Here is a 72,089-nt window from a genome sequence, read left to right as displayed (position 1 = left end):
AAACCGAGCCTATGTGGCACACAACATCCTTTACTACCAAGCGCGTGGATTACTGCTAAGATTTTTGATTTCGAGTGGTAGATTATTGAAAATGGGTGCAGCAGTATACTGCACACCTTTCTGCATAAGAGTTAAGGAACTCCGATCCTAATGCAGGTTTGATTTCTGCCGAGTATTAACTGAGTGAAAGCTGCTTATTCTCCCCTTTTTCTGTATCACAGAGGAGTATTTCAGACATAAATCTCGGAAAGGCATTTTGCAAGAAAGTTATATGATTCCCTGCAGAAACTCTATTTTTATTTAATTCACTATCAATGCTCAGAAATATTTTATTTTTATAAAAATAAGGAATAGGACTGGCCCCACAACTGATCCCTGGGACACCCATCACTTGACTGTACCGCACTCAGTCCCCCACATCACAGCCATTCTCAACATTGTAAATAATGCGCTTTTGTTGTCTGTTGCTAAAGTAAGAGGTGAACCAGTTGTGAGCTACTCCGCTTATTCCGTAATGGTCCACCTTCTGGAGCAATACTGTGAGATCAACACAGTCAAATGCCTTTGTTAAATCAAAAAATACGCCAAGCGTTCGAAACTTTTTGTTTAGCCCATCCAGTACCTCACAGAGAAAAGAGAATATGGCATTTTTAGTTGTCTAACGACTTCTAAAGCCGAACTGTAAATTTGACAGCAAATCGTGTGACATAAAATAATCAAAATCCTTACATACACGGACTTTTCAGTAAGTTTAACAAACAATGATGGCATAGAAATAGACCTAAAATTCTCTCTACGTTATCCCTTTCCCCCATTTCATAAAGCGGCTTTACTACTGAGTACTTTATGCGTTCAGGAAACTGACCATTCTTAAACGAAAAATTACAAATATGGCTAAATACAGGTCTAACATGTGCAGCACAGTACTTTAACATTCTGCTAGGCACTCCATCATAACCATGAGAGTCCTTAATCTTCAGTGATTTAATTATTGACTCAATCTCTCCCTTGTCTGTTTCACAGATGATTATTTCAGACATCAATCTAGGAAAGGCATTGGCCAAGAAAGTTAAGTGATTTTCTGTAGACACTAAATTTTCATTTAATTCACCGGAAATTCTCAGAAAGTGATTGTTAAATACTGTACATGTATCCGATTTACCAGTAACAGAAATACACTCCTGGAAATTGAAATAAGAACACCGTGAATTCATTGTCCCAGGAAGGGGAAACTTTATTGACACAATCCTGGGGTCAGATACATCACATGATCACACTGACAGAACCACAGGCACATAGACACAGGCAACAGAGCATGCACAATGTCGGCACTAGTACAGTGTATATCCACCTTTCGCAGCAATGCAGGCTGCTATTCTCCCATGGAGACGATCGTAGAGATGCTGGATGTAGTCCTGTGAAACGGTTTGCCATGCAATTTCCACCTGGCGCCTCAGTTGGACCAGCGTTCGTGCTGGACGTGCAGACCGCGTGAGACGACGCTTCATCCAGTCCCAAACATGCTCAATGGGGGACGGATCCGGACATCTTGCTGGCCAGGGTACTTCACTTACACCTTCTAGAGCACGTTGGGTGGCATGGGATACATGCGGACGTGCATTGTCCTGTTGGAACAGCAAGTTCCCTTGCCGGTCTAGGAATGGTAGAACGATGGGTTCGATGACGGTTTGGATGTACCGTGCACTATTCAGTGTCCCCTCGACGATCACCAGAGGTGTACGGCCAGTGTAGGAGATCGCTCCCCACACCATGATGCCGGGTGTTGGCCCTGTGTGCCTTGGTCGTATGCAGTCCTGATTGTGGCGCTCACCTGCACGGCGCCAAACACGCATACGACCATCATTGGCACCAAGGCAGAAGCGACTCTCATCGCTGAAGACGACACGTCTCCATTCGTCCCTCCATTCACGCCTGTCGCGACACCACTGGAGGCGGGCTGCACGATGTTGGGGCGTGAGCGGAAGACGGCCTAACGGTGTGCGGGACCGTAGCCCAGCTTCATGGAGACGGTTGCGAATGGTCCTCGCCGATACCCCAGGAGCAACAGTGTCCCTAATTTGCTGGGAAGTGGCGGTGCGCTCCCCTACGGCACTGCGTAGGATCCTACGGTCTTGGCGTGCATCCGTGCGTCGCTGCGGTCCGGTCCCAGGTCGACGGGCACGTGCACCTTCCGCCGACCACTGGCGACAACATCGATGTACTGTGGAGACCTCAAGCCCCACGTGTTGAGCAATTCGGCGGTACGTCCACCCGGCCTCCCGCATGCCCACTATACGCCCTCGCTCAAAGTCCGTCAACTGCACATACGGTTCACGTCCACGCTGTCGCGGCATGCTACCAGTGTTAAAGACTGCGATGGAGCTCCGTATGCCACGGCAAACTGGCTGACACTGACGGCGGCGGTGCACAAATGCTGCGCTGCTAGCGCCATTCGACGGCCAACACCGCGGTTCCTGGTGTGTCCGCTGTGCCTTGCGTGTGATCATTGATTGTACAGCCCTCTCGAAGTGTCCAGAGCAAGTATGGTGGGTCTGACACACCGGTGTCAATGTGTTCTTTTTTCCATTTCCAGGAGTGTATTTTTACTACGAACTGACTTTATATCATCGACCTGGTGCAGCTGACCAGACACTTCCTTCAGAACTCACCATATGGTTTTAATTTTATCCTGTGAATTAGCTATTCTATTTGCATACCACATACTCTTTGCCTTCCTAATAATATTTTAAGCACTTTACAATACTGTTTGTAATAGACTGCTTCAGCTTGATTGTGACTACTTCTAACATTTTGATATAATTCCCGCTTTGCTCTACATGATGGCCTTATCCCACTAGTCAGCCACTGAGGCTGCCTATTGCTGCTAGTGCCTCGTTTGGAACGTTCTAATGAAACGCCACTCTCAAAGAGCATGAGAAATGTGTTAAGGAAATCATTATATTTATCATCTATGTTATTGGCACTATAAACATCCTGCTACTCTTGTTCCTTGACAAGGTTTAAAAAACTCTCTATTGCTGTTGGATTAACTTACCTACATAGTTTGTAATTACATGTGACATTTATTTGAGTAGAAAAGCCTTTCAGTGTTAAAATTTGTGCATCATGGTCTGAAAGACGATTCACCCTTTTACTAGCAGAATGCCCATCTAGTAATGAAGAATGAATAAAAATATTGTCTATGGCTGTGCTTCTGTTCTCCTGCACCCTCATTGGAAAAAACACAGTTTGCATCAGATCATGTGAATTTAGGAGATCTTCTAACATCCTTTTTCTTGCAGCATCATACACAAAATATTTATTGAAGTCACTACATATAACCAGTTTCTGGTACTTCCTACAAAGTGAATCAATTTCCCTCTCTAGCTTGAGCCGAAATGCTCTGAAGTCGGAGTTAGGGGACCTATAAATAACAAAATTTTGAAGTTCAGTTTCACTAAATTCAACTGCCCTTGGACAACATTCAAATATCTGTTCAGTGCAGTGCCGTGATACGTCTATGGACTCAAATGGAATACTGTTTTTTAAATACACTCCCCCACGCAGCACGGAAGTAATTGAAAAACAGCCAACTAATCTGTATCCCCGTAAAGGAAGCCTCTCAATTGTCAAATTATTTAAGTGGTGCTCCGCCATATAAATAATTTCCGAGTCAATGTCTATGAACAGTTAGCTAACTTTATTTCTAACGCTTCTTACATTTTGATGAAATATGCTAATTCCTTCTCTACTTGGAAACATGATATCCTCTGAAGGTGAGCACTTACTTAGAGAGACTTCCTTTAAGTAGGTATACGTATCAGCTGACTTCAATCTAAAAAAGTGCGCCTGTAACACCAACTACTACAGGAATTTTTCCATGAGTGACACCACTACCGCCACCACCACCCACTACACTGTCACCTATAAGCTTAGCCAGCCTCCCCTTCCCATACCTATTGAGGTGCAGGCTATGCCTAGTGAATCCCGATCTACTGATAGAGCCAACTGGCACCACAAAAACGTGACCCATACCCTCTGCCATCAGCGCCCTCTCCAGCCTCATGTTAACGCGCCTAGCAGCCGCATTAAGATGCGAACGATCATGACACTGAAACAGTTGCACGAAATGCACATTAGTGCCACCAGTTTGAGTAGCTATCTTTACCAGGTCGGCACCTACACCATATTCCTCGACCATTTCAATATTGTTCTCTGCTTCACCCACTATCACTACCTGATCCTCTTTTGTAAAATTCCTACAAAACTCCGCTATTCTATCAGTCACCTGAGCCAATTCTGCGCTAGTCTTCACAGTGCTGGTAATATGGTACACATTCCCCAACAGTTCCTGCAACTGGTAGCCCACACCTCTGCCGTACGAACTACCCAGCAGCAGAATGTTCGTCTTGCTGCTAGACTTAGGAACTACCCTAGACCTCCTAACTGCTGAGGACTGCTGCATGTTCTCTACATCTACAGCTACAAGAGGCTTTTCTCCACTCAATTCTGACAGTTGGTCAAATATATTGCATATACGGAAAGTATAACTGTCTGAATACCTCCTCCTCCCAGCTGCCTTCTTGCCAACTGCCAGTTCCCATTCCGCACCACCCTTCACCCTCCTCAACCTATCTAGTTCCTCCTTTGAGAATTGTAACTGCACCTGAAGGGCACAGATCTTACGCTCCTGCTCCTCTATCAACTTATTTCTACTACAGATTCTGCATTCCCAGGAGAGGCTCTCCCTAGAATGCCCACTAGCTTCCCCACTGCATTCCCCCCAATGAAAATACTTTGAACAAATCCCACGCTATAATACACTACTCACAAACCTACGACAGAGTCCTCACTCCTCATTCATGGTAAAATTTTACAGATACTGAAAATAAAAACTATGCGTTTACGTTACCTAAGTTCTGTTACACAGGTAGAACTATTTATAAAACTAACAACAGCGGTCTCGAAATTCTCTGTTTGCTAATAAAGCAACTACAACAGCACAGCTAATACCAATACCAACAAAACTTCACAAAATTTTTAGATAAACCAAAAATTCAAGCGGTTACTTGAACACTCAATGAAGTTAAATAAGAAACGTCAGCTGAAAACTAAAGCACGAGATTACCTAAATGACTTCAACGCACATAAAACTCTAAAAAACACAACGGCGAACGTTTCCAAAAGTTTATTAAATCGTTATATTGCCAAAAACCAAGAGGAAACACCGCCGATAACTGTTAAATTTAGTAAATGTGTAACAGTGCACATATAAATTTGTCAGTACTTAGCTTTATACCCGCTACAGCTGTAACTGCACGCCGCAAAATGTAAACTGGCTACTGAGGCGTGAAGCGTGGACGAACGTCGTGAGCACACTCAATAATAACGGACCACTCGAGTCAGTAACGCAGGAAAAAAGACTGAGGTTAATGACAATCCACTAATATGTTATTTTTACAGCAAATATTAACACAAATAATAAAATAAGTAACTGAAGACTAAAACTTTGTAAAATATTGACGAGCGACTTCCTCAGCAGAGCAGCACACGTGACGTCACAACAAAGACCGTTGTTGAGACTGTTCGTCACATTTAGCAGCATTATGCATTGTTCTAAGGACGCAGTACTTGGCTCTAATGATCCCTCTGTGGACGATAGCTTATCCTTCAGTCCTTTCACTTCAATGTGCTCTCTTCCTCTAGGTTCGAAGTATACAGTATTTTTCACTTTGAATACATAGGAGTAAATAAGTGGACGCTCTAGCAAGTGAAGTTCTTCCGCACATGTAGGGTTCCAGAACAGTCTAATAGTTAGTTAGAATTTCTCTGTGGAAAAGGCTGTCTGTGTATACGTGCTACGTAGGCAACACTCACTGCTTCCGCTCAATGTTGACTTTTGTATTAGCCTACTTTCTGCTCATTGTAGACCCAAATAAGTTTTATACCCAAATAAGTTTTGATTGTGTGCAAGTGTCATCGAACCAAAGATGAGAGAGAGCTTAAAAAATGAGTTTCTGTTATATTGTTATGAAAGTAGGGGCTGGCCGGTGTGGCCGAGCGGTTCTAGGCGCTTCAGTCTGGAACCGCGCTACCACTACGGTCGCTGGTTCGAATCCTTCCTCGGGCATGGATGTGTGTGATGTCCTTATGTTAGTTAGGTTTAAGTAGTTCTAAGTTCTAGGGGACTGATGACCTCAGCAGTTAAGTCCCATTGTGCTCAGAGCCATTTTGAATGGAGTAGGGCCGTTTGAATTCAAAACTATCTTTCGCAATTTTAGCTCAATACTTGCTTCGAACAATCATTGAATTTAAATGACAGTCACATTTTGAATTTGCATACACAAATTCTGAGGCATGTGGTGGTTTGAGTCAATAGGTAATTTATAATTCTGTGCTGGTCTGTCATTTTACCGGATCTTCATCTACGTTTGCATTATCGGCACTGCATGCCAGTTGGACCAATTATTTCTATTTTATTGTTGTTATTACTACTTACCAACAGTTCTAATTATGTTCGATGGTTATTCGTTACTCCGTTAGTTTCATGTTACATGGATAATTTTGCACGATAAATCGCAATGATATGGAATGAGTCATTTTACGTTCACATCGCGAATTAACTTGTAAATATTGCTCCTATGGTGACATGCAAAATATTTGTGAGATATTATTATCTTTTTTTAATTTTTTTGACATGTAGATGGGAGTTAGAAGTTCCTACTCAACATCTTTTACATAATACAAATTATAATAACAGAGATTCTTCTACGAACAGAATGAGTTGTCAAGGAGAAAGTGTTTCAGTTTGTTTTCAAATGTTACTTTGCTGTGCGTCAGACATTTTATATCACCTTGTAAGTCATCAAAAATTTTAGCTGCGGCATTGTGCACCCATCTTTTTGTGCTAAAGACTACCTTAAGGTAGAATAATGAATGTCATTTTTCCTTCTGGTATTGTACTTTTGAACTACATGGATTATATTCAGCAAACATCATGGCGGAATAAATACGCTGTGAAGCTGTAGTCAGAATGCACAATTCCTTAAACAGATGTCTACAAGATGATCGTGAGTGAGCACCACATATTATTCTCACAGCACATGATTTTAGCAATGAAGACTATCTTTCCTAAAGATAAGCTACCCCGGAACGGTATTCCAGATGGCATTATTGAATGAAAATATGCAAAATATGCCAGCTTACTGATTTGTCTCTCCCCAAGATTTTCAGCCATTCTAAGTGCATATATGGCTGTACTAAGTTGTTTTAGGTGTTACAAAATGTGCTTTTTCCAGTTTAAAAAATGGTTCAAGTGGCTCTGAGCACTATGGGACTTAACATCTATGGTCATCAGTCCCCTAGAACTTAGAACTACTTAAACCTAACTAACCTAAGGATATGACACAACACCCAGCCATCACGAGGCAGAGAAAATCCCTGACCCCGCCGGGAATCGAACCCGGGAACCCGGTTTTCCAGTTTAAATTCTCGTCAATATGGACACATAAAAATTTTAAGCTTCCACCCTATTTATTATCTCATCTCGACGTGTAACACTTATCACTGGTGTAGTACCCCTAGAGGGGCAGAACTTAATATGTTATGTCTTTTTAGAAGTGAGAATGAGATAATTCGCAGAAAAACAATCAATGATACTTAAAAACATTATTTATTATTTCTTCCGTTTCTGGAACTAAATTCTGATTGATTCAAATACTAGAGTCATTTGTGAAAAGAACTAATTCTGCTTGTATATTAGAAGGAAGATCGTTTACACATATGAGCAACAATATTTAACCTACGATTGAACCCCATACGGGATTTCCCTCCATCTAGAATATCGTCCTGGGACTATAGTAGTTGAATTACTATGAATAACTTTCTGCAGCCTTTTGGTTAGACATGACGTTTTCCATTCGTTGGCTATACAATCAATCCCATTAAACTGCTATTTATCTAGGATAATGCTGTAACTAACACAGTAAAATGCCTTAGATAGTTCACAGAAAATAATAGGAGGCGCTATTTTATTACTTAATTCTTGTAATATTTGGTGAGATACTCTTCTGGGATCCAAACTGATATTTGCTGAGGATATTACTGCTGCTCAGGTGCGATACTATTTTAGAATGTATTACCTTTTCAAAAATCATAGAAAATGATGCCAGTAATGAAGTAGTTATCTACATCTCTCCTAACACCTTACTTAAAAGGGTTTGACGATAGCTTATTTTAGTCTCTCTGAAAAACTGCACTGGTTTAGTGACACATTACATATTTCCCATAGGATTGATCTTATTGTGTGGGTACAAATATTTAGTACTCTATCGGATATGGTTACTAGACCTCGGCAAAGTGTCTCCTACTGACGTGCGTTTATCATTATGAACTTGCACTGTTCGTATGGAAATGTCCACGGCTTCTCTGAATGAATTACGTTGCCCAGCCTACCAATGTAGACGGGTGAACGGCACTTGTGGGTCAATGCTATTCTAAAGCAGTTCGAGTGCACGCTGTCCCAGTACGCCAAGTACACCCACGCCGGTCTTAACGAACGTGAAAGTCAACTGGAACAACTCTTGTGAAGCGACTTGCAAGATTTAAATCAGGAAGTTCTTTGACGATAGTGGCAGTTATTTGCGCAGATAAGGTTACCGTATAAACCGGTTAATGAAGACGAGTGAAAGCAGTCGCCTCAAATAATACAAACATCTTGAAAACGGACTGTTACAAGGGAGAAGTAACATGAGAGGAGCTGCCTCGGAAATTAGATACCAGGAGCAAGTCCTGACTGCACTCTAGAAAAAAGGAATTTGCTAGCTAAAATACTTGTACAAAATGTAAATTAATAAGAATGAAATGTGCGCGTGGGTGAACTGGCCATGTGAAGCTAGTCTTCTTAGTAGACACCACTTAAGCGACATGCTTGTCGATGAGGATGAAATGATGAAGATAACGCAACACCGACTCCCCAAGAGAAGAAAGTCTCCGGCGCGGTCGGGAACAGAACCCGAGATCCTGGCATGGCATTCTGCCACGCTAACCACTCAATTGTGGAGTTGGACTATTAATGTTTACTATGGACCTTGACATGCTGGTTGACCATTTCGTTTAAAGAGTGAACCCACGAAATCACATTTGCATGCATTATACTTTTTTTTTGTCAACGAAAATTAAAAAAAAAATGATGTAAAGGATATTTTGTGCATTCTCCCTTTAAACAAACAGTCACCTGCCTTAGCAAGATAGATCCGAAAACCTTAACGAACGCATGCAAATTTTCAGACCGATACGGCATTTCAGTACGGTACTGGCAAGCCGTACTTTACATGAAAGCGAGGTCACATGCTCTAATCCGATTAAGGGTCAAAGAAGAGGAAGACGCCCCTTTTTTCTGACTGAACGTGTCAGTACCTGATTTGATTTGTGAGATAGGCAATATATTGGAGATTTTTTCTTTCTCTTAGCTTACGGCACCCATACACGCGTCTCATAGGTGATTTAAGAAACAGCTGTCTCTCTCTCTCTGTGTGTGTCTACGTACAAATACATAAATGTATATGGACGGCAAATGACGGGTTAGAAAAAAATATACAGGGTGACTCACCTAACACTACCGCTGGATATATTTCGTAAACCACATCAAATACTGACGAATCGATTCCACAGACCGAACGTGAGGAGAGGGGCTAGTGTAAGTGTTTGATACAAACCATACAAAAATGCACGGAAGTATGTTTTTTTTAACACAAACCTATGTTTTTTTAAATGGAACCACGTTAGTTTTGTTAGCATATCTGAACATATAAACCAATACGTAATCAGTGCCGATTGTTGCATTGTAACATGTTAATTACATCCGGAGATATTGTAACCTAACGTTTGCGCTTGAGTACCACTCCTCCGCTGTTGGACCGTGTGTATCGGAGAGCACCGAATTACGTAGGGATCCAAAGGGAACGGTGATGGACCTTAGGTACAGAAGAGACTGGAACAGCACATTACGTCCACATGCTAACACCTTTTCATTGGTCTTTTCCAGTGACGCACATTACGTACACATGCGGACAGAAGGATGTCTTACTATCAATGGACACAAATTGAACTTCTCTTTTAGCTGTCATTGAGAAGTGCATGTCGTATCTAATAGTAAGCGGATCACGTTAGAAGCTCCGCTGTTTCACAGCAACAGAATTATGTGTTCTCGTATGTTTACTGCACTCTGTTGGTCTTTCACAATAAACTAAGAGCTTACAGTCGAAGATATGTGTTTCACAGTAGCGAATATTAACGTGTGCTCATGCCTCTTAAGGTATGCATTTTGGAGATGGTGTTTTCTGCTAACTTTTTCCTTGTTTTGGTATATTCTACCACTTCTCAGATGGTGGAGTACTTTTTCTTTAACGCAATGTGTAGTCATCCATTTGACGTCCAATTTCGAATAAGGGACATCCGCAGAATTATCCCTGTATGGGATTCGGCGATACACATCCGTGCTCATCAAGTTTGTTTTCTAATGTCATCTGTCCACATACCACTGGGGCGGCACTCAGTCATTCCTTACCTCTTGGAATCCAGCAAAGAACGTCTTTGACGTATCTGACAGTTATTCGCAGTCAAGTACCTCCCTCATTTCCATTTCACTTCCATTATGGTGTTATGGACCAGTGTATTCCCCACTTGATTTATTTATATGAAGCTGGTATCTGTAGAGTCGGATAGAGCGTTTGCCATGTAAGTAGGAGGACCCGGGTTCGAGGCCCGTTCGGGGCATACATTTCTCAACTGTCCCCATTGCTATTTATCAACGTCTGTGAGCAGCTATAGGTCTCTACTTCCTTATAATTTCAGACTTGATTTATTTGTTTCCTTGTCTTCGCTAGTACTTAGCAGCACTCTATTGTGCGCAGAGCAAGCTTCAGTTTTTCATCTGTCTTTATAGTAAAAGCCCATGTCTGTATCACAAGTCAGCGCTGCTAATACATGTTGGTCATAAGCATTCCATTCGGATGAATCGGAAGCTTAGCATTGGTAAGCCAAAATAGTTTACCAAACCACCTTGGACCGATTTATACCCTTTTGTTTGTTTTTCTACCCTTCTATCCAGTCATTGCTATCAACAGAAATTAACACAAAAACTTCCCAGTTTCATTTTCTGTACAGTTTTCTTGCCGATATCTTCGTTGTACATTATTTTAGGTCGCACCTAATTGGCTTTCACGTCTTCTGTAAATCGCACTCTACTACTTGCTCTCACTTGCATTTGAAGCTTGATATATCTGAACCTCCCGTTCTGTAGTTCCATTACCACTTGCTGGCTGTCCCTTGTAACGCCGACCTCTAGAACCAGCCTGTCCCTTTCACTGATTGTAATCTATTGTCTTCTCTATGCAGCTGATGATACCTTTAGACCGAGCGGGGTGGCACAGTGATTAACACACTGGACTTACATTCGGGAAGACGACGGTTCAAATTCGCGTCGGGCCATCCTGATTGAGATTTTCCGTGATTTCCCTAAATCGCTTCAGGCAAACGCCGGGATGATTCCTTTGAAAGGGCGCCGTTGACTTCCTTTCATATCTCGCTGTTTGTTCACCCCCCCCCCCCCCCCAATCAAGCAATTATAACTTTAGGGAATTTCTTTTGCATTACGGAGAGAAAGTTGAGAAAATCTCTTTTTTTATCCTGTCTCCTTCCTTCTGTAGCAGAACAGAAATTATTCAGTTTTGGGTACATTGTCTTCTTTCGCAGACTTTTTTATGCTTCGTATTGTATAACAGTTGTAAAAACGTATGGGTCCAGTAGAGCTGTGAATTTGTCAGTTGTGCAACATCATTCGCCTGCAGACCAACAACAAGCGATGGGTTTCCTCCTATAACTACAGTGTTTTTCCTTCAGTCGCTTCAGGCGTCATTGTGAGGCTAAATGTGTCATTTCCCTGACTGAGGCCTTCCCCCTGGCGTATACACACCTCAGGCATTTGTAGATGAAGAGATTACAACGCTGTTGTTTACATTTCTGCAGCAACGTCTGAGCTTCGGACGGCTCTTACGGAAACGACTTGCGTCGTTATTAGAAGCAACATTCCTGGTAATATTTGCATATAAGGGTGAATGGTTAAACAAGAACGAAGAAGACGGATACACAGAATTAGACAGATCCTAAGGTAATACCAAGAATTTAGATTTTGTGTGTGATGGAATCCGTCTAGCGAACATAATTTATCCGTTCCTTACTTCGCATAATCTTAATTTGAACTCTACAAGGATCAGTCTGGCATTTATTGACAACATATCGGACCCCAATTCCAGTTTGTATTTCAAATTTTAAATTAAATGTCGCACCTATTAATTAATGAATATCTGCTCCAATAAATGAAATCGTTATATTCGTCCACGACAGGTTTAGGCCGTTATGTTGAACCCATTTTCTAGTGAATCTGAAACATACATTGTAAAAGTATGATCTAATTGATAGTTAAACACTTTACATAACACGTGTAGTCTGTGAGTAACAGAGAAGAGAGAAAAATACAACTTACGTTGTACTATGGTGCAGTAGACAAATGATTACGGAAGTTGGCATTCATTCGCATTTTAGGAGTTGTATTATGACATGTTCGTAATTTTAAATTGTGTGCTTTAGAAATGAAATGCCTTTGATAGTGGTTTATATGCAATAGAATTTAAAAGTAACTGTAGTGAAAGGAACGTCTATGAAACCTGTGAAATTTTATCCGCTAGTGTGAGAAAGAATTACCACACAAGGGCCTGTAGAGACCGTACGACATTCCTCTTTCCACAGTTTACGAAAAACTCAAAGAAGCGAGGGTAGGAATTTGGCACACAACTAACAACAACTGGAAGATCATGAATAGTACTGACTCTAAGGAACTAGACAGTAGTCAGACAGAACTGTTAGCCATATCCCTTGTAGTACACAATAAAAAGAATTATTAAATCACTACCTAAATATTAGATTGGTGCATAATCGTAGCGTTTTTGTTTTGCATGACGCTGTTCCAAGGCTATTGGTTTATTTATTGATTGTCATTTTTTATTGGTATTTCATAGTTACAGTTTGCATTTAAATATTATCTCTTTGTTGTTTGGATATAGTGAAGGGGGGGCGTGGGCACTAGAAAATGGAGTGCTAAGTGAGGAAATTGGAACATTTCCGACATATTCTTCTTTTTGAATTCAGAAGTGATGTGACAGGAGTAGAGGCAGCCAGAAGCATTTGCGTCGTGAATGGAGATAATGCAGTTGGAAAGAGCACGTCAAAAAATTGTTCCCTCCTTTTAAGGAGTATCGTTTCGACACAAAATCGACTCTCTACATTCAGGAAGACCTTGCGGTTTGATGAAGATCGCTTAAACGGGTTAATTCAAAACGATCCACATCAGTGTACGCGAGAACTGGCAAATGTGATAAATTGGGGTCATTCCACTATCGTGCAACACTTGCATACAGTGGGAAAGGTTGAAAAATCTGGTGTTTAGGTACCGCTTGCCCTAAACCAAAATCATAAAAATCATTGGGTGATCGTATGAGCAACTCTGCTCGCTCAGCATGTATTGCCTTAAAAGTTGTGAGTACTTGTTCAGTAGAAGAGTTACGTTTCAAAGTAGCGAAGATTAAAAATGCACATAGCTCTTAACGTATGTATTTTAGAACACATGTTTACTCGACATTTTTTTCTTATTTTCGTCCATACTGCCACTTCCCAAAATACGGAAAGCGAAGAGCTTGCAGTAGAAGAGATTTGTTTCACAGTATCGAAGACGAAGAATTGCTCTTCGCTCTTAAGGTATGCATTTTCGACCCTATGTTTACTGAGACATTTTTGCTTCTAGTATCGTGTACTGTTTGAGTTTACGCCATTAATTATAATACACGCTATATTATTAATGACTAAAGTCCGCTTTATATTAATCAATTGTATTTATTAAACATGTGGAAAAACGCTACAAGATTATGCACCAACACAAGAGATACAGGCCTGTAGGGCAGGAAAGATACTACAGCTTAATTAATTGAGGCTCTAACTGACTTAGATGGCGGCTGCAAGAGCTTTACGGTTTTATAAAGCAATTCGTTACGCTGCTCATAATTTTTCAGTCCGGTAATGAGCTGTCGCCGCATTTCGCTTCGCCGTTGATAAATATCGCCCCAATCTGTGAGGGTTCCGTGTATGGAACTGCAAACGCCTACAGCGAAAGACTGGATCGCAGCGAGAGTGCTTTGTAGGTCGTCTGCCGCTGGAGCCATTATCTGTCATCTGCTGCGTAAATATGTCCGTGGATGCCAACGAAATAAGCTGCAATCGAAACAAACGTATCGCTCTATGTGACAGAAATTTCTCCAATTAGTCCTAATACGAGTCTATTTATGAGAATAAAGATGTCTTAAAACTCACGAGAATTACGTCTCTCTTGGCACGAAGCCGTTAAAGCACTTGTAACTATTTCAGTGTAGATGTCAGAATCTGTTATGTTCACATTAATTTAGTGACTGACGGAACGCAAGGCCTTATGAGTAATGTCGAGACTCGCACATTTTCCACAGAATATCCCAACGTATTACCTACTACAGGCTTGAGCTTTGTCCTGTTACGTTTCAACTTCCAAAGGGTTGCAAAGGACAATTCTTTGTTGGCACATATACGTAACCGGTGCAATAACTGTATTAGGGGCGGGTAAAAATGAGTCTCGTGGGACGTAAAAAAAAAATTATTAAAATTCGCGTCAGATGGAAACAGCTATTCTGACCTTCATGGGGACTCCACCGCTGAAGACTATTGTAGGTTAAATTCGTTGTCGTTTCACATGTCAGTACGACGGGACAGAATTATCGATTCCGTTAACAGGCTCTGACTGCAGATTTATCAACAATCAAAACCTTTTAAATGCCCAAAAACAGTGAATCAAGCCGAGGACAATTTTCTTCGAAACAAATGCTACACAAACAGTCCTCCCATATTCCTGAACGAAGTTAGGTCAAACTGGACAAAGCTTTTAATCACTGTAATTGTAAATATGATTACCCCTTTCAAAACTGGTTCAGAAGGTTCTGAGCACTATGTGACTTAATATCTGAGGTTATCAGTCCCCTATAGCATAGAACTAGTTAAACCTAACTAACCTAAGGACATCACACACATCCATGCCAGAGGCAGGATTCGAACCTGCGACCGTAGCGGTCGCGTGTTTCCAGACTGAAGCACCTAGAACAGCTCAGCCACAGCGGACGTCTGGTTGCCCCATTCATGTATCATTATATTTATTCCTAGTAAATACCCAAGAGTTTAAAAACAATTATCTATGGTATTTTGCATGCATTGCATGTATACAAACCGACTGGTACAAAAGGCTTCAAAAGGCTGTTTGAATGGAACGTAGCACATTCCTAAAAAGCAGTTCAGTGGTGTTATAATTTTTGCTGCTTAATGCATCATTTTAAGCCAATGTATCGGTCTGATTTGAGAACAACACTACACTCAACTCCGGATGCACCCAAACGTAAAGACTTCCCTTAAACACATCACAGTTATTAAATATTTCACTGACATGTTAATTTAAACGTAACAGTCCCTTCTATTTGGATTTTCGTGTTGTTGTTTACTTGTGGGTGTGGTTCCACTGTGCTCCATTTCATGATGGCAGCACCGAGACATCAGTATCAAGCAGACGGCATATTTTGTTTGTGTCTATGTGGATTGACAGTCGAGCACATCTAAAATTGTCTGCAGAAGAGATGAAGTTGATTAACTAAAACTGTAAGCTATACTACGAAGAACACTTCTTCTTCTTTTCATTCAGTTAACAGAAAAACGTCTCTGAAGGTGTCATTGTTATAAATATGTGCAAAACACATTCCAGACATCCGACCGACTGTTACTTTCGGAGGAGTGGTCGATAACTTCTTACTGTAGCAACAGGAGGCATCTGGTTAAAACTGGTGTGAGTGTCGCGACGACAGTGGCCTCATTCGAGAAGATACAGAATATAATGAAAGACTTTGGTGTGTGAAAAAACTGAGTACATGACAACTCTTGCATTTCTTAACATCAGGCCAAAAACATTAGATGATTGATATTTCAAACTTCAGTCGTCATTATTTGCCTGTAGACGAGATGCAACTTACCTAACGTAATACCGTAGCGCAAACATTGGTCTCAGGTCACAGTAACGTTTGATTACTTATTGATAGATTCTGGACAAGCATTTGACAAGGTGCCCCACTGCATACTGTTAACGAAGGTAAGAACAGGTGGAATAGGTGCCCCTGATAAGATTTCCTAAGCTACAGAACGCAGCATGTTGTCCTCGACGGCGAGGTTCGTCAGACACACGGGTGACGTCGGGACTGCCCGAGTAACACACACAGATGATCTGGTGGGCAGGGTGGGTAACAACCTGCGGCTGTTTCTTCACGATTCTATGGTTAGGGGAGGGAGTCGTCATTGAGTGACTGTAGGAGGATGCAAGACGACTTAGACAAAATTTCTAATTGGTGTGATAAACTGCAGCTAGTTCTAAATAGTTCGTCCATGTGCCATTTTGTCGTTTCCTTTAGAAACGTAATCAGATGCGGTTAAGTAGGGGAAACAATGTTCGGACACAGCTTTAGTAGTGTAATGTTTGACACAGTCACGTCGTTTTGACGCCTGGGCGTAACATTGCAAAGCAATCTGAAATGGAACGGGTATGTGAGAGAGAATTTTCGGCAAGTGAGGTTCACTTGTACAGGAGAACGTCTACAGGGCGCTAATGCGACCTAGCCTTGAGTACTTCTCGAGTGTTTGGGATCCGCAACGGTTCGAATAACAGGAAGATATTGAAGCAATCCAGAGGCGGGCAGCCAGATCTGTTAGCAGTATCTATCTACACGCAAGTATTGTGGAAATGCTTCGGCAACTGAAATGGAAGTCCCTGGAGGATTTTAGAGGAACACAAGTGAGAATATTTAGATAATCGACATTTGTAGCTGACTGCAGAATTATTCTGTTGCTGCCAACGTACATTTCTCTAAAGCATCACGGAGATAACTTGAATTTTGGGCTCATACGGAGGCTTACAGTCGGCCGATTTTTCCTCGCTCTTTCTGCGAGTGGAAGAGGAAACGATACGACAAGTGGTGGTACAGAGTACCCTCCGCCACGCACCTTACGGTGGCTTGCGGAGCACGAGTATGCATGTAGATACAGATGCAGATGTAGGTTAACTCCACCAAAAAAAGGTGGAACTAGTTTACTCCGCTGGAGAAATAACTATGGCCATTTTTCAGGTTCATCGGATACCGTCACAATTATTTATTTGGAAAACTGACTTACCTTGTGGAAAATCTGCGGTCCGTTTGTGAAGTGAGCTGAATGGGACACCACGGAGACCACTTTGGAAAATCAGGCTTTTGCACCAGAAAAATCTGCCGTTGTGATGGGAAAAGCATAATTTGTGGTTTTCGAAATACACTCCTGGAAATTGAAATAAGAACACCGTGAATTCATTGTCCCAGGAAGGGGAAACTTTATTGACACATTCCTGGGGTCAGATACATCACATGATCACACTGACAGAACCACAGGCACATAGACACAGGCAACAGAGCATGCACAATGTCGGCACTAGTACAGTGTATATCCACCTTTCGCAGCAATGCAGGCTGCTATTCTCCCATGGAGACGATCGTAGAGATGCTGGATGTAGTCCTGTGGAACGGCTTGCCATACCATTTCCACCTGGCGCCTCAGTTGGACCAGCGTTCGTGCTGGACGTACAGACCGCGTGAGACGACGCTTCATCCAGTCCCAAACATGCTCAATGGGGGACAGATCCGGAGATCTTGCTGGCTAGGGTAGTTGACTTACACCTTCTAGAGCACGTTGGGTGGCACGGGATACATGCGGACGTGCATTGTCCTGTTGGAACAGCAAGTTCCCTTGCCGGTCTAGGAATGGTAGAACGATGGGTTCGATGACGGTTTGGATGTACCATGCACTATTCAGTGTCCCCTCGACGATCACCAGAGGTGTACGGCCAGTGTAGAAGATCGCTCCCCACACCATGATGCCGGGTGTTGGCCCTGTGTGCCTCGGTCGTATCCAGTCCTGATTGTGGCGCTCACCTGCACGGCGCCAAACACGCATACGACCATCATTGGCACCAAGGCAGAAGCGACTCCCATCGCTGAAGACGACACGTCTCCATTCGTCCCTCCATTCACGCCTGTCGCGACACCACTGGAGGCGGGCTGCACGATGTTGGGGCTGGAGCAGAAGACGGTCTAACGGTGTGCGGGACCGTAGCCCAGCTTCATGGAGACGGTTGCGAATGGTCCTCGCCAATAACCCCGGAGCAACAGTGTCCCTAATTTGCTGAGAAGTGGCGGTGCGGTCCCCTACGGCACTGCGTAGGATCCTACGGTCTTGGCGTGCATCCGTGCGTCGTTGCGGTCCGGTCCCAGGTCGACGGGCACGTGCACCTTCCGCCGACCACTGGCGACAACATCGATGTACTGTGGAGACCTCACGCCTCACGTGTTGAGCAATTCGGCGCTACGTCCACCCGGCCTCCCGCATGCCCACTATACCCCCTCGCTCAAAGTCCGTCAACTGCACATACGGTTCACGTCCACGCTGTCGCGGCATGCTACCAGTGTTAAAGACTGCGATGGAGCTCCGTATGCCACCGCAAACTGGCTGACACTGACGGCGGCGGTGCACAAATGCTGCGCAGCTAGCGCCATTCGACGGCCAACACCGCGGTTCCTGGTGTGTCCGCTGCGTCGTGCGTGTGATCATTGCTTGTACAGCCCTCTCGCAGTATGATGGGTCTGACACACCGGTGTCAATGTGTTCTTTTTTCCATTTCCAGGAGTGTACTTTCTCGCATCGCAGTTCTCCAGCTTCGTCCATGTGTCATTTTGTTGATTCCTTTAGGAACTTGACTGGAGAGAAGACCTCAAGTCTCGTTCGGTGTATCGACAGAGAGCTGGTGATTTACAGTGTCGCTCTCGGAACCAATCGTAGCTTTCAGGTTTGCAGTCGAATCTCCGCTTAAGTCAGAAGATCGGACAATTGCGCGAAGATGTCGGATGCAGATTTCTTGGTCTACGTCTTGGGTTGAGAAACGAAAAATTAAGCGTGCGGTACGAAGTGGAAGGGGCTAGTCGAGATGTACAGTATGTGGCGTAAACAGTGTATTTGCTCTAGATTTGGGAAATTCTGATGATTAATCATGTGCCATACTTCCACAGACAACTAGATGGACCTCATTTACAGCGCAGAGTGACTGTGTGCTGTGTGATTCCGAAACAGAAAATGTTTATATGATATTAATATACTTTGGGGACTGTTGTTGTTGTGATCTTCAGTCCTGAGACTGGTGTGATGCCGCCCTCCATGCTACTCTATCCTGTGCAAGCTTCTTCATCTCCCAATACGTACTGCAGCCTACATCCTTCTGAATCTGTTTACTGTATTCATCTCTTGGTCTCCCTCTACGATTTTTACCCTCCACGCTGCCCTCCAATAATAAATTGGTTATCCCTTTATGCCACAGAACATGTCCTACAGACCGATCCCTTCTTCTTGTCAAGTTGTGCCACAAACTCCTCTTCTCCCCAATCCTATTCAATACTTCCTCTTTAGTTATGTGATCTACCCATCTAATCTTCAGGATTCTTCTGTAGCACCAAATTTCAAAGGCTTCTATTCTCTTCTTGTCCAAACTATTTCTCGTCCATGTTTCACTTCCATACATGGCTACACTCCATACAAATACTTTCAGAAACGACTTCCTGACATTTGAATCTGTACCCGATGTTAACAAATTTCTCTTCTTGAGAAACGCTTTCCTTGCCACTGCCAGTCTACATTTTATATCCTCTTTACTTCGACCATCACCAGTTGCTTTCCTCCCCAAATAGTAAAACTCATTTACTACTTTAAGTGTCTCATTTCCTAATCTAATTCCCTCAGCATCGCCCGACTTAATTCGACTACATTCCATTATCCTCGTTTTGCTTTTGTTGATGTTCATCTTACATCCTCCCTTCAAAACACTGTCCATTCCGTTCAACTGCTCTTCCAAGTCCTTTGCTGTCTCTGACAGAATTACAATGTCATCGGCGAACCTTAAAGTTTTTATTTCTTCTCCATGGATTTTAATTCCTACTCCGAATTTTTCTTTTGTTTCCTTTACTGGTTGCTCAATATACAGGTTGAATAACATCGGGGAGAGGCTACAACCCTGTCTCACTCCCTTCCGAACCACTGCTTCCCTTTCATGCCCCTCGGCTCTTATAACTGCTATCTGGTTTCTGTACAAATTGTAAATAGCCTTTCGCTTCCTGTATTTTACCCCTGCCACCTTAGAATTTGAAAGAGAGTATTCCAGTCACCATTGTCAAAAGCTTTCTCTACGTCTACAAATGCTGTAAACGTAGGTTTTCCTTTCCTTAATCTTTCTTCTAAGATAAGTCGTAGGGTTAGTATTGCCTCACGTGTTCCCATATTTCTACGGAATCCAAACTGATTTCCCCGAGGTTTTTTCATTCGTCTGTACAGAATTCGCGTTAGTATTTTGCAGCTGTGACTAATTAAACGGGCAGTTCGGTAATTTTCACATCTGTCATCGCCTGCTCTCTTTGGGATTGGAATTATTATATTCTTCTTGAAGTCTGAGGGTATTTCGCCTGTCTCACACATTTTGCTCACCAGATGGTAGAGTTTTCTCAGGACTGGCTCTCCCAAGGCTGTCAGTAGTCATAATGGAATGTTGTCGTTTCCCGGGGCCTTGTTTCGACTTAGGTCTTTCAATGCTATATGAAATTCTCCACGCAGTATCATATCTCCCATTTCATTTTCATCTACATCCTCTTCCAGTTCCATAATAATGTCCTCAAGAACATCGCCCTTGTATAGTCCCTCTATATACTCCTCCCACCTTTCCCTTCTTTGCTTAGAACTGGATTTCCATCAGAGCCCTTGATATTCATACAAGTGGTTCTCTTTTCTCCAAAGGTCTCTTTAATTTTCCTGTAGGCAGTATCTATCTTACCCTAGTGAGGTAAGCCTCTACATCCTTACATTTGTCCTGTAGTCATGCCTGCTTAGCCATTTTGCACTTCCTGTCGATCTCATTTTTGAGACGTTTGTATTTCTTTTTGCCTGCTTCATTTACTGCATTTTTATATTTTCTCCTTTCATCAATTAAATTTATTATTTCTTCTGTCACCCAACGATTTCTACTAGCCCTCGTCTTTTTACATATTTGATCCTCTGCTGCCTTCACCACTTCATCCCTCAAAGCTATCCATTCTTCTTCAACTGTATTTCCTTCCCCCATTCTTGTCAATTGGTCCTTTATGCTCTTCCTGAAACTCTCTACAACCTCTGGTTCCTTCAGTTTATCCAGATCCCATCTCCTCAAATTTCCCCCCTTTTGCAGTTGATTCAGTTTTAATCTACAGTTCATAACCAATAGATTGTGGTCAGAGTCCACATCTGCCACTGGAATTTAAAACCTGGTTTCTTAATCTCCATTTTATCATTATATAATCTATCAGATATCTTCTAGTATCTCCAGGGTTCTTCCCTGTATACCGCCTTCTTTCATGATTCTTGAACCAAGTGTTAGCTATGCTTAAGTTATGTTCTGCGCAAAATTCTACAGGCGGCATCCTCTTTCATTTCTTACCTTCAATCCATATTCACCTTCTATGTTTCCTTCTCTCCCTTTTCCAACTCTCCAATTCCAATCACCCATGACTATTAAATTTTCGTCTCCCTTCACTACCTGAATAATTTCTTTTATCTAATGATACATTTCATCAATTTCTTCGTCATCAGCTAGTTGGCATATAAACTTGTACTACTGTTGTAGGCGTGGGCTTCGTGTCTATATTGGCCACAATAATGCGTTCACTATGTTGTTTGTAGTAGCTTACCCGAACTCCTATTTTGTTATTCATTATTAAACATACTCCTTCATTACCCCTATTTGATTTTGTATTTATAACCCTGTATTCACCTGACCAAAAGTCTTGTTCCTCCTGCCACCGACCTTCGCTAATTCATTCTATATCTTACTTTAACCTATCCATTTCCCTTTTTAAATTTTCTAATCTACCTGCCCGATTTAGGAGTCTGACAATCCACTCTCCGATCCGTAGAACGCCTGTTTTGTTTCTCCTGATAGCGACGTCCTCCTGAGTAGTCCCCGCCCGGAGATCCGAATGGGTGACTATTTTACCTCCGGAATATTTTATCCAAGAGGGCACCATCATCATTTAATCATACAGTAAAGCTGCATGCCCTTGGAAAAAATTACGGCCGTACTTTCCCCTTGCTTTCAGCTGTTCGCAGTACCAGCACAGCAAGGCCGTTTTGGTTAATGTTACAAGGCCAGATCAGTCGATCATCCAGACTGTTGCCCCTGCAACTACTGAAAAGGAACCAAACGTTTGTCTGGCCTCTCAACAGATACCCCTCCGTTGTGGTTGCACCTACGGTACCGCTATCTGTGTCGCTGAGGCACGCAAGCTTCCCCACCAACGGCAAGGTCTATGGTTCATGGGGGTGGTGGTGGAGGGGGGGGGGGGGGCGTGGGGGGGGGGGGGCAGCCTAAATAAAATTTCCTGACAGATTAAAACTGTGTGCCGGACCAAGACTCGAACTCGGGACCTTGTATGGCAAAGGTCCCGGGTTTCAGTGTCGGTCCAGCACACAGTTTTAATCTGCCAGGAAGTTTCATATCAGCGCACACTCCGCTGCAGAGTGAAAATCTAATTCTGAAAACATCCACCAGGTTGTAACTAAGCCATGTCTCCGCAATATCCTTTCTTCCAGAAGTGCTAGTTCTGCAAAGTTCGCAGAAGAGCTACTGTAAAGTTTGTTTGTAGGAGACGAGGTACGGGCAGAAGTAAAGCTGTGAGGACGGGGCGTGAGTCGTGCTTGGGTAGCTCAGTTGGTAGAGCACGTGCCCGCGAAAGGCAAACGTCCCGAGTTCGAGTCTCGGTCCGGTACAGAGTTTTAATCTGTCAGGACTTTCATATCAGCGGACACTCCGCTGCAGAGTGAAAATCTCATTCTGGAGCCAGATTAAGTTTCATATTCCATCCCACTAACAACGCCCAAATAATAAATTAAGTTACATACACTGTTCAGTCACATTAATGTGCCCACATGTCAAAGGCCTGGATAACCATTTAACTATCTCTTGCAGCGGGGACTGGAGCGGTATGCGCAGGGATTGGTCAGAGAGAGCCTGGAAAGTGCTGACGGGTACGTGGAGCCCTGTCGACTCCAGTGCTGTGGTCGGCTGCGCCAGGGTTCTCGACTGAGGATTCATGGCACCAACAGTCCCACAGAGTCTCATTTTAGTTTAAATCTCGGGAGTTTAGCGCTCAGGGGAGTACGGTAAACTTCTCCTGGTGGTCTTCGAACCACGCAGGTACACTGCGAGCTGCGTAACGCGTGGGGGTGTCCCACAGATAGATGCCTTCGTGCCGAGGAGAAAGAAATTGCATGTACAGTTATGCTCATAAATTAAGGATAATGCCGATAAAAGGTGAAACAACGCTCTTGTGGGCAGTTTCCAGGTTTAAATCACTTCAGGGTATGACCATGCTGTGCATTTGACCAGCGGCCGTCGCACAGTGGCGCTGGCAGCAGTCCACATACGCAGAGGTGTGTTGGTGCATATCAGAATACGGTGCAGCGAGTAAGTGTGCAGAAGTTTTCAGAAGTGATAATGGTGACTGCGTGTTGAATATGGCTCAAAGAACACATACTGATGACGTCATGAGGGGTAGAATACTAGGGCGAGTAGAGGCTGGTGAAACACAGTAGGTCGTAGCACGGGCCCTCTGTATGCCGCAAAGTGTGATCTCAAGATTATGGCAACGATTCCAGTAGACAGGAAACGTGTCTAGGAGCTACAGTACGGGGCGTCCACAGTGTACAACACCACAAGAAGGCCGATATCTCATCATCAGTGCCCGCAGACGGCCACTGAGTATTGCAGCTAGCCTCGCTCTGGACCTTGCCGCTGGAAGAGTTGTCTCCAGATACACTATCTACAGACGACTGAACAGACATGGTTTACTCACCCGGAGACCTGCAAGGTGCATTCCACAGCCTCTGGTCACTGGAGAGGCCGTAAAATCCGGTGTAAAGAACACAGTAAATGGTCATTGGAACAGTGGTCCCACGTTATGTTGACGGACGAGTCCAGGTATAGTCTGCACAGTGATTCTCGCTAGGTTTTCAAGTGGCGTGAACGAGGAACCAGATACAAATCCCTTATGTCCTTGAAAGAGACCTGTATGAAGGTCGTGGTTTGATGGTGTGGGCTGGGATTATGATTGGTCCACGAACAACGCTGCATGTCTTTGACAGAGAAACTGTAACAGGTCAGGTGTATCGAGACGCCACTTTGCACCAGTATATCCGCCTTTTCAGGTGTGCAGTGGGTCACACCTTCCTCTGATGCATAATAACACACGGCCCCACCGAGGTGCCGTCGTGGAGATGTACCTTGAAACAGAAGATCCAGACCTAAACCCCATCAACCACTTCTGAAATGCTCTCTGTCGGCGTATCGCTGCACGTCTTAAAACCCCTACGACACTCCAGGACCTCCGACAGGAACTGGTGCAAGAATGGGAGGCTATACTCCAGCAGCTGCTCGAGCACCTCATCCAGAGCATGCCAACCCGTTGTGCGGCCTCTGTACGTGTCCATGGTGGTCATATCCCATACTGATTTCAGGGTACATGCGCAAGAAACTGTGGCGTTTCGTAGCCCAGGTATTTCAGGACGGTTTTCTCAACTTATCACCAATACCGTGGACTTATAGATATGTGTCGTGTGTGTTCCCCATGTGCCTATGATATTAGCGCCAGTTTTATGTAATGCCATGTTGTGTGGCACAACATTCTACAATTATCCTTAATTTATGATCATGAGTGTAGATGTGTACATAGTCCGCAAGGATAAATACATTCTTGTGTTGATCCATTGTGCGTTCCTCAATGACGAGGTAACCCAGACCGTAACGGTCCCTAATTCTTCCTGGACCTTTTGCTTTCAGACGTTTGACGCCGTACACATCAACGGTCATCTATCCGATGTAGCATATAACGTGATCGTTTGAAAAGGCCACACATCGGCACTCACTGGACGTCCAGTTTCGGTACTGGCGCACAAATTCCAGCCTTCGTTGCCAGTGAACAGCTGTCAGCGCGGGTGCGTCAACCAGCCACCTGCTGTGGAGGCCCGTACTTGCCAACGTTCGCTGTAGGGTCGTTGAGGAGACACTGTTGGTAGTCCCATGTTTTATATGGGAGGTCCGTTTCTCACCTGCACGAAGTCCTTGCGCTCCTATACAGCACTGCAGCCGTCGCTCACCACTGTCATCTATGGCCCACGATGCATCACACTTATCCTGGCGGCGATTGTGGATAGCGCCATATTGCCGTGCACGGTACATTGTAAGAAGGCGGCACGCGAATGGTTTACAGATCCAGCTGTTTCGGAAAAGCTTACTCCCTTGGCCCGAAAGCCAATGATCACGACCTTCTGGACATCAGACAGATCGCTCGGTTAACTCAATATGACAACAATTGCATTGTTTTCGGTGTCCTCCCCCCCCCCCTCCCGCCCCACCCCCTGCACACTGCATACTGAACGAACCGACTGGTAACAAATCTAGCATTCTGCATTTGTATTATTTCGACGTCTTCCTTCAATCGAATGATACCATACCTCGTGGAAATTACGCCCTGAGGAGCAAAATGTACACTAATGGCCACTAAAATTGCTACACCAAGAGGAAATGCAGATGATAAACGGGTATTCATTGGACAAATATATTATAGTCGAACTGACATGTGATTACATTTTGACTCAATTTGGGTGCATAGATCCTAGGAAATCAGTACCCAGAACAACCACCTACGACCGTAATAACGGCCTTGATACGCCTGGGCACAGACTCAAACAGAGCTTAGATGGCGTGTACAAGTACAGCTGCCCATGCAGCTTCAACACGATACCACAGTTCATCAAGAGTAGTGACTGGCGTATTGTGACGAGCCAGTTGTTCGGCCACCATTGACCAGACGTTTTCATTTGGTAAGAGATCTGGAGAATGTGCTCGCCAGGGCAGCAGTCGAACATTTTCTGTATCCAGAAAGGCCCCTACATGACCTGCAACATGCGGTCGTGCATTATCCTGTTGAAATGTAGGGTTTCGCAGGGATCGAATAAAAGTTAGAGCCACTGGTGGTAACACATCTAAAATGTAACGTGAACTGTTCAAACTGCCTTCAATGCGAACAAGAGGTGACCGAGACGTGTAACGAATGGCACTCCGTATCATCACGCCGGGTTATACGCCTGTATGGCGTTGGCGCACACACTTGCAATGTGCGTTCACCGTGATGTCGTCAGACACGGATGCGACCGTCATGATGCTGTAAACACAACCTGGATTCATCCGAAAAAATGACGTTTTGCCATTCGTGCGCACAGGTTCATCTTTGAGTACACCATCGCAGGCGCTCTCGTCTGTGATGCAGCGTCAAAGGTAACCGCAGCCATGGTCTCCGAGCTGATAGTCCATACTGGTCCAAATGTCGTCGAACTGTTCGTGTAGATGGTTGTTCTCTTGCAAACTTCCCCATCTGTTGACTCTTGGATCGAGAGGCGGCTCTACGATCCGTTACAGCCATGCGGATAAGACGCCTGTCATCTCGACTGCTAGTGATACGAGGCCGTTGGGATCCAGCACGGCGTTCCGTATTACCCTCCTAAAGGCAGCACCAATTCCATATTCTGCCAACAGTCATTGGATCTCGAACAACGCGAGCACCAATGTCGTGATACGATAAACCGCAATCGCGATAGGCTACAAACCGACCTTTATCAAAGTCGGAAACGTGATGGTACGCATTTCTCCTCCTTACACGAGGCATCACAACAACGTTTCACCAGGCAACGCCGGTCAACTGCTGTTTGTTTATGTGAACTCGGTTGGAAACTTTCCTCATGTCAGCACGTTGTAGGTGTCGCCACAGGCGCCAACCTTTTGTGACTGCTCTGAAAAGCTAATCATTTGCGTATCACAGCATCTTCTTCCTGTCGGTTAAATTTCGCGTCTGTAGCACCTCATCTTCGTGGTGTAGGAATTTTAATGGCCAGTAATGTATTCTTCAGGGGAGTGAATACATACGTGTTTCTGTCATAAAACGAAATTAGTATAAAAGAGCATTACTTTAGTCAGTATTTCGTAAGACTGTAATATTGATTAGGTACATCTTCAATAATTACATTTTTTTCGAATACTGGCGACTGATGGAGGTTACAACCAGAAAAACGAATTTACGGTCTCCATCTTCCTCGCATAACCCACCTACTACACATGTACTTTGTGCTCCATGTCAAACTAACACAGAATTCGAGGAAACCCGGCACAGAGGCAGCCCATATACGCATCAAGGCAAACGCCACATCCTACCAAAAGACGTCGACCCACCCCGAAAACACGATAATGAGATGCCACTAAAAATCGCCATAAAAAAGGCGCCCACAGCCACAGTTGAAAATTTCTGGAGCAACCCTCCCAGCCAAGCCAAAACAATGGGAGAGATGCCACCCCGCAGCACCCTTCATGTTCCCTCCCGCGATACGCGACACAACATGGGTCCGAGATGACAACTGTCCCCAAAAGTAGTTGCAAAAATACAGTAAAATCTCAATTGCACGGCTGTTTGGCGATTTTTCTTGTTAAATATTTGACCAGCCGCTGTTCCAGGTCCACAATGGATCAACAGAGACGTGCTACTTCCTCCCACATAAAAAAACATCTGTTGTAACGAAAGCAAGACATGATGTTCCTGAGAACGTATATCGCCTTTAGCAGTGATGGGCAACCCATGTTCTGCAGATAAGAAGCACTGTGTCACACGCAAAACCATTACGTTAGGACAGCGGTCAGCATTCCTTTGGTAATTACCTCATTATATGTGGATAAATACTACCAAAAGCTTAATGTTTTTTCCGTAAAAAATAATACATTCAAAAATAACCAAGTAGGAAACGTGTTTCAATGTTGGCAATTTAGCCTAGTGTAATCTTTCGGCTATAGCGCTCTGTCAGTCGACCAGTATTTGTGCACTCGTCGATAACGCTAGCTGAGTAAAATAACTATGTGTCTGTAAAAGGATTTAAACCGGGTAAGAAAAGAAGGCGTGTTCAGAATCTTTAATGAACAACTTGGCTATAACCTGCTTTCTTTTCTTTGGGCAGTGTCATAGAGATTCATGCTTTGACAGAGCGTTCCATGAGCATTAGAAAGGTGACAACCTGTGGCGTAGGGCGTCGTTATTGGAATGAGTTGCGGTGCGTAAGGCAACCACGTCACAGGAGACTCTCAAAGTGCACGCCAAAAGGCGTAGTCATGTGCAGTACGCCACTAAGACACGTGATTTACACACGTTTCACGGCCCACCTGTAACGCACCTGGATCATTGTCCACACGTCGTTACGCGCTTTCCTCCTTGGCAGGTGTTCGTGCTAGCCGAGGTCGACCACCGCCCACACGCATGCGCTGTAGTGGGCCGGTTACACACCCACCTATGCGCTGCTGCAAATATACTGTACTGTGGTTGTTGGCTGTGCGGAAATTGCTCCCGGTACAAGAACGCTGCTTCGCTCCCATTGCCGTATGTCCAACCGAACACGAACGGGATGTCGTGTAGTCCTTGCATTCAGTAAAGCACCGTGTTTCACTGGACACCAGCTACTTACCCTGCTTCATTGGTCACAAGTCGCTGCCCTGGTGTAACCATGTCTTCGTAGCTATACAGGGCATGCTGTTAACTTTAACGACCGCAGGTGTTATCTGTGTATTACACACCGACACATGTTTGTATTCGTAGTGTTTGTGTGGTAGTACAGCACTCTCCAAAGAAAATACGTCACTATAGTATGCTGCTGTACAAGTATATTTTTGCTCATTGGACACTTCTCAAATAGCTGTAGATCACTGTGAATTCGGTTTGGACTTCTGTGAGAAATTTGGTCAAAAAGTGTTAATTATCACCCTCAAAACAGTGAAGTTACGTAATTATTAGTTTGGTTGCAGATATGTTGTTGTTGTTCAGTCCTGAGACTGGTTTGGTGCAGCTCTCCATGCTACTCTATGCTGTGCAAGCTCCTTCATCTCCCAGTACCTACTGCAACCTACATCCTTCCGAATCTGCTTAGTGTAGTCATCTCTTGGTCTCCCTCTACGATTTTTACGCTCGACGGTGCCCCCCAATACTAAATTGGTGATCCCTTGATGCCTCAGAACATGTCCTACCAACCGATCCCTTCTTCTAGTCAAGTTGTGCCACAAATTTCTCTTCTCTCCAATTCCATTCAACACCTCTTCGTTAGTTATGTGATCTACCCATCTAATCTTCAGCATTCTTCTATTTCGTATTTCGAAAGCTTCTATTCTCTTCTTGTCCAAACTATTTATTGCCCATGTTTCACATCCATACATGGATACACGCCATACAAATACTTTCAGAAATGACATCCTAAAACTTAAATCTATACTCGATGTTAAAAAATTTCTCTTCTTCGGAAACACTTTCCTTGTCATTGCCAGTCTACATTTTATATCCTCTCTATTTCGACAATCAGTTATTTTGCTCCCCAAATAGCAAAACTCATTTACCACTTCAAGTGATTCATTTCCTAATCTAATTCCCTCAGCATCACCCGATTTAATTTGACTACATTCCATTATCCTCGTTTTGCTTTTGTTGATGTTCATCTTATATTCTCCTTTCAAGACCAAGTCCATTCCGTTCAGCTGCTCTTCCAGGTCCTTTGCTGTCTCTGACAGAATTACAATGTCATCGGCGAACCTCAAAGTTTTTATTTCTTCTCCACAGATTTTAATTCATAATCCAAATATTTTTTTCTTTCTTTTACGCCTTGCTCAATATACAGGTTGAATAACATCGGGGAGAGGCTACAGCCGTATCTCACTCCCTTCCCAACCACCGCTTCCCTTTCATGTCCCTCAACTCTTATAACTGCCATGGTTTCTGTGCAAATTGTAAGTAGCCTTTCGCTCCCTGTATTTTACCGCTGCCACCTTCAGAATTTGAAAGAGAGTATTCCAGTCAACATTGTCAAAAGCTTCCTCTAAGTCTACAAATGCTTTCCTTAATCTACTTTCTAAGATAGGTCGTAGGTTTGCCTTTCACTAGTCTGCAGTACTGGTACACAGTGAAACATCAGCATCAAGCGCCGTACCACACCGCACCTCTAGAGGACCGAGTCTATTGACGATTGAGGGCGTCGTGATTTACTTAATTTTTTACATTTGAAGGGAGCAACGCTGCAACATTCTGTGGTGCTTGCGTGAAAGTGTTATGGCGACAATGTACTGTTAAACGACACACTGATTAAGAGACGCAGACGCTTCCCGTATGCTCGTACAAGTCTGAATAACGAATATCGAAGTGGCACACTATCTCTTTGTGACGAACCAGAAACGCTCGAAGCCGAATCTCAATCTAAACGGTGATGAAAATGATAAAAGTCAGTCATGGATGAATATTCAACATTTTTGACAACATTTTGAACAAGGTAAAGGTCACCGGGAGTGTGATCCAGCTACTTCTCACACTTTTTTTGCAATGGCATGTTTGTCATCAGCGTTGATGAAGCATAGGTTGTAATAACAGAGGAAATGCTCAATGCAGGAAACGTAGTCGAATTTGTGGACTTTATAGTCAACCAATGAATGGAAAACCCTACACTAACTGAGATGTGAAATGTTTTTAACCATCGGTTCGGAAACACCAATTCTGGCGAAGGCTTCCGTCAGAAACTGAACTCCTCAATTAACCAGAAACGTCCTAACGTATATTTTCTGATAAATAAGGTGGAAGAGAAAGCAGCAATTGCTGTCTTTGAATTTAAAATGTTGCCACTGGACTGACTCTTTAAAAAGGAAGAAAATATACATAAATCGTTATAAAAGCTTAAACGACTGTGTAAGAATACACAACGACTCCGGCGATTTAAAATGTTTAAAATTTTTGGCTGTCTTACATGAAATCGAGAGACAGAAATTAAAAGTTTTAAAATAAGGGAATAAGTGTAATCATGTACCGCAGTAATCTTGTAGAAACAAAAAAAAGGTAAAAATGAAAAGATTGACGAAGAATGAAAAAAGTTCAAAGTTGACTATACAGGGTGGTCCATTGATAGTGACCGGGCCAAATATCTCAGGAAATAAGCATCAAACGAAAAAACTACAAAGAAGAAACTTGTCTACCTTGAAGGGGGAAACTAGATGGGGCTTTGGTTGGCCCGCTAGATGACGCTGCAATAGGTCAAACGGATATCAACTTCGTTTTTTTAAAATAGGAACCCCCATTTTTATTACATATTCGTGTAGTATGTAAAGAAAAATGAATGTTTTAGTTGGACCACTTTTTTCGCTTTGTTATAGATGGCACTGTAATAGTCACAAACGTATAAGTATGTGGTATCAAGTAACATTCCGCCGGTGCGGACGGTATTTGCTTCGTGATACATTACCCGTGTTAAAATGGACCGTTTACCAATTGCGGAAAAGGTCGATATCGTGTTGATGAGTGGCTATTGTGATCAAAACGCCCAACGGGCGTGTGCTATATATGCTGCTCGGTATCCTGGACGACATCGTCGAAGTGTCTTGACCGTTCGCCGGATAGTTACGTTATTTAAGCAAATAGCCACATGTGAAACGTCAACCACGACCTGCAACAAATGGTGATGGCCAAGCAGGTGTTTTAACTGCTGTCGCGGCTAATCCGCACATCAGCAGCAGACAAATTGCGCGAGAATCAGGAACCTCAAAAATGTCGCTGTTGAAAATGCTACATCAACATCGATTGCACCTATACCATATTTGTATGCACCAGGAATTGCATGGCGACGACTTTGAACGTCGTGTACAGTTCAGCCACTGGGTCCAAGAGAAATTACGGGGCGATGACAGATTTTTTGCACGTGTTCTACTTAGCGACGAAACGTCATTCACCAACAGCGTTAACGTAAACCGGCATAATATGAACTATTGGGCAACGAAAAATCCACGATGGCTGCGACAAGTGGAACATCAGCGACCTTGGCAGATTAATGTATGGTGGGACATTATGGGAGAAAGGGTAATTGGCCCCCATTTTATCGATGGCAATCTAAATGGTGCAATGTTTGCTGATTTCCTACGTAATGTTCTACCGATGTTACTACAAGATGTTTCACTGCATGACAGAATGGCGATGTACTTCCAACATGATGGATGTCCGACACATAGCTCGCGCGCGGTTGAAGCGGTATTGAATAGCACATTTCATGACAGGTGGATTGGTCATCGAAGTACCACACCATGGCGCCCACGTTCACCGGATCTGACGTCCCCGATTTTCTTTCTGTGGGGAAAGTTGAAGGATATCTGCTATCGTGATCCACCGACAACGCCTGCCAGCATGCGTCAGCGCATTGTTAATGCGTGTGCGAAGATTACGGAAGGCGAACTACTCGCTGTTGAGAGGAATGTCGTTACACGTATTGCCAAATGCATTGAGGTTGATGGATCATTTTGAGCATTTATTGCATTAATGTGGGATTTACAGGTAATCACGTTGTAACAGCATGCGGTCTCAGAAATGACAAGTTCACAAAGGTACATGTATCACATTGGAACAACCAAAATAAAATGTTCAAACGTACCTATGTTCTGTATTTCAATTTAAAAAAATCTACCTGTTACCAACTGTTCGTCTAAAATTGTGAGCCATATGTTTGCGACTATTACAGCGCCTTCTATCACAAAGAGAAAAAAGTGGTCCAACTGAAACATTCATACTTATTTACGTATTACACGAATATGTAATAAAAATGGGGTTTCCTATTTTTAAAAAAACGCAGTTGATATCCGTTTGACGTATGGCAGCGCCATCTAGCGGGGACAATCATAGCGCCATCTGGTTTCCCCCTCGAAGCTAGACCAGTTTCGTTCTTCGAAGTTTTTTCGTTTGACTCTTATTTCGTGAGATATTTGGCCCGGTCACGATCAATGGAGCACCCTGTATAGGCCTACTGGTCAGCGCATAGCCAGTGCTCAGTCTGCATAAAATGTGAAGCAATGTTGTAACTACAAAACGGTCAACAGTCTTCAAATGGTCTGAGTATTATGGGACTTAACATCTATGGTCATCAGTCCCCTAGAACTTAGAACTACTTAAACCTAACCCACCTAAGGACATCACAGACATCCATGCCCGAGGCAAGATTCGAACCTGTGACCGTAGCGGTCACGCGGTTCCAGACTGAAGCGCCTAGAACCGCACGGCCACACCGGCCGGCAACAGAGTCATCCCCACTGTTGCGGCTTCCTTTGACCATCGGAAAAGCCACGGCTGAAGTATTCGTGGTCGGAGAGACCACGTTGGCGTTACTGCTCACGAAGCCCAGGGCTGGAAAGCCCACAACACCGACGTGCCGCAGGTTTTGTGCATCGCCGCCGGCGCACGGCCGCTGCGTCGGGGCGCTGTGCGGGCCGCGTCTCGACGCCTATCGACGCAACGCCCCCCCCCCCCCCCTCCCCCCTTGCCGCGCCGCCAACGTGCTGTCACCGCCGAGCCTCAGCACCTCCGCACTGCCGGCGTCGATCCTACAAAGCGCATCGCACAGTAGCAGAAAGCGCATCGCACAGTAGCACCGAGCGAGAGAATATTAACGTAACACAAGCGATCGCCTGTTTCTTATTTTTGTTTCGAATCGTCAGTCATAGTCGGTAAGGAAGAAAAGTTTGTCAGTGACTCTAGGTCAGTAGAAATTCAAATGGTTCAAATGGCTCTGAGCACTATAGGACTTAACTTCTGAGGTCATCAGTCTCGTAAAACTTAGAACCTAACTAACATAAGGACATCACATACATCCATGCCCGAAGCAGTATTGAACCTGCGACCGTAACGGTCCCTCGGTTCCAGACTGTAGGGCCTAGAACCGCTCGGCCACACAAGCCGGCCAGTAGAAATTACCAAACACAGTATACGAAAATGAAGCGGCAACTGATCACAGACAAAGGAATATCATGAAATGTATTCGCAGCTGCGAATACCGACAGCCGCAAGCTTTCCTAGTGCATCATCTGCTCCGACCGTCTCAGCTGCCTCCGAAGCCTCTGTGCGCTGTACACCGCCCATCCCTTAGTGCGACGGCTCCGGGAAAACTGTCATTGTTTATGTGGGGTCCCGGTCATGTCGGTCTCACGGGAAACGAGGCTGCTGACGCTGCAGTCCTCGTACCACAGCCCAGTAGTCCTTATAGTCCCTCCGATGGCCTCTGTGTTGCCGTCTGTCAGCAGGTGGACTCACTTTGGCATCAGCACTGGTCCTCCCATCATGGGAATAAGCTCCGGTCTATTTAGCCTCTCCCAGCGGCTTGGACGACCTCGTGTCGGCCCTCCCGCCGCGAGGAGGTTATTTTAACTGGGCTGCGTATTGAACACTGAATTTTTATCCATCGCCAGACGTCAGACGACGGGCCACAGCAGAATCGGTGAGCGTCCGTGTCCTCCACATCACAGTGAACACAGAGGGGTGTGGCAGCGAGGTGGCTGCGGTGCAAGCGATACTGGTGGACCTATTTGCCTTTGACGGTAATATACCAGGTGGACTGAGCGCTGGTGTCGAGATAACCAGTATGCACCGCTTTCCACACACGACTCCGTATGATGTGGGGAAAACTGTGTTCGATGGAGTTTGCAGTTCAACACATTCATAATGTATGATGTACAGTTTTTCTCTGGAGTATACGTGGAAGGGATAAGGAGTACAGGATGTAACTTCATTCTAGAAAGAAGTGCCAAAAGTGGTAAGGGGAGTTGAAATGTCTGATAACAAGACTGGGGCTGACATGGAGATTGGCACGTATTCGTACAAAAGCACTCCGGTCAGGCCCGTCGGGCAGTGACGCCAGACTTACAGCAGGGAGCTCACAGAAAGTGCCTTAACTCTGTCTGCCACATGTAATAAGCGCACTCCACCACACTACCGCGAGAGGGCAAGGGAGGAATATTGAACTTTAAATAACATCCCAGTACAGATAAAGGATCCCATCAACACCAACATACGACGTGCGAGGGTTATCGGTACCGGGAATACTTGTGCCACATGGGAGATGCGTGAGGCGTGGTAAACATTCACGTATTGCGCACGCTGTACAATGTCGAGGGATCGAAGCCGGCGGTCCACAAGGCCAGCCCTGATCGTTTGGAGGAGACGTCTACTGTTGGTTGCCGCTGAACGACGGAGGTAATTCATAACATCAATGTCCAAACAGCGGACGCTGATGGCCAATCTTAGAAGTGCGACATGTCTCACAGGTAGACCCTCACCAATGAGCAGAACCTTCGATTTGGAAATGTTAAGAGAACTGCCAGATGCCTCCTCATATGTTGCCACCCAAGTCAGAGCCGCGCAAACGTCGTCTTCATTACGCAGGTAGAAGACTAGATCGTCAGCATAGGCTGTACAACAGAACCGGTGCCCGTGCAATGTCAGGCTCACCAGGCGTTGGCGAAGCTCCTGGAGTAGGGGCTCTAATGCCAAAGCATACAGTATCGTGGAAAGTGGGCAACCCTGTCGGACAGAGTGCGCTATCGCTAGAGGCGCAGTGAGGCGACCATTACAGAGGATTCTTGAAATTGCGCCGCTGAGGAGCCGCATTAACACTGTTACTATACGAGCCAGAAAACCCATGTGTTGGAGGACCGATTTCAGAAAGGTATGGTCGGTGCGGTCGAATGCCTGACTGAAGTCAAGCGATGAAAGTGCGCCAGATAAACGTGTCAACCGGCAGAGCGCGATCGTGTCCCTATTACGGCAATAGGCAGTATGGATGTTGTTGTCATCGCCCAGCGAGGTCTGATCAAGGGACGTGTCGTATCTTGCTGCCTTCCTGAGTCGTGAGGCCATCAAACGGGCAAAATTTTTCGTGTCACTGTTGAGTACAGTGATCGCCCATGTGGCTTAGGGACCAGGATGATGACCCCATCAAAGAAGGTGGCTGCGATCGTCGTTGTGGGTGACATCAATCCATGACAGATGGACGTCTAAGTAGGTGCCAAAAGACATCCAAAAAACTTGTAAAATTCGAGGTGGAGGCCGTCAGGTCCAGGGGACTTGTTGGTAGCTCCCACTTTGATAGTATCTAGGACTTCGTCGGTGGTCACTTGTTCCTGAAGTCCTTGAGCCACATCATCTGGCACGGTGTTGACAGTCAGTGCTGCTACCTCTGCTGTTAAGGTCAGGGGATGTGGGACGGCAGCGTACAGTCGGCGGAAATGAGAATAGAAAGCGTGACCAATGGCGTATTGCGTAGTGTATTGTCGTCATTACGCATCGGTAAGGCCGTGGATGAGAGCTCGACGGCGACGTCGGTGTTCTGTGTTTAGGTGGTAAACAGATGGCGTCTCGCGAGGCATTTGGTTATGGGTGCAGAATCTGACAAAGATCCCATCCAAGCGTAGTCGCTTGTGTGAAGTGATCTGCTCTTTGGCACGATGCAATATCGTCTGACGGACAGGAAAGAGTGCCATCGAAGTGCAGTCACGAAGCACCGCATAACAAAGGCCCGTGGTGCTCGCTTGCTAAGCTTTTAAGTCTTTGCCATATCCCGTCAGTGCCCTGCATAGAGCTGGTTTCACGCAGTATAGACACGAGGATGTGTATGCGAAGCGACGCCGACAACAGAGGGCCCACGCATCCCCAACATTCCGTTGGCAATCAGCGACAATCAGGTGGGAAACGTTTAATTTCCACAGACCGCATATGTGCTACACCTATTGGCGGTCGAGGACGACATCGCAGATGTAAGTGTCGTGATCAGAGAAAGCCAGAGGCCATAATTCGGCATGTCGAGTGTCGGCAGCAAGGGAACATGTGAGGTATATACGGTCGAGGCGACTGGATGAATGTGCCGTATAGTATGTGAAACCGGCATGTGTGCCATGAACCTTTGTCCACGTGTCAATAAGCTAAAGTCAGTCGATGATGACGTAGAGGGCCGCACAGGGGAATGACGTGGAAGTTGGTCTTCAGGCCCTTGTGTGGAGTTGAAATCACGACCGAAGACCATTTCATCCTGAGGCCCCTCAAAAAGCGGCGTCACCTCGTCAGCAAAGAAGGTGTGTCGATCACGACATTGACGCCGAACAGCGTGAGAGCCACACCTCTAGCATTAGGAAGGTACACTACATCTTCAGCAGGGAGTCCAGAACGGAGGAGAACAGTGACTCCACTACCGGTGTCAGAAGCATGGAAGATGTGTGCCTTGTCACTAATGGTCTCTCAGAACATTGCCAGTTTGTGGGAAGCCCGAATGGTGGCCAGATTGATCGTTGCGTTGCTGTAGTGTGGGGGCGTGCTCCCATCATTGGCACAAATGTTCTGGCAGAGATACCCTACTGGCGTGTAACATCCGACGCAGTCACGGTAGCCGCAATCAATTGGGGGGGGGGGGGGGGGGGAGGGGTTGCATCAGGCACCTTCATGGGGCACTGCTTGACAGGATGGAAACCATCTCGATCTGCTTCATCAGGCCAAGAGACTATAACAGGTGGCAAGCTACTGTCGCGAGCGATTTGTGGTGACGCTGCTGTAGCGGGGACCAGGGTCTCTCCCTCCGTGGTATCCATCGTTGTCGGGTGGGATCGTTCCTCAGGTGGGACATTAGGAGCGGCCACTGCTATCCTCATGGTGCACGAAGGCAGATCACTGTCTTGCATCCGCTCCACTGCCTGTGATGCCACATGAAGAAGTGTGTCGTCGGATGGTGTTTCCGAGGTGATCGCTGCTTTCTGAGGTGCTGTTCTGTATCGTAATGTGGACGTTCAATGTCCGAGGTCGCGCCCGACTGAAGAAAAGCAGAGGTAGGCACCGCACTCGCATCGATGTACATCGCAGCAGGCGCGCTGGTCATCGAGCTCTGGAGAGTTGGTGGTGTTGTAACCGTAGGAGGAGGTGCTCCCGCTGAGGCCGCGGCAGCACCGTCATTACCAGTGGAGAGTGCCGGTGGGAGAACAGGCGGCGCTTTCTGAAGTGACACATCGGGGCTGCGTATGGCTGTGGCGTATCTGTCTGGTAAAGCGTCGCTCTGAGAGCTGAGTCACTGGTCGGGACCTGGAGAAAACGTCGGCGGAGACAGTCGGATCGAACATGGCCCTCTTGTCCGCAACAGGTATACGTCCGCGGCTGTCCATCATACATAACGATGGCTCGCACGCCACCTATCAGCAGATAGGATGGTACATGTTTGGAGAGTTCGATCTTGATTTGGTGGACATCATTCAACACGTGGTATGTCGTGAACATCTGCCATTTTTCTGCGATGTTGCCCACAACATTGCCGTAGTGTCAGAAAGCTTCGACGAGCACGCCTTGTGGCACCTGGAAAGGGAGCGCAGAGACCCGAATCGTTCGAAGACCAAAACCAGCGTGACCCCAATGATACATGACAGCAAGAAAACATTCCACTCCAACATAAACACAACAATTGCATCTTTCAATGACGAATAATAAAATACAAGTTCTTTAGAGAGAGAGAGAGAGAGAGAGAGAGAGAGAGAATGATAGACTACAGCGTGGTCGTGTGCGCCGGGATAGGTAAAGTCAGTTTGCTGTTTGTGCTTGTATAAAAGTACGGCGAGGCCGTGGGGAATCTGTGCCACAACTATTGCCATTAAATTACTGTGTCTTTTGTTTACCTGTGTATACTCTTAGTGTGTCTCTGCTAATCTGCATTTTCGGGAGGTCGATATGGTAGTGGTAGTTCTGTGTTGCTGTGTTGTCTGCTGGGGCTAGATGACGGCAGTACTAAATTGTAGATAATTACAGTCAGTCAGGTGTTGCCTTGGTTTATTTTAGTGCAGCCTAGTAAAGTTATCAGCGACCTAAAGCTAGTTTGTTCTTTTGTTTGGTTCTGCTTGTAATGTTAATAGCGGGCAGAAACAGTCTGATACATAGTGGAACTCTCTTGTACAATCATTCTGGGTCCAAGTAAGATTATGTTATTTATGTAATGAGTGAATGTATCTTACTATTGTTCCTCATTGCAAGACAAAACTGTTGTATTTGTGTTGGAGTGGCATGTTTCCTTGCTGTCTTGTATCGTTGGGTTCACGAAGTTATTGTTCTTGGAACTGAAATTGAGCGCAAATTCTTAATACTCGTATGCGTTCTGGTGTTTTGATACACGGTTTAAAAAAGGAAATACGAGTTATAAGCCTAAGCTTGCACAATTTCCAGCCAAACTCCATTCCACCCAAAGCAACGTCTTCAAGGAAGTGGGCAGACGAAACGGAAAAAAACCGACGATTTCGCATATGTGGTGGAAATCCCTGAAGCAACAAAAGATGCTTTCACAAATTACACTGTAGGAAATGCTGCAATGAGCCACAAGTTCCTTAGAACTGATTTTATTTTCAGTAGTTTCATGTCTGAGTCAATCGTCATTGAGTATCGCCGATTTCTTGGTAGGTTTTATATTTGAGTCCTAAATATACGTTTTTGTGATTATATAATTTACAAAAGGTTCTATATTTGTTTTCTAAAATATACCGAAGAGCCAAAGGAACTGGTACACCTGCCTAATATCGTAAAGGGCCCCCGCCATCACGCAGAATTGCCGCAACATGATGCGGCATGGACTTAACTAATGTCTGAAGTTATGTTGCAGGGAACTGACACCATGACTCCTGCATAGCTGTCCATAAATCCATGAGGGTACGAGGGGGTGGAGAACTGTTCTGTACAGCACGTTGCAAGGCATCTCAAATATTCTCAATAACGTTCATGTTTGGGAGATGGTGGTTAGCGGAAGTGTTTAAGCTCAGAAGAGCGTTCCTGGAGCCACTCTGTAGCAATTCTGGACGTGCCGGGTGTAGCACTGTCCTGCTGGAATTGCCCGAGTCCGTCGGAATGCACAACGGACATGAATGAATGCAGGTGATCAGACAGGATGCTTACGTACGTGTCACCTGTCAGAGTCGTATCTAGACGTATCAGGGGTCCCATATCACTCCAACTGCATACGCCCAACTCTATTACAGAGCCTCCACCAGCTTGAACAGTCCCCTGCTGACATGCAAAGTCCATCGATTCATGAGGTTTTCTCCATACCCATACACATCCACCCTCTCGATACTATTTTAAACTAGACTCGTCCAACCAGGCAACATGTTTTCAGTTATTAACAATCAAATGTCGGCGTTGACGGGACCAGGCGAGGCACAAAGCTTTGTGTCGTGCAGTCATCAAGGGCAGACGAGTGGGCCTTCGGCTCCGAAAGCCCATATCGATGATGTTTCGTTGAATGGTTCGCACGCTGACACTTGTTAATGGCCCAGCAGTGAAATCTGCAGCAATTTGCAGAAGGGTTGCACTTGTTTTATTTCAAGCATTTAAATGTAAATCCAATATTTCGTATGTGCTTAAATATGTTTGTGAGTGTGCATTCGCTTGGATACATGGAGGGAGCGCTCTAGCCAATCGCTTCGCTCGTTAATAGTGCGACTGTATGGAAATGGAGGAGGAGGATCTTCTCGGGATATGACACGACTGCGGCAGTTCTGGACAGTACGGCACACACGGGAGTAAAGTGCTGGACGGCGCGACAGTGGGCAGTGCAGCGGTTTGCACGTCGTCGCGGAGGATACAAATATTTCGGAGATCCGACCGGTGCTCTTGTGTGATTTCCGTGGCTTCTGCAGTGAAGACGTAGTGTGCGTTCACCAGTGAATGCTGTTGTTCAGAATTACGTGCAGTAGAAATCTACTGTTTCCCTGTTATTCAACTTATATTTTATTTAATTGCTGGACCATCGACACCAGTAAGTGTTTTGCAGAAATATACCGCATTCTCAAAAGTATTTCTACTGTCGTGCGCATCATTTAAATTAGTTAAGATAGTTCCTGCAGATTTTATTTAACTGGAATTGTTCATTTATTAATTTATGTGTTACATTCATAATTCGCAATTGGCGAGTGACAGAAATGTTGGACCATTCGATTCATGTCTGTGTTCTTGTCGTATACTGTAGACTCAGCAGTATTTGACCTGTAACGCGGCAACTACGTATCCCAGCCCCTAGACAACGAAAGCAGCCAAGAATTAAAGTATTCCGACGTTGAATTGGAGGGTGCGTAGTTTATTTGAAAGTCCGCAACGTCTCTGTTTAAAAGAATCCGACGATAATGTCACAGGACTGAACTGCACAAGTCTGAACAGCAGCTAATTCGCTGTAAATAATGTCATGTAACTGTGAACTGCCAGTTAAATAGTTTCTGCATTGGCTAGAATTAAGAATTACAAAATGCACAGAAATATTATATCAACGATAAATGAATAATTAATGAAAACATTTCTATTCTAACGTCTGAAATTGATGTGGAAGACGATAGACATTTCTGTCGAATAATGGTTAGTCAAGAAAGTATATCTCAAATAAACGGAAAGTTGTCCTGCAATAACCAGTTACCAGAATGAGATTTTCACTCTGAAGCGGAATTGTGCGCTGATATGAAACTTCCTGGCAAATTAAAACTGTGTGCCCGACCGAGACTCGAACTCGGGACCTTTGCCTTTCGCGGGCTCTACCACTAGTTATATTTCAGAAAGAATGATATCGTTATTAAGTGCAATAAAGTGGCGTTGAAAGCATTACGAGGAAGGTAGCAGAATCGCCAAGTTCAATAGCCATACAAGATGCGTGGAAAACTAAATATATTTTGTGAGCAGAGTTACACAAAATATTCGACACCTGAAAATAATTCAGAGTTCAGCATCAATATTTATCGATTAAGACACGAGAGGTAATGAGTAAGAACTCAATCTCTATTCTCAGCTCCGTAATACAACTGAAAAAATTAAAGCTGCACACTGGAGCACATTTAGACCTCGGGAAAGTTAGTCCCTTCAGGTGTCCAAGTGTTGTGGCAGCAGTTCACTGCACAGAGTCAGTCACCCACATGACCGAATAATCCACGCTATCAGCGACTGGTCTGCCTCTCATGAGATCCCAGTGTAAAAGCGTAGAATCAGAACACACCACCCGAAAAGCGTGTCTCCTCTTCACTCCAGTACTATTCGGCTACTGCCTACTTTTCCATTGGCCTAAGACTGCCCTTACCAAAACTATATCAGTCCTAATTTCTACAAGTACGGTACTGACTCAGCTTGACCTCCCCCTTCACTAAACTTTTGTGTTACAATAACATTTAGCTAAAGAAATGTTATAATGTTATAAATTGTTGGTCATACACAGATCACTCACAAATAATGTAAATAATGATTTGTTCATAAATAAATAACCCAGAATTCTTGCACGAAAGCGTTTATGTTAAATGACAACCAAATATTGTTAAACATTGATAAATAGTTATGAGTGCATGATGGAAGCATTTTATGGTACTCTTCTCAGCGATTGTGTCACTTAACGCATGTCATTGGCCCCTTTTAAATTACCATTGCTTTTAATACAATTGTAATTAATATGTAAATAAAGCTACTGGCAAAAATAGTTACATTTTGAAATGTGGCGACGCTTGGAGCACGCCATCTGTCACTTCTTGTTAATTACGTAGTCCCTGCAGAGGCGTTGGAGTCTTCTCAGCTACGTAGCGAACCATCATAACGAGTAATTATACGTATGACAGGGAATGACAGAGTTTGTTTGTCGCTAGCAACAATATTTGTGCCCTAAATTTTTTCTGTGGATGTGCGGACGGTAGGGAGACGTGTTTTGCCTAGTCACAACAAATAGAGAACGCTACGGTGGATTGCATACTGATCGGTGATTCTTCTTTTTTTTTTTTGTAAGAGTGACAGAATTTTGATGGAATGTGTGAGAACCATTAGGAAGCGATTTTACTTGTCAGCATACAACTTTATTTACAGAGAAAGTACAGTCCATGGAAGTTAGGTAACTTCCTTTGATCAGAAACGCTGAGATACAAATACAAATGCAGAGATGCCGTTCAGCGACCCTGCACTCTGGTGATACTTACGAGACATTTGCATAAGACATCGCACACCAAGGCAAATAACCCAAGTGTGGGTGAGAGTTTCAGTGCATCCGTGATTCAAGTTACTTCATCTACTTGGATTTAAATATGCTATACAGATACGCCATACAACAATCACTGCTGACTGGCGAGTTTCGATGAGTGCCCAAACAAGATATCAAGGGATTAGGTCGAAAATCGAGAGTGTGACTGATGGTTTTGATGTAGGGTATGTGTTGAAGGCAGAACTCACATATATTAGTTTGCATGATGCGTATGACGATTTGCTAATGCGTACAGAGCAGTTAGTTACATGAAGAGGTTCCACACTAAAACTAACAACAGCGCCTAGGGAGAGGGCGAGGTGCACTGTTCACCAGTGGCGGCTCGTGACGAAGGAAGCTGGTGGTGCTCTTACACACAAAAGAGAGAAAATCAGTACACTGCTCCTGTTTGTTTTTGTAATGCCTGATATAAAAAGGCCGCTCACTCCTGTCACTCTTGCATCTTCTCATAATAAAACCAAAAGGTGTACACAGCAAGAAGTATTACTTTGGCAGAATAAAAGGAATTAAAATCAGCTTATAACACTTACGTCTGTCACTGCTGTACCATACCCTTAAAGCAGGTTGTGAAATAAAACAATATTATTAAAGCAATTATGGTATAACACAACAGAGCAGTGTTACCCTCTGGGAGGAATTTTGTTGTGTTGACCGTGTTGTACCTAACGGAGGTGGCTTATCGGAAATGAAAGTCAGAATTATGGAAATATTTGAACAGTAACAAACAAAATTTTGCCTATCTGCACTGTTTAACAGGTAAAGAAAACGGTCGCCAGCCTAACTAGGCAAGAGAATGATTAACATTCTCGTTCAAGAAAATAGTTATTAGTAACTTGAATGGATAAACACAACCTATACTTTGTCACACGCGAGTGCAGTGAACTCTTGACACATACATATGTGTGCGGTAAGATTGAAACTAACAGTTAAAGCAGCACAAACTATTTTATAACAGATACCGAAACACACTATTACTTTAAGGGCTTACACAAACTGGATGGTCTTTATAACGTTATTGTTACTATTCACTGCAGAATCATTAATTGGATATAGGTTAAGTCTATCTCAGTTAAATACTTTACTATTTAAAATGAAAGTTAATTGGAATCCACTAACAGGTTGTTTCTCACTATCATTTCAATATAGAAATTATGGTTTTCATAATTAATGGTCTTTCCGTTACTTGTTACCGAGCATTAACACAATAGACAAACTGTGGATCTTGGTATACTATTCATATGCATTTCTAATACACAAGAGAGACAAACACTTAGCAAACATGAGTATATAACATTTCATACTGCAGTTTTCCACTCTTACTACATTGAGAGACAAAATTAACGTATATGGAAGATACTGACTCACCTTCTGTGATTTAGAACAGGCAGTAATGAGATCATTTACGAAGCAAAACTTTATAAGCCTCAGTCTTACGAACTCTTAATTTGAAGTTGGCAACAAAATATTAATAAGCAGTTTTATTAGGAAAATTACTTTCATTAACTTTTTTATCATGTTCAAGAGGCATTAATTAGCAAAAACACTGGTCTTTAATGTTCTTTCAGTAGGGACACTTGGAAACCACTTTAGTTCAAACGGAGAGGAACCTGAGAGGTGTTATGATAAGGAGAAAAATCAAGGTAGGTACATAAATTCAGTTATAAATTACCTTATATTTGAGCACACTAACACATCCATTAAGCTGATCCTTCACTGTACATTGCTGTAGTGCTCCATTACAGTGATTGCGTAATGTGGTGGCGATTGCATGTCGGTAGGTGGAATTACAGGTAGAATTGCTGGACTCAGTCATTTCTTGGTGGCGATGATACATGCAAATTCCAGAATAGTTCCAGCTATTTATCCATCCATCCGAGGCATTGGAAAGTGGCAGAAAAAAAACCTCTCTCGGAACCAGCACCGATTGCAACATTTACATGGCAGTGCACAATTTGGTAGCTCGTCCACGACTGACTCTAAGTTCCACCTTTTCTACAAGGGCCAACCACAATTTGCGCGCCCTACACAGTTCCGTCCCTGAGGGGAACCACAACAGCTTTTACATACAGAATAACAAAGAACCCTAAGTGAGGATCAGCAGTTTACATAACAGTAAAGAAATACATTAAATAAAATAAAACATTTGCACATATTGACATTTCTACCAAAAATTATTCACAAAAAATTAGAATCATATACAGTAAGTTTTGTTCCCTCCAAATGGGACAAAGAATTTAAGTGACAGATACACTACATTGCATAGAATCAAATCATGACATCGAAGTTCTTACAAAGAAATGAGTATACAATTTTATGTTATCGATTCAAACAAACACATTTACAGAAGCTCAGTGATGTAACATTAAATGAAACAAAAACCAAAATAAATCATTGGAGTATTAGAGCTATGGTGTTACAAGCTGCAACTCTATGTGCTCAAAAATCTTTTTCAGCAGGACTGATGTTAACACCGTTCGATTTTATCTCTGAATTTGGATGTGGTGGTGATCACTCGTACAGGAACTCTATTCTTCTTTCCTTCATATTTGCAAATCTTTCAATTACCCTTGATTGAAGACTGCTATTCCTAAAACGAGGCCTCGTTCAATAGAGAGCATCGCGAGTGCTGACAGTCTTTCTTGGTCCACAGTATTCCACAAGAAGGTTCTGATGCGTTTTCAGCGAAGAAAAACAGCATTCTGCTTCTGATGTGGCCATTGGAATTGTAACTGTCGCTTTCAGGAGCTTCACAGATTCGCTCAGTGTATCACAAAGATTATTGTCTGTTATGTATTCACGAAAATTCAAAGCTCCACATATGATTTTGAATTCCTCTCTTTCATAAAGAACAGAGAGTTCTGTTCGAAGTTTCTTTGCTTCCAAAAACGAATAGCATTCAATAGCAGCTCTGAAAGAAGTTTCTGCAAAACTGGAAGAGTAAGTAGCGAATTTCTCTGGTAGAAAGAGAGAGGCTGCAAGTAGGTGTCCAGTGAACTTGACTCTTTCTTTTGCCTAGTAACTTATGACATCACATAATTCTTTTGCCTCCTGCAGTAGATTACACATCGCTGCGCCATCTTCAGTTCTCCCTCTTTCATGCTACTCGTGTAAACCTGTTGAATTTTCTGCACTAAAATTAATCAAGGTACGAAAAACACGAGGATTGAAGATGATTCAGTCTCATCTTATCCTCTAAGGGCAAGTTCCAACGCACCACAGAAACGGATACAGTTAATAATTAGATTCAATATGTACTTATTATCGATAACTTTTTGGTTGTGTAATGCCACAGACCTTCTGTACCCACTGTCTAATTGAGTAGCTATATTTACATTGCCTAGCCTTGCCATATTCAAAACTTTATTTACATGGTCTGAAAAAGTTAATGTTTTCTAATTTTGTCATAGAGGTGTTGAATGTCACAGACTCCGTGTTTAGACCATGAAAGATCTCCTCTAAACAATAAACAAAGAAAACAAAATAAGGCATTTTTCATGTCAGAACCACACAGCCATTCATGCTTGTTGTACAGTTCTGAGTTAAATTTCCCATTGAATTGGGGACTTTTCGTTTAACAGTCAGCGAAATTGTTAAAGGAGGAGTCGGCCTACCTAGTCTCTTAATTTCTAATTTTTCTTCAAACGTCCGGGAACTGAAGGGTTCAGAGAGCTATGAAATTACCTGATTCATTATTTCACTTATTCACTTGTCACTTGAGCCTCAAAATTCATTGTAGCACACGCTAAAATAGCTAACAAAACGCACAGAAAATAGTTCGCTGGCAGCTACACCTGAACTGGTTAGGTGGCGCGAGGATACCGCTTCGTTCGAAGATCTTATAGTTTCGTTTCCCTTCGGAAGTGTTCGGGCCGTCTTCCTGCGACTGGCAGGGTGGCCCAGGTGAGGTGTTTTACACACAAGGCGAGCATACGAGTACAGTGTTGCTTAGAGGTGGCCCCACACCCCACACCCCCTCTGAGACACCCAAGTTCCGCGTTTGCAGCCACTGTGCAACCTGCTGTTGCCGTCGGCACATTCCGTCCAACTCCGCTGCGTTCGGCGTTTGGAGCCCGGGCATTTCGAAAGAGATAAACGGGGCGCTATTTCTCCACTAGTATATAACGCTCAGAAGGCAAACACGGTTGAACAAAATTATTCCTTGGGGGTAGCGCAAACCTGCAAACCTATACAGGAGCCGCCCCTGCTATTCACTATCGTAATCTCCAGCTGTGTCTGACATTGGGGATGGGGCTGGCTACAATCATGTGAGTATGACACTGAGGGCTTCTTCAACGTGCAACTTTCTGAAAGATTTTTTAAAACAAATGAATAATTCAATTTTGGTAAAACAATGGAGAATTTGAAGGAACATGGCGTAATTTTGATAAAAACCAAATGAGGTTGACGTAAAGCCGTAAGAAAGTGAATTGCACTACCAAATTTTAAATGGGTCACCATATTCAATGAGAACTTTACTGGTGTGGAGATGGCGAAGGTTGCAGTAGAGTTTACAAAGTCTATTAATGTGGGTCTATGCATACCAGGCTTATCCAAACTCCACATATACCAATCCCATCATGAGTTTGCAATAACTCATATCGCTGATCGCAAATCACTTTTTATGGCCATTGGATGGAGGACTGCAATCCATAAGAAGTAATGCGATGCCATGGTGAAGAATTCGACACTTCTCCATACAGAACCGAAAATCCTTACTCTATTTTTCCACAGAACAAGAAGGTTATCAGGCTAGTAAAATGTGAGGCAAATGGGTTACCGATTGTGGAATTTGTAGATCTGCGAGGCAAAATGTATGCATATCGCACATTGGAAGGTGCCACCCACAGGAGGGCTATTGTGTATTGAATGGCATCGAGAGCCCTGTCTGTCGAAAACTATTTGCAGTGTCTGTACAACAGTGTTTGTGGTGATATACCACAGTCACAGCGTATTGAACAGTGAACTAGTATTCGCTCCAGAGGACGCAAGGTGTACACTATGATGCACTAAAGCTGGCCTGTCGTCTCATGACGACAAAAGGGTCATCTGTGATGACAGGATCGAAACTCTCCTGTACTTACGCTATTCACTTGTTGATAGGGAGCGGGTCGTGGAGTCTGATTGAATGAGAGGGAGAGTATAAGACTGGGTGTGAATGGTACAGAATAGTATGACTCTTTTATGAAAGTGTAAAGAATTATTTGTGTGTATGTGTGTGTGTGTGTGTGTGTGTGTGTGTATGTGTGTGTGTGTGTGTGTGTGTGTGCTTTGTTAATACGAGGGTTGGAACTTAAATAGTGGCTCAAATGGCTCTGAGCATTATGGGACTTAATTTCTGAGGTCATAAGTCCCCTAGAACTTATAACTACTTAAATCTAACTAACCTAAGGACATCACACACATCCATGCCCGAGGCAGGATTCAAACCTGCGACGGTAGCAGTCACTTAAATAGTGGAAGCTGTTTATTCACTAGTGATACAAAAGAGTTACATGTTTGCACCTGTTACTGTCGTTCAAAGTAGTTACCAGCGTTGTGTACAACCCGTTGATAGCGATGTGGAAGGCGTAGTGTACAGTTAGCAGAGCCTGTTATGTTGATGGTGTGAATGGAGTGGTCTACTGCACGTCGAATCTCAGGCACAGTTCTGAAGCGAATGCCACGATGGGGTTCCTCCATCTTCGGAATCAAATCAGAGTCACAAGTACTGAAGTTCGGGGAGTATGGTGGATGGTACAGTATTTCCTAGTCCCATCGACCGAACAGAGCAGCCACAGATTGCGCTGTATGCGCCCGCGCTTTGTCGTTGAAAATGAGGGGTGGGTGAAGCAGAAAGTGTCACCGCTTCTTTTCAAAGCTGGTCGCAGGTGATGCTCCAAAAACGAAAAGTAATACGACTTCTTATGCATGTTGGTATTCTTGGTACTATGGGTTTATTTATCGATTCCCATTTTTTATTTATAGTTAATTGTTGCTGTGTGAGTTTACATATTGTGTGTGGAGTTGTGGGCGCTAGAAAATGGAGTGCCACATGAGAAGTAGGAACATTCAGACACAGTCTCCAGATACAGTTCATTAAAGCGGTGATAGGAGCGGAGCAGCCAGAAATATTTGTGCCCTATACAAGAATAACGGCAAAAAAAAGGTTTTCTCTCGTTTTAAGGAGGATTGTTTTGACCTTGATGACACCCTGCGTCCAGGACGACCTTCGCGGCTTGATTAAGATCGTTTGAACGCATTAATCCACAAATATCCACGTCAATGCACCTGAGAACTGAAAAATGTGATGAATCTGGAACATTCCACTATCGTGCGGCATCTGCATGCAATGGGGAAAGTTCAAAAATCGGGTGTATAGGTTGTGCAACACAGAAATCAGCGGGTGGCCTCGTGTGTATCTCTGCTTGCTCGTCATCAATTGTCTCGTGAACAACACCGAACATTCCTGTTCTGAACCGTTACTGGTGACAAGAAATGGTGTCTTTATGCTAACATAAGAAAAAGAAAGGAATGGTTGAGCAAATAAAGCAGAAATTCCCCGTACAGAGACCTTCACGCATCCATCAAAGATGATGTTTTGCAGTTGGTGGAAGAGCGTCGATATGGTGTGCTGCGGATTCTTCCCCGGGGCGTAAGCATCACTGTTGGCATTTGTTGCCAACAACTGAAACGTCTTATAGACGCATTCCAAGAAAAACGATCAGGAATACTGCGTGTAGTACTGGCACTCCACAATAAAGCGCGCTCGCACTCTGCGTGACTTTACAGGAGTTGGCTTGAGCAGTCATTCCGCACCCATTTTATTCATCTGACGTTGCGACCTCAGATTTCCACTTTTTCCCCTCTCTATCGAACAACCTTCAAGAAACTTCCTTTCCGGACGAAGTCCTCTCCGAAGGTGGCCTGACAAGTTCTTCGTCTCAAAATCACGTAATTTCTACAGTCACGCAATCGAAAAATTATCCCAGCGTTGGCAGACTGTTGAAAATAATGAACGAAAATATACTATAGATGACTTATGTCTCTGTTATGTGTATCCGTTGCGTTTACTAAACTTATGGAAAAAAAGCTACGAACTCATGCACAAACCCAATACGACATCGTCTTATCTTTCTGGCGTCGGAGTTTTATGATTCAGAACAAACCAACAAAGGCTAATATACATCTACATTTGAAACACAGCTGCTTCACTCTTGCTCCTGTCTTTGCCTCCTTTAGCCCTCTGGATGTTTACCGTTTGCAGCTATGCTCACATACAGTGATACCATAGGACAAGTTCCGTCTCCCTCCTTGATATTTTTCAAAATCGTCTAGAATGCAAGCCAGCAGGTGAAATGATTAAAGCATTGTTTCTAAAGAAGCAAATTGCAGGCTGACAACCACTCTGAAGCATTTTCGTTGTCTGTTGTTTCTTTATATCATTTCTGACAAACGCCGAAATAGTTCTTTTTAAATGGACACGCTCAGTTCCTCTTCTTGTTTAGATAACCTTGACCTCCACCTGTACATGCAACGATGCTCACAATACTTACGACTCTTTATTCCGTCTCTCCTTCGTAGACTATTTACAGTTTGATGATGCAGAACTAGACGAAGGAATCCAATAGTAGCACTGTGTGAAATGAGAGTATGCAACGGCCTGGGGTTTATTGCTGTTTTATTTTTCTGTCTTTTTATGTTGTGTAATGCCTACGGGTTAGGCAGAAATCTGAATTTCTAACTTGACTTGACGTACTTTAATCAGAGTATCTACGAAATATTTGCTACTTGAAATTAATTGTTTTGTTAAAATAAGCTATCGTTGAACAGAACAAGCTCACTGCAGATGTACTACCAATGCTAAGTTTTACTGCTCTTGCCACATTAAAACTGCTCAAATTGAAGTTTTATTGTCAGTATGAAACTCGCTTATTTAGAAAACAATAACCATTGCACCTAATGGCTTAGTAATATTATATTCTAGACGAATTTGAAAAATATCAACGAGGAAGAGGGAATTAGAGTCCTACCATATATTAAGGCACCTTCAACTAATGCGACGCACTAAATGTCAATGCGGTCGCTTTCAAACACAAGTTAGAAACTAATGGTTTCTTTGAGCAACACGTTTTAAGTTAGCTAACCGTGTCCTGAGCAACTGCATTTGTTACTTCGAAGGCAACCGTGATTCCAAAGACCCTAACTATAGGGCATCTTACCACTGTCAATTTCATCGCTTACCTGTGTAATCCTTACCTGGATTCTTCTCCTCTCAGAGTTGTAGTGCCAGTACTTACTGGTGAGGCAGCGACCAGTAAAGCTCACCTTCAGAAATTCCACCTAAAAAAATTGTTATCTTGGAATCTATCGCCAGTTCCAATTGAAGAATTATTTGTTGTCTGCATTTACCAGTTGATTGTCAATGTTTTTATTCAAGTACCGCAGCTACTGTGGTAAAGAATAAGATGGAAGAACAAGCAATGACTCCCTATTTTTATACCACTACTACTCATCTTTTCCTATAACCAAGCTTAGCTAAATTTCTATTTATTACTGAAATAATTAGTTCAAAATTTCTACATCAATCGGTGGGGAAGTATCAACGGATGGGAGCATTACTTTTACTATGGCGTTCAAGGCAATACTACTAGAATATCTGTCTTTCTTTTAACTACAGGTGTGCTAGCAAAACTATGTTTTACTGTCCTTGCCACATTAAAACTGCATAAATGAAAGTTTTATTGCGACATGAGCACGTAGTTCAGGACATTGCAAATGCCCCTTAAAATAATTAATAGAATACTCTTAATAGGTAAACATGAAAAAGAACCAGGTGGAAAATTCAGTTTTCTGCACTTGCAAATACAATTTCATAATAGTTACGAATAAATATTATTTGTTAGAAAGATGAAGCAAACAGATAGAAATATGATATCTGCAAAAATTAAAATAACGGTGAATTATCTTCCTTTAACACAGTTGAAAATTATGTACATATTCATCTCATCCGTTTGACGTGTCCTTAAATCATATAAAGTTCAGAGTAGTGGAGATTAACACACAACTGTTCTGTGATTTAATATGTATTGAACTTCGCTTTTCACCAGCGATCTTCAGGAAGTCCCGCTTATCCCAGCATTCTGTCCTCCTAGACAGTTTCATATTCGTGCTTCTGACTTTCTTCTCTCCAAAAGAAGCTAATTAACTTCCGCAATGGCTAAAGGTAACTGGCTCTGTTCTCTCGATGTGTGCCAAGGCCTGAGGCGCTAAAAACATTAGTCGCTACTTCCCCCTAGTTTGTGTCAGAAGAGCACTTCCAAAAATTGATGGCTTTTTTTCCTCGGGGGAATATCAGCTTGCACAGAATTGCAAAAAAAACATTACTTTGTTAAGATATAGTTTAATAACAACTTGCAAAATGTTTCCATTTAAGTATAGAAAGGGAAGGACCAGCTTGTCCAGAATTTCAGAAGCTACACAGTTAAGACACAATGTCATAACAACTTCCACTATATTCGTTCTGGTTTACAGAAACAAACCTGTCAGTAAAGGTAATACAGCTAGCAACGCATGTAATGTAATATACACAGTCACAGTAAAAATATTTACATAAAACATCATTAAACATAAAGAGATAATTCCTAATATACGTGAGAATGGTGTTTTTCCGTAACAAGCGTAGCTAAAGTTTTCCACGATATTCATCTGTAGAATTTGTACCTGATTTCTACATCAACTGTGAAGATATTTAATAAAATAAATAGGCAGTAATATAACAAATTACTTTATTGAACTCATGTCAGATTTATGTAATCTGTTCTCATGAGTTTCCCTCCCAAGTTTAATGCTCAGGGCGACTTTTTTTGTTTTGTCGACAGTTGACGACTAATGTATGCGCAACGTTGTAGTGTTTGAATTTTATTACTCACCAGTAAGAATGTCGGACTATAAACCTTCCTTGCATCGAAATGTACCACTATTAAAGTGTCGCAATTCAATTGAGATCTCGCTTTAAGATTTCACTTCAAGATTTGACACGGTACTCATGAATAGCGTATCGGTACCTGAGATTTGTTTATTTTTCTGAGGAGCCGTTAGTGAGCTAACTTAGCTTTTATAGCCGCCGTTTGAAAGGAAATAGCACCAAATATAGCTGTTAAAGATATAATACCAAACGTCCAGACTCATTTGTAGCTAGTCTGTTGAGTAATAAGTGTGGAAGAAGAATTTTCTTACCGACCTTCTTATCCAGCACAGAGTCACGTTCTAGTGAAATCATCAGTGCGAAAAACTTATAACCTACTTCCCACTCATCGTTAGTGTGCACCAACCATACTTGACAATCAATACAGCTATAAATTTGTAGGGAAATCACCAAATAATTCGAATAAACCAGGGTAACACATTAGAAACACCCACTTACCTTGCAGTTTTTGAACAAACACGTGAATATCACTTTTTTTAAATTGTAACTCCTCGTGTTCAAAATTAATGTCTGTACATCCCCTTCATAAAGTTTACGCCCACTGGGATACAATCTTCATCCATTACAGTACCTTACTTACATTTCAATATGTGGTCTTTCTAAGTTTCCTAACTTATAACATTTTCTTCTCTGCATCATTGATTTGAAGACACTAAACGTCGTTTAGAATTCTTCGCGAAGCTAACGGTTCAGCCTTCTAGCCCTAGACGGGTCAATCGGTCACGGCCAACCGCCGTGTCATTCTCTACCATTGTTGTGTTGCTGTTGTGGTCTTCAGTCCTGAGACTGCTTTGATGCAGCTCTCCATGCTACTCTATCCTGTGCAAGCTTCTTCACCTCCCAGTACCTACTGCAGCCAACATCCTTCTGAATCTGCTTGGTGTATTCATCTCTTAGTCTCCCTCTACGCTTTTTACCCTCCACGATGCCCTCCAATACTAAATTGGAAATCCCTCGATGTCTCAGAACATGTCCCACCAACCGATCCCTACTTCTAGTCAAGTTGTGCCACAAGCTTCTCTTCTCCCCAATTCTATTCAATACCTCCTCATTAGTTATGTGATCTACCCATCTAATCTTCAGTATTCTTCTGTAGCACCACATTTCGAAAGCTTCTATTCTCTTCTTTTCTAAACTATTTGTCGTCCACGTTTCACTTCCATACATGGCTACACTCCATACAAATATTTACAGAAATGACTTCCTGGCATTTAAATCTATACTCGATGTTAACAAATTTCTCCTCTTCAGAAACGCTTTCCTTGCCATTGACAGTCTACAGTTTATATCCTTTTTACTTCGACCATCATCAGTTATTCTGATCCCCAAACAGCAATACTCCTTTATTACTTTAAGTTTCTTATTTCCTAATCTAATTCCCTCAGAACTTAATTCGACCTAATACCATTATCCTCGTTTTGGTTGTTTATATTATATCCTCCTTTCGAGACACTGTCCATTCCTTTCAACTGCTCTTCAAACTCCTTTGCTGTCTCTGACAGAATTAAAATCTCATCGGCGAACCTCAAAGTTTTTATTTCTCCTCATTGGATTTTAATACCTACTCCGAATTTTTCTTTTGTTTCCTTTACTGCTTGCTCAATATACAGATTAATAAAATAGGGGATAGAGTACAACCCTGTCTCACTCCCTTCCCAACCACTGCTTCTCTTTCATACTCCTCGACTCTTACAACTGCCATCTGCATACTGTACAAATTGTAAATAACCTTTTTCTCCCTGTATTTTACCCCTGCCACCTTCAGAATTTGAAAAAGAGTATTCCAGTCAACATTGTCAAAAGCTTTCTCTAAATCTACAAATGCTAGAAACGTAGGTTTGCCTTTTCTTAATCTTTCTTCTAAGATAAGTCGTAAGGTTAGTATTGCCTCACGTGTTCCAACATTTCTGCAGAATCCAAACTGATCTTCCGCAAGGTCCGCTTCTACCAGTTTTTCCATTCGTCTGTAAAGAATTCGTGTTAGTATTTTGCAGCTGTGACTTATTAAACTGATAGTTCGGTAATTTTCACATCTGTCAACACCTGATTTCTTTGGGATTGGAATAATTATGTTCTTCTTGAAGGCTGAGGGTATTTCGCCTGTTTCATACATCTTGCTCACCAGATGGTAGAGTTTTGTCGAGCTCGGCTCTCCCAAGACCGTCAGTAGTTCCAATGGAATGTTGTCTACTCCGGGGGCTTTTTTCGACTCAGGTCTTTCAGTGCTCTGTCAAACTCTTCCATTTTCATCTACATCCTCTTCCATTTCCATAATAATGTCCTCAAGTATGTCGCCCTTGTGTAGACCCTCTATATACTCCTTCCACCTTTCTGCTTTTCCTTCTTTGCTTAGAACTGGGTTTCCATCAAAGCTCTTGATATTCTTGCAAGTGATTCTCCTTTCTCCAAAGGTCTCTTTAATTTTCCTGTAAGCAGTATCTATCATACCCCTAGTGAGATAAGCCTCTACATCCTTACATTTGTCCTCTAGCCATCCCTGCTTAGCCATTTTGCACTTCCTGTCGATCTCATTTTTGAGACGTTTGTATTCCTTTTTGCCTGCTTCATTTACTGCATTTTTATATATTCTGCTTTCATCATTTAAATTCAATATTTCTGCTGTTACCAAAGGATTTCTACTAGCCCTCGTATTTTTACCTACTTGATCCTCTGCTGCCTTCACTACTTCATCCCTCAGAGCTACCCATTCTTCTTCTACTGTATTTCTTTCCCCCATTCCTGTCAATTGTTCCCTTAGGCTCTCCCTGAAACTCTGTACAACCACTGTTTTTTTTCAGTTTATCCAGGTCCCATCTCCTTAAATTCCCACCTTTTTGCAGTTTCTTCAGTTTTAATCTACAGTTCATAACCAATAGATTGTGGTCAGAGTCCACATCTGCCACTGGAAATGTCCTACAATTTAGAACCTGGTCCCTAAATCACTGTCTTACTATTATATAATCTATCTGATACCTTTTAGTATCTCCAGGGTTCTTCCATGTATACAACCTTCTTTGATGATTCTTAAACCAAGTATTAGCTATGATTAAGTTATGCTCTGCGCAAAATTCTACCAGGCGGCTTCCTCTTTCATTTCTTAGCCCCAATCCATATTCACCTACTATGTTTCCTTCTCTCCCTTTTCCTACTCTCCAATTCCAATCACCCATGACTATTAAATTTTTTTCTGCCTTCACTACCTGAATAATTTCTTTTATCTCATCATACATTTCATCAATTTCTTCATTTGCTGCGGAGCTAGTTGGCATACAAGCTTGTACTACTGTAGTAGGCGTTTTCTTCGTCTCTATCTTGGCCACAATAATGCGTTCACCATGCTGTTTGTAGTATCTTACCCGTACTCCTATTTTCCTATTCATTATTGTGTTTATAACCCTGTATTCACCTGACCAGAAGTCTTGCTCTTCCTGCCACCGAACTTCACTAATTCCCACTATATCTAACTTTAACCTATCCCTTTCCCTTTTTAAATTTTCTAACCTCCCTGCCCGATTAAGGGATCTGACATTCCACGCTCCGATCCGTAGAACACCAGTTTTCTTTCTCCTGATAACGACGTCCTCTTGAGTAGTCCCCGCCCGGAGATCCGAATGGGGGACTATTTTACCTCCGGAATATTTTACCCAAGAAGACGCCATCATCATTTAATCATACAGTAAAGCTGCATGTCCTCGGGAAAAACTACGGCTGTAGTTTCCCCTTCCTTTCAGCCGTTCGCAGTACCAGAACAGCAAGGTTAGTGTTACAAGGCCAGATCAGTCAATCATCCATCCCTGCAACTACTGAAAAGGCTCCTGCCCCTCTTCAGTAACCACACGTTTGTCTGGCCTCTCAACAGATACTCCTCCGTTCTGGTTGCACCTACGGTACGGCTATCTGTATCGTTGAGACACGCCAGCCTCCACACCTACGGCAAGGTCCGTGGTTCATTGGGGGGGGAGGGGGGGGCTCTACCATTGACATCAACGACTGCTGTAAGGAAGGGGATGTGGGCAGCACAACGCTCTCCCTGCCCTTGTTGCGTTTCTTGACCCTGGAACCGCTGTAATCGGTAGAGTAGCTCCTGATTTGACCTCGCGAGGCTCTTGACACTCCGTCAATGTCCTCCTTCCAAGGAAAAATGTCTATCAGTATCCGGAATTGAACCCGGGTCCCTCGCATCGCATTCAGCCTCGCTGACTACTCAGCTACGGAGGCGGACTGCACCCTGATAATAGCGCTGATTATTTTTTTCTCAGAGAGACAATCTTTCTTCTGACGAAAATATCCCCCTTCATATCGAACCTATAGTTTCCCCCGAATTTGTTTCACTAAGACTGCTATTGATGGTTGGACTGAAACCTTGATTTGTGCGCGAATAAAGGTAACCTTATTAGACTGGCAAAAGTTTGTCAATTAATTGCTGTGGCACACGATTCATATTAATTTTGTATTATTAAGTCTCACAGCCGCAGTATGGAGTATTTGTCTAAGGGTTGTCCAGCAGTCTTATAGTGGTGTAACTAGTCAAGTAAAATTGGAACTTGATGCACGTAAGTGTATACCTCGGATTTATATGGAGCAGCACAAATTTGTGCATCTCTTAATCAGTACGTTCTTATCAAAGGAAATGGAAATTTGTAGTAAGGTCTTATGGGACAGATGTTTTTGTCATCGGCCCTAAGCTTACACACTACTTAATCTAACTTAAACTAACTTACGCTAAGGACGACACACACACCCATGCCCGAGGAAGGACTCGAACCTCCGACGGAGGGACCGTGACAAGACGTCTCAGACCGCACGGCTACCCCGCGCGGCTTTTATCAAAGTTTTGTAGCTTGAAAATTAGTAACCTCTGAAAGCACCGCCGATAAATAAAGGTTAAAGACAAGAAAAAAACTGTCTTTCGTCATTGCCCAAAGGACTACTACCTCATGCACGTCCACTGCGAGCTTATACTCCGTCTCGAAGACACAGTCATTACCCATGATTTAAGGGTTGCTTTACATCCATATAAATTTTTGATGTCCGCGGCTCGTGGTCTTGCGGTAGCGCTCTCGCTTCCCGGGCACGGGGTCAGGGATTTTCTCTGCCTCGAGATGCCTAGGTTTTGTGTATCTTGCACCATCATTTCACCCTCATTCACTCGCAAGTAGCCGTAGTGGCGTTAAAGAACTTGTGGAGCTGGACAGAACCGCCCCGCGAGGGGTCTCCCGGCCACCAATGCCATACGCGCATTATTATTATTAGTTTTAGATATTACAAGCTTTTTATGATTGTGGAATGTTCCCCTGTATGTTTGGTACATCCTGTAAGCTTTATGCTCTTTTATAATCATACCAGAACAGGGGCAGAAGTTATAAACGGCTATCATAGCGTCAAATAGTGTATGGTGTCTTGAAATCAGGACTAAAGGAATAAAGTGGTGAAGAACAGAGAATAAATACGAAAGAAAGGCGTGCAGATTTTATTTTACTTCTCCTGAGTATGTCCAGGAATTCGTTCTCTTCACATTTCCTGGCACTTAGTATCCGTCTCCTCCATTTGTTAACCTTTGCTCTCATGTTACATTTGATATGGGCTGACGCTCTCTTTCATTGTTTTTCGCTCTCGTTCGAGGTATAGGCGCGGAAGCGTCGCATATTTTTACTACGAAGACATTACCAATATCATAGAACATTTAGTGCATAATGGGTATCCTGGACTGCCATCGAGGGTAGGTAACTATCTCGGAATGCAAGTCCCGACTGCTACGCCCTGCTTTCTATTTCGCATTCAGTTTCTTATTGGTTTTTCTCTTATGTGTGTGGAAGTATAAATACCTCTGAACGGAATCCGCGATAATAATCGCATTCCAAGCAACAGTTCCAGCGTAGCACCGACTAATCTTCTGTTCCAGATGTTTAATCACGATCCGCGTTAATGAGCCTAGTATATCTAGTTTTTTCCCACGCCAACGTTTCTGTCTTTCCTTTGTTTTCTAAGTGTCTCAGAAAAGCACACGATTTCTGTGTTCACTTTTCTCTGGTTACAGTTTACCTTCTACAACTCTGGGAGCGTTCTGAAAGCAATACTTTCGAGACACTTTTGATGTCCACGTATTACAATATTGTATCGGATGTGCTTGTATCTGGTTCGAGTATTTTTTCGGGTATAGATGTAAGGACTGCCGTAAACGTCGACCCTAGAAGTCAACGTTCTACTAAAGAACTAAAATCTTATTCAAACTCCCTCTGCTTATCTTCGTGTCTTGAATTTCGCGCCTTTTCGTCAGTAGGAATTATACGATATTAACTAATGTTGGATTGCATAATGCACAGGATGACCCAAACGTCCGTTAAAATTTGAAATTCTATAGGTTGAGATGTAAAAACTGACACACATGCTTAATGTGACGTGGGATTTTATTGAAACCAAAGAAAGTGCACAAAATAACAACAGATGGCACTTCATATGATACAAATTCAATGATTAGTACAGCAACTGATTTGTAGTAAAGACAGTGTTCTTTATACAAATGCTCAACGTGTCGGCCGTTATTCGGCAAGAATTTCTGTAATCGAGGGGCACCGTTACCAACAGAACTGCACAGCATATGAGTAGATAGGGCGAGAAAATGCCGTTGCATGTTGTCTCAGAGTCCCTGATGAGGAATGACGATAATGGCAGACTTACGAATTCAGGGAAACCCATATTCAGTAACCACGCGGATTGAAGTCTGGATACGCGGACGACAAACATGGCAAAAGTGGCGGCTCAGCATGCAATCCTCAACAAACGACGTGCGCAAGAGAGCTTTCGGACGTGTAGAAATTGTGGGCTGGAGCGCCATCGAGAATAGAAGTCGTACTTTCCAGCAGATATTTATCAGCCAGTCTAGGGATAAAGCGATAGTGTGACAGATTATGGGATAATTTAATAGCCTATCTCACGATTGATGAGTGTGATCAGACCGAAAGTGAATGTGTGCTCCCGCTCGATAAAGATTGGCGGAATTGGACAGTTCAATTGGAAATTGTAGTGTTTATTGATTATTGATTATGTAGTGGTGAGATAAATGTTCAGTGTTATCAGACGCAGATTGTGCAGTCAGCTGTATTGCCATTACACGAGTATATTTCCTCACATTACAAAAGTGTATGTTAATACCGATGGTCTCTCGTATCTGTGTTTCATTGTGATGTGATAAAAAATTTCTTTCTATTACAATTGCGAGGTTTATTGCTCGAAAGTGCTGCAGTTGGTAAAAATGATTTGGTCATTTCGGGAATAGTGATAACTGCTCGTCACATTCATCATTTCTGCCCTGGAAGGTGAGACATTCTGCTTGTCTCTACTCTACCAAAGTGAACAGCTACATTGTTTTTGTAAACATACGAAGAATGTACGAATGCATGCTTTCGCGGCGACATTCGTATAATAAAACATTCTCGGGTTTCAAGCAGCATCAAGTGGTTTACTGCCCACGAGCTTTCGGCAGAGATCTCCTGTGCCATTGTCAAGTGGATGACTGTCGTCTGGTTGTCACTGCCGTGCTTATATAGCCGCACCGTCGCTCGTGACGTCACTGGTGCTGGGTCCTGCACCATTACATGGTAATGCTTTGGACGCGCGACTGCCGCGCCCGCTTCAACTGCCTCTGACCCCCACGCGGTACTCAGCTGCAATCCACCGTGTCTATTAAAGACGTTGTCAGAATTTCTAATCTCTGTGGCCTCGTTTGTCACGCTATCCCAGAAGCCATTAGTCCGTTTAACAATAGACGTCTCATCGCATGCAGTTCGGTGTATGTTTTCCAGAGCATGTTCTGCTGCAGCTGACTTTTCGGGATAGCGCAGGCGGTAACGCCTTTCATGTCCCGCGAGGCGCTGCTCAATAGTGCGGACAGTCTGGCCGACACAGGACTGCCCACATCCACGCGGTGTCCTGTAAACTCCTGGCGATCAGAGGCCTACATCGTCTTCCACAGATTTCATTAGTTGCCGGATATTTGCCGGGGGCCTATTTTGTGCCCCTTCAGGAGCCGACTAATCTTCCCTGTTGTCGAACCACAAAACGGTAAGAATGCAACCTGTTCGGAGTCTCCAGAGGTCTTCTTCCTTCGAGGCTTGGATGACACTGCTTGTGAGATCTGTTCGTTGTTGTAACCGTTTTCCTTAACAACTTTGCGGAACTGACTCAGACGTTGAAAACTTGCCGAGAGAATTGAGCCACTTACGCTTTGGTCTCCATAGTGAATTTGATGTTCGGATATATGGTGTTCAGGCGTGTAAGGAAGTCTAGGAGCTTGTCCCTTCCAAGGGTTCATATCACGAACGTGTCATCAACATAATGTAGAAAACAAGTAGGTTTCCATTTGGATGACGCCAAAGCTTCCTCCTCGAAATACTCCATATAGAAATTCGCAACCATAGGCGAAAGTGGGCTCCCCATTGCGACTCCTTCTGTTTGCTCATAGTATTCTCCATTAAACAGAAAATACGTGGACGTCAGAACGTGCCTGAAAAGGTCGGTCGTCTCCTCGTAAAATTTCTGTTCGATGAGATCAACTGACTCTCGAAGAGGCACCCTTGTGAGTAGCGGGACCACGTCAGGACTCACCAGGATGTCTGAGTCTTTCAGCTTGAAGCTCTCGAGACGTTTTACAAGATCCATAGAATTCCGAACGTGATGAGGGCATTTACTCACGTAAGGGCTTAGTAGTTCTGCCAGGCATTTGGCCAGCAAATATGTAGGTGCCCTAATGTTGCTGACAATAGGTCGTAACGGCACCCCTTCTTTGTGGACTTTAGGGAGTGCATAAAGTCTTGGCGGTACAGGTCCTTGAGGTGTCTATTTCTTAGCGACACGCTCAGATAAATCCGTGTCCTTGAGAAGACCCCTTGTCCTGTTCTCCACCTTCTTTGTGGTCTCATCGTTGATTTTTCTGTAAGATTCGTCACTTAGCAGGCCCTGCATCTTCTCAGTGTAGTCCTTATGGGAAAGAACAACTGTAGCATTGCCTTTGTCAGCTGGTAATACAACAGTATTAGGGCTCTGTTTCAAGTCTCGAATAGCTGCCCTCTGCCTGCTGGTAATATTCGACTTGATCGGTTTAGTTCTCATCAGAGCACGGCAGGTTTTCCGGCGCACTTCTTCAGCTGCTTCAGGCGGTAGTCGCGCAGCAACCTGTTCAATTGCACTGACGATATCCGTTAGCGGGGGGCAAAATTAAGTCCCATATCCAGAACACAAACTGCATCCCCAGTCAGCTCAATGTCCGTGAGATTTATGACAACCTTGCGTGGGGCCTCCATAACAATAGTTCAAATGGCTCTTAGCACTATGGGACTGGGACATAACATCTGTGGTCATCAGTCCCCTAGAACTTAGAACTACTTAAACCTAACTAACCTAAGGACATCACACACATTCACGCCCGAGGCAGGATTGGTACCTGCGACCGTAGCGGTCGCGCGGTTCCGGACTGAAGCGCCTAGAACCGCTCGGCCACACGGCGGCGGGCCTCCATTGCTGGTTTGTCAGAGGCGAGAGCGGATGGCACCCTGGGCCATGGGGTATACAGGAAGGAAACGCACACTGACTTGTATTTGCATGCAAATAGCTGCCACCACTCTTCGCAGAGGAATGTGTAATAAAAACAGTGGTGCACAGGGCGCGCACCATCTCGGACGTAGAGAGTCTGCGCCATCAGCTGTATTTCGGAAAAACGGGTACTCGGAATGGGAGATCAGACCCGCTCTCCGGCCAACTCTGCATGGCAGCGTGTGGAGATGGAGGAAGTCACGGAGGAAGAGATAGCCGCTGCCTGTATACCGTATACTGGTGACTATCGGGGAAAATAGGACGAATATTGAGGAAATACCGAGTAGGAACTGTCTTTTGCCCGCCCATTAAAACACGAGCATTATTGGGAAGTGTCAAAGAAGATCTCGGTTTGCGGAAGGCCGGCGTATACCAGATTCCCTGTGAGTGTGGGAAGACTTACATTGGACAGACAGTGCATACCCTCGAAGATCGTTGCCGAGAACATCAGAGGCGCGCTCGACGTATGTACTCCAACAAGTCGGCAGTAGCGGAGCACTGTTCGTCCGAAAATCACGAAATGGACCACCAACATACCAGGGTCTTGGCACAGACGTCTTAATACTGGGACATCGTCGTTAGAGAGGCTATCGAAATTCGTACCAGGGACGGACTCATGAACAGAGATTGCGGCTATAGCCTCAGCAAGGCACGGGAACCGGCACTGAGTCTAATTAGAAAGAGGCCCAGCAAAGAAAACGGAAGACTGACCAGGGCGGACGTGGCAGTTACACGGACGCCGCCACAGACGCCGCCGCCAGCCTCACAGCGGCCGCCGTCGCGCGCCCGCTGGCGCGGACCGCGGAGAGATCGGGTCGCGAGGGAGGGGATTTAGGACGGCCGCCCGCCCTCAGGAGCTCAGTTCCAAGAGCCCGCAATGGAACTCTCGAGTCACCAACGTCAGCGGGCGGCGCCTTCTTCGCCTCACTCAACGTCATGGCGCTGTCGTCCTGGGTCCATTTGACCACACCTTCTTCCCCAACAGAGGCCAGTCCGACGTGCTCGACGTCGCCGTCCTGAAGGGCGTCGGGCACTTTACGTCGGCTCCCCCTCGCTGTGCCCTGTCCTCCGACCACCTTCCGGTTGTCTACGACATGGACATCGTCGGCGCCTCCCTTCCGCCTGACAGCCGCACCTTCCGCGGCATTGACGAGGCCCGATTTCGGGATGAACTGCTCGGTCGCTTCGTCGGTGCCCCAGATCCTGCCCTGGAGGGGGCCGATGCTGCGCTGGCCTTTTTACGCGGCACACTCTCAGCGCTGCTGCCGCTGCGTCTCCCCGTCAGCTGAGGCGGCCTCGCGAGATGTCCCGGCAGCTTCCGCCGCACATCTTGGAGGCTATTACCGCCAAAAACTGTCTCTTCCGTGAGTGGCAGCTCACTCGCCAGCCTGCGACCAAGCGCCGCCTCAATGGGGCACGGCGCGAAATCCGGGCCGCTATCGACCAACACCGGAACCGTGACTGGGCTGGCCTTGTGGCCACCCTCACCACGACTGATGGGAGTGCCTGGCGGACCGCCAAGCGCTTCCTCCGCCGCCATCAGCCTGTTCCTCCGCTCCACGTCGGCGGCGAGGTTGTCTGTGCCCCGGACGCCAAGGCCAACGCCCTCGCCGACGTGTTTGCCGAAAACTTCCGCCCCATCGCGGACGTCTTCGATGCCGACCACGTCCGTCTCGTGGAAGACCGCCTCCCGGTTTTCCTCGCCGCCAGGGCCGCTGACGATGTGATCGCACCCATCACCGCCGATGAGGTTGGACTCCAGCTCCGCCGCCTCGTCCCCAGGAAGGCGGGTGGCTCCGATGGTGTTACGAACCGCCTCCTGCGGCTATTGCCGCCAGCCATCCATCACTCAGTGGCGGACACTCTCAACTGTGTTCTCCGCTCCGGGATCTTCCCTTCCGCGTGGAAGCACGCGGAAGTGGTGGCTATCCCCAAGGCCGGCAAGGATCCGCGTCGGGTGGAGCACTACCGGCCGATCAGCCTGCTCCCGTCTCTCTCCAAGGTCTTTGAGAGGCTGTACGTGGAGCGGCTGTGGCGCCACGTCACTGCCGCAGGGCTCCTTCCAGCGGAGCAGTTCGGATTCCGGCGGGGCCACTCGACCACGCAGCAACTATTATGCCTGGTGGAACAGGCGCTGCGGGCGCTGGAATCGAGGGAGTACCTTGGGGCGGTACTCCTCGACGTCCCCAAGGCGTTCGACTGCGTGTGGCACGAGGGCCTCGTGTACAAGCTCCTTGTGCATGGGGCCCCGACGTCATACGCCCTTCTGCTGCGGTCCTACCTCGCAGGCCGCACCTTCCACGTCCGGGCCGCCGGCGGCACCTGCACTGACTGGCCAATTCGTGCAGGGGTACCGCAGGGGTCGATTCTCGGCCCCCTGCTGTACACCTTGTACACCGCTGACGCAGCGCGGGTGGCGCGCGTGGAGTTGGCTCTTTATGCCGACGACACTGCGCTGTTCACCCGCAGCATGAACGTCCTGGGGGCGTGGTCCACCAAATGGCGACTCACGTTTAACGCCGCCAAGAGCCAGGCGGTCGTCTTCACTCGGAGACGGCTGCCTCCTGACCTGCCGCCTGTCTCGGTCTCGGGAGGCCCCATCCCGTGGTCACCGACCGGCGCATACCTCGGTGTGACGCTGGACAGGCATCTCACCTGGCTGCCGCACATCCGAGACGTCAGGGGGCGGGCGATTGGGCGTCTCCGGGCGCTCTACCCGCTGCTGAACCCCTCATCCACGCTCCCCCCTCGGCACGGCCTGACCGTGTACTTGGCCCTCATCCGGCCGGTACTCGAGTACGCCGCTGTTGTGTGGGAGAATGCCGCTCCATCGCACGTTGCGATGCTCCAGCGTGTCCAGAATCGGGCGCTGCGACTCGCTCTACGCAAGCCGCCTCGTTACTCCACATCGCCCCTTCATGAGGAAGCTGGCGTCCCGTTGCTGCGGGATCGCTTCAGGCAGTCCGCCAGGATGTTCTATGCCTCTGCAGAACACTCTGGCAGTCGTCTTATACGCGGACTGGGACGCCAAGTCCACCGCAGGCCGACCACGCGTTGGCCTGATCTGCTGCGGAAGTAGTTTATTCCGCAGCCTTTATGACGCATTTGACGCAGCGTCCGCCCCCACGCGGCCGCTCCCATAGGCCAATCCTGAGGCCCCACAATAGTTCTTGAGGTCCACACAGGAACAGCAGCTTCGCTGCTTAGCCTGTCTCCCTCCTGGTAGATGTAACCAGAGATTTGCAGTGCAGTGCAGTCACGAGCTCAGTTCGTCAGCGGACCTGACGATGGCGACATGTCTGATAGCCGAAACATTGTGCCCGTTGGACTCTATGGACCGGCAGTAGACCCGTGGACTGTTCGAGCATCTTTTAAATGTGTTTGATTAAAAAATAGCAAATAATCCAGGATTGCCTAAAAAGGAGATCATTTAAAGAAAAAGAAACAGCTAACACTACTTGATATGAAACTACGACGCGCCGGGCAGTGTCGTCCGGACGAGCGGCCCCAAAGTTACTCAGGGCAGTGCTTACCGCACTCCTCCTGTTCTCAGTAACCAGCGGGAACAGACATACAATGATAGCATTGTGAACAGAGAAATAATTTTAAGTAAAACTAGTGAAACTTAAGTCATCAGATTACACGCTGACAATATAGACAAAACATTTGTGAAAATTTGCTAAAAGATAAGGAGGCAACTGGTCAAGGCACCTGATAGCAAAGAAGTTCAGCGTCAAACCGAGGCTGAGATTCAGATGACGCCACCAGCCGGGAACGGGATGGACAACATACGTGGAAGGGTGATGCGGATGGCTGGCTGGTGAAACTCACCTAAGTAAACACAGTCTTGGCTTGGAACTATAACCCAAAAAAAACAACAAAAAAAACAGCATCAAGGTTTGCTTCGGTGAGACGCATAAGCTTGCGAGTTCCAGATAACTAAAAAAAGGTGACTTGGCGATTTAGTACATCGTACTAGGCAAGAAAAATGTTTTGGACGTCTTACAATGTTACAATGAACACAAAAAAAATACAAAACCCTTATAATATAACACACATAGTCAAATTATAGCTCTACGACAGTTACCAAATGGAAGCTATTCTGTTTTAATATGAGTGTTAAGCTCCTCAAATGATCAAATGTGTGTGAATTCCTAAGGGACCGAACTGCTGCGGTCATCGGTCATTTGACACACTACTTAAACTAAGTTTAACTTATGCTAAGAACAACATACACACCCATGCCCGAGGGAGGACTCGAACCTCCGCCGGGACCAGCCGCACGATCCGTGGCATGGCGCCTCAAACCGCGGAGCCATTCCGTGCAGCCACCCTCCTCAAATCTTCTGGCCAGACACAAGAACACTGAAGCACAACAACTGTAGGCTGAACAGAGTCCAGTATAGAAGCAGCAGGACACAAATACACGCAGGAGGCGAACCAGTCACAATTACCACGCTTACATCGTGGAGGAGGATTCAGCCTTCACGAATGCCTCGTGGTTTCGGCACCGAAGCAACGAACTAAAAGTAGGCCACCGGGCATACAAAGCCGCTGAGGGATGAAGCACAGTGGATAGATTTGGAGCCGCCAGAGATGTGTGGATGACGACGACCCACTGCTCGTCTCCGGACCAGGTCTAACCAAAGGAGTAATGCGTCCACTTCTACTTCCGGCGCACGTTCCTACGGTGCTGTAGATGCTCAGCCAGATCAGCTTGTGAGCCACGAGGGTGGTGGAACGACCAGCCGGACCGTGGCCCAGATGACCTGCGCTGTCCCTGCTGCTTCAGTGACTGCCTCCACACAGAAAACGGTGTCAGCGGCACTCGCTGCAAACCTGCCACGCCCCCTTCATGCCAAAGATTTCGTAGCAGCAGACGTGGCTCGAACTATCGATCACTCAGTGGTTCGTTAGCTTGTTTCAAACGTTCAGAAACTCTAATTATTGTTTTACGGCTTTCACCGACGGCGTTTGGCATTAGTATGACACTTCATTTTTCCCCCGAAAAGCAACATCTGGTGCGTCCTATTCTGATCGTTCCTCCACAGTTGTGGAATGTTCTGTGGAACGGAAAAATAATAAAAAGTGTTACATGATGTTTTATATGTTACGCAGTTTTGTGTAACAGCTTTTGTTTGCGCATTCCGCAATATATGTTTCCTGAAACTGTGATATTCTGATAGTGAGGATATGACTGTTAATAAGTTATCATTTTATAGAAGTAAATCATCTCGTATGGGCAATGTCAATAATGAACAGGTGTCTTCACAAACGGGGAAACGGTTACCGTGGATGGGCCACGGGAGGCAATACTGGAATGACTTTCGTTCTTATAATATACAAATTACGTCTAAGCCCATATTCAGCAACTATACGCAACAGGTTTTCGTTCAAGTGAGATTATTACAGTCAAAAGAAGCGAAAATTCTTCACAAATATAACAGAAAGATCAAATTCTAGGCAAAATTATTAACTGGTTCTTTGCTAACGAATTGTCAAACTCATGTAAAGCATAGCTCACTTTATTCTCTACAGCACAATACGCCTTAACAACTGTAGGCGAGACAAAATTGATAAATTAATCGAATATTCTAATTTTGGGACGCATAAGTTGATAATAACTTGAGTCATTCATAAATTCGTGATCTTTAGACTCTCATAGACTTTATGTTTTATCGAGTGAGGTGGCACGGTGGTTAGCGTTCTGGATTCACATTTGGAACGAAGATTGTTCGAGCCCTTGCAACCTCACACATAAATACTTTGTTTCTATTAGCTTTCTGTATGTGACACGAAGTGTCTAGCACCACAGTTTAATAAACGTCAGTTTCTCTCATGGCTATTAATTACTGTGGCAAAACATGAATACTAAATTTGAGGTGGTGGATTAACCAGCCTGATTAATACTTTCAACAAGACATATCTCTACTTATAATTCTAAAACACACACACACACACACACACACACACACACACACACACACACACACACACACAGGCAGACAGACTCATCTGAACAGCGCGTTGCAAGGCATCCCAGATGTGCTCAAGCGGAAATGTTTAACTCAGAAGAGTGTTCCTGGAGCCACTCTGTAGCAATTCTTGACGTGTGGGGTGTCATATTGTTCTGCTGTAATTGCCGAAGTCCGTCTAAATGCACGATGGAGATGAATCGATACTGCTGATCAGACAGGATGCCTACGTACATGTCATCTGTCAGAGTCGTATCAAGACGTACCAGGGGCCCATATTAGTCCAACTGCATACACCGCACACCATTATGGAGACTCCACCAACTTGAATAGTCCCCAGTTGACATGCAGGGTCCATGAATTCATGAGATTTTCTCCATACCAGTACGCGTCCGTCCACTCGATACAATCTACAACGAGACACGTCCGACGAGGCAACACGTTTCCACTCATCGACAGTGCAATGTCGGTGCTGACGGGCCTACGTCAAGCGTAAAGCTTTGTGTCGTGCAGTCATCAAGGGTACACGAGTGGGCCTTCGGCTCCGAAAGCCGGTTCGCACGCTGACGGGTCCAGGCGAGGCGTAAAGCCTTGTGTCGTGCAGTCATCAAGGGTACACGAGTGGGCCTTCGGCTCCGAAAGCCCATATCGATGATATTTCGTTGAATGGTTCTCACGCTCACACTTGTTGATGGCCCAGCATTGAAATCTGCCGCAATTTGCGGAAGGGCTGCACTTTGTCACGCTGAATGATTCTCTTTAGTCCTCGCTGGTCCAGTTCTTGCACGACCTTTTTCCGGCTGCAGTGATCTCGGAGATTTGGTGTTTCATAGGATTCCTGACGTTCACAGTACGTTCGTGAAACGGTCGCAGGGAAAATCGCCACTACAGTTCATCGCCACTGCGGAGATACTGTGACTCATCGCTAGCGCAACGACTATAACATCACGTTCAAAATCATTTAAATCTTGATAACCTGCCATTGTAGCAGCAGTAACCGATCTAACAACTGCGCCAGACTCTTTATGTCTTATATAGGCGTTGCCGACCGCAGCTCCGTAATAATATCAACCAATCATTTATGAATTACACAGATATGCTATTTACCTAGGTAAGTAGGCTGTTTAGGTTTTTATGTTGGTAACGCCACGTAGCGCTCTGTATGAAAATCACTGACTGTGCTGCGTGCAGTCTGTGGCTGGTTGGACTCATTGTTGGAATATTGGCATGGGTAGTGTTGGGCAGCTGGATCTGAACAGCGCGTAGCGTTGGGCAGTTGGAGGTGAGCCGCCAGCAGTGGTGGATGTAGAGAGAGAGATGCCAGAGTCTTGAGCGGACGATCCGGTCGTGTGTCCGTCAGAAAATGAAATTTGTTTAATTGGATCTCACAAAATTATATATATAATAACTTTTGAAGGCTATTAAGGTAAATACATAATTTGTTCTCTTCAAAATCTTTTATTTCCTAACTCTGCCTATCAGTAGTTAGTGCCCTTCATAGTTAGAATGTTTTATTTATCTGGCAGTACTGGCTCTCGCTTTGTTTCAGTAGCTCGAGTAACGAAGATTTTTGTGACGTGGGTGATTCATGAAAGGTATAGGTTATTGTCAGTCAGGGCTATTCTTTTATAGGAATTATTGAAAGTCAGATTGGGTTGCGCTAAAAATATTGTGTTTCAGTTTAGTGATGATCAGAATAAGTAAACACAAAAATGTCTGAGTACGTTCAGTTTTACTCAGCTTCCTATGTATCAAATAACGTAGTTTACCAGCAAAGTAATTCATAACTTGTCTAAGGGGACGTTTCACCATGTGGTTCTGTAATTTGAAATTCTGTTGATTTCTTGTTACTTTATGATTACACACTACACTCACACTACAAACATCAATTTCACTAGAATACTGTTATGACTGACAATTTCTTTAAGCGGAAAAGGCCAGATGATGGCATCTGTACAAGTGCACATCAGCAGATCCATGACTTCCAGTGATCAGGCCATATGAAGCCTTCCCTGGATCATTACGTGTCCACCGTGGATCGCTCTCAGACAAAGCTTATTCAGAAAACATGTACGGAATATACACATAAAATTCGAACACAAGTATCTGTTAAAGTACTTTCAGCACTTAAAAATATTCTGAACTTCATGGCTGTAATAACAAAGGGTGTTCGAAAATTCTCCTCACAAACTTCTATATCTTGTAGAGGGGACTGAGTGGATAATATTTAGAATTAGATTCCATGTCCGAAAACGTACCGTTCCTGACCGAGTGAGGTGGCGCAGTGGTTATCACACTGGACTCGCATTCGGGAGGACGACGGTTCAATCCCGTTTCCAACCATACTGATTTAGGTTTTCCGTGATTTCCCTAAATCGTTTCAGGCAAATGGCGGCATGGTTCCTACGAAAGGGCACGGCCGATTTCCTTCCCCATCCTTCCCTAGCACGAGCTTGTGCTCCGTCTCTAATGACCTCGTTGTCGACGGGACGTTAAAAAAAAAAAACTTACCGTTGCCTTCTACAACCATTTGAAAACACGTTGGTAACGCGACGACTTTTACAAGTAATTTAAGAAGTGTGACCCAGTATATCATTTGTTTTACAATTCCGCTCATTAATAACTAAAGAAACGAAAAGGAAACTTAATGCAGTATGGCCTCCACTTATTAGTTTCTGCGGCCTCTCATTGGCTCATCACAACCAAGCCTGCTGGGAGTGAATATACAGCTGCATCTACATAGACACTTCGCAGTCCACCGTACGGCGTGAGGGTACCACATACCAATGTAAGTCAATTACTTTCCTGTTCCTCTGGCAAACAGAGCGAGGGAAAACTGCTATCTATATGCTTCCGTATGTGCAATAATTTCTCACACCTTATCATTGTGGCTCTTACGTGCAATGTACACTACTGGCCATTAAAATTGCTACACCATGAAGATGACGTGCTACAGACGCGAAATTTAACCGACAGGAAGAACATGCTGTGATATGCAAATGTTTAGCTTTTCAGAGCATTCACATATGGATGGCGCCGGTGGCGACACCTACAACGTGCTGACATGAGGAAAGTTTCCAACCGATTTATCATTCGCAAACAGCAGTTGACGGGCGTTGCCTGGTGAAACGTAGTTGTGATGCCTAGGGTAAGGAGGAAAAAGGCGTACTGTCACGTTTCTGACTTTGATAAAGGTCGGATTGTAGCCTATCGCGCTTGCGGTTTATCGTATCGCGACATTGCTGCTCTAGTTGGCCGCGATCCAATGACTGTTAGCAGAATATGGAATTGGTGGGTTCAGGAGGGTAGTACGGAACGCCGTGCTGCATCCCAACAGCCTCATATCACTAGCAGTCGAGATGGCA

The sequence above is a fragment of the Schistocerca gregaria genome, chromosome 2, assembly GCF_023897955.1.
Source record: "Schistocerca gregaria isolate iqSchGreg1 chromosome 2, iqSchGreg1.2, whole genome shotgun sequence".
Lineage (NCBI taxonomy): Eukaryota > Metazoa > Arthropoda > Insecta > Orthoptera > Acrididae > Schistocerca > Schistocerca gregaria.
This window is presented reverse-complemented; position numbering follows the sequence as displayed.